This window comes from Coturnix japonica, chromosome 9 (assembly GCF_001577835.2).
Source record: "Coturnix japonica isolate 7356 chromosome 9, Coturnix japonica 2.1, whole genome shotgun sequence".
Lineage (NCBI taxonomy): Eukaryota > Metazoa > Chordata > Aves > Galliformes > Phasianidae > Coturnix > Coturnix japonica.
The window spans coordinates 18839517-18911605 of record NC_029524.1 but is presented as its reverse complement, the minus strand read 5'-3'; the positions used below and the strand labels follow the sequence as shown (position 1 = coordinate 18911605).

The window sequence follows — 72089 nt, the reverse complement described above, 5'->3', positions numbered from 1 at the left end:
TGTAGAGTTAGGCACATTTCACTTAAATGAGGACTTCCAGGGACTCATATACCACTTTGTCAGTAGCAGAAGTCTGACTTTCTGCTCTCTGATTGTACAGAGCTGTCTTGCAACCAAACAGTGACAGATGCTTTCCTAATGCTCTTCTCTGCTCTCATGGGACAGCAGCAAACAAACATTTATATTTTTTTGTATCATCTTATTTTTATCTTTTCTGTGTTTCCTCTTTTCAATGAAGCTGAGCAAGGTGCACGTGGGAATGCAACCTGTGGCTTCTGTACCGTGTCCTATAGAATTTGGGAACATTTTTTGGAGTGACCTGGAAGTAAGTCCATTCCGACACGTTGACATGGGATATAGTAGTTTTCAGTGCAGCAGCTAAACTGACTTTTAAGACCTCAAATGGGAACTTCAAACAGACTGAAATTGTGTATCTTAATTGCATTTTGAGTATTAAAGGTATAGATTCATGTTAGCCATTAAGGGCCAAACCCAGGTGGCATCTTCAGCTCTCATCATCAGCCACAAAAGGGTGGTGGGAATGCAAAGTAGAGTTGCTCTGTTTGAGAAGCAAGGAAGGAATTCCCAGTTGATGTACTTCGCAATTTTTAATAAAAGAATGGAAATTCTTTATTCCATTTATCTCCCCTCTGTAAAATGTAGATGAGTCTCCATTTTAGATTAAATGAGCCACTGAGAGCACCACACACAGAACAAGAGGTTCCAGGAAGAAAATGCTACAATCCATTTTAAATATGTTTGGTAATTTTTGAAAGCATTTCTAACAGTGAGACACAATACAGAAGGACACTTTAATTTTTGTTACTGCTGATTTGCTTTCTTTAAATTATTTCTTTTGAGAAAGCAGAGCTCTGTAAGATGATTACTTCATTCATCTGCAGCCTGTGAGGGTCAGGCACTGCCAGAGAAATTAGAATTGGATGTTTTTAATGTAGATAGGCCTTCAGCACACTGATCTGAGTCTTCCCACATACACCATCGGGGCGAAATAAATGCACAAACTTCGACTTGCGTTAAAAAATAATTTTGACAGATGGGATATGCATGGGCGATATAAAGTCTGGATTAATTTTGTTTATGATTTTACGTCAATAATTACTTCATTTCTTCTGAAGGAATAACATCTTAAGAGATGATTACACCTGAAGATGTTCTGCTTAGTTCAGTTTATCACAAATTGTAGTGTCTTCTATTAAAGCAAGTCTTCCTCATTATTGTATTCTGTTATGCAGCAGCATAGATGACTTCCTTTTCTGCTGTGCTATTGCAACAGTCACTGAAATCTGCTGTGTACATACACTTGTTAGGCTTCATGCTCCAGCATTTAATTTTTGCTTTCTTTTTTTCCCCCTCCTGCTCCCTGTACTACCCCAGAAATTATCATGCAGCTTTCTGTCCCATCTATTCTGGTGTTTCAAGGCAAAAAAGAGAAAAATAGGGGGAGATTGAAGTTGGATAAACCCAGAAAGCCTTAAAATGTCTGCAGATAAGAAGGCCATCAAACACAATCACAAGTTGCAAGGGAGGTTCTTGGCCCTAGGTGTTGCCTGCCCATGTCTTGCTGCTTTCTCCTAGCCCTAAGGAATGGTCTTACACTGACTGAACATTTATTAGTATTATTTGTTACTTTCTAGTTTTGTACACTGCTTATTCAACCATGCTGCACTGAATCTAATTGCTTCATGGCTCACATCTGCATTTCTTCTCTTTTTATCAGGAAGAGTGATTCTGAATTACAATATATTCAGTGACAACAAATGCACTGTGGTACACTCGTTCCTATAAGATCTCTGCCTTCAGAAGAACCCTCTGAAGGTAACATGATGCTGAGAAGTAATAACACGTATGGTAGAGGTTATGTCATCAAATGTTATTTTAACTGAAGTAGGATTCAGAGTTTGGCTTCTCTTATTAAGTTATGATAAACCCATGCAAAATCAATACTGAAGAGAAAATTTAAACTCACTGTGCAGTGTTCAGAGTTACTATTTCACCTTATTTATGTGAGTGCTACATCATAGGGAGGAAGGAGTTGTGCATCACCTTACTCAGTGTTGCATAGAAGTGATATAAGTTACGTTCTTGTCCCTCAAAACCAGAGAAATTACAACAGCACGTTTGGAATGTCATTCAAGAAAATAAGTTGTGTTTTAGTTAAAGGTACAACTGGATGTTATCTGCCAAGATTTATGTCTTGTAGGATCAAAGTTCCTCTTGTATTTGATGAAGAGCAGACTTCAGGTAGAAAAGCAGAGATTATCCCTGTCCCCATTCCCTCAAAGCACAAATTCCAGCAAAAGCAAGCACTTGGAAGTAGATTTGGGTGGCTGAGTTTGATTTGCGTAACTGTGACATGTCCTGTAAACAGACTTGGCCTGTAAGACATGGAAATGGGGGTGAAAATTGAATTTCCAGAGTAGAAACTATGTTAATACACCCTCACTGATGTGCTGGAGGTCCCAGACACAATCAAGAACAGAACAAGCATGCTTTCAACTGTTTCAAATCAAATTCTTCACAGCATGTGAAGAAGGTGCCACCTCGTGAAACTCAGCCCATAGCAATTAAATCCAAGTGCTGCTGGAGCTGTGTTTTTCCATACAGCTGACAAATAAGGCTCCCACTGAGCTGTTGTGAAACTCTGATTCCTCTCAAGATATCGTTGAGAAACACCTCAAGTTTCTGTGCATACAGGGTTTCAGGGGTGAATGATGGCAAGGGGTTACCAGGTTTGTCCTTTATTTTGAGACTTTTTGCACAGCTCTCCAACAAAATTAGGTTGTTAAGTTCAAAATGGGACCACTTGGGATTTGTCTTTATTAAGGAAGAAAGAGAGCTTGGCTTGAGCTGGTCTCCTGCTATTTCAGATAGGCTAAATTGTACTGTAGATCATCTCTCTCTAGAGAATCATGCTTCCTTTATGGAATATCCATATAATTGTGCCTGAACTTCCAGCTCATTCAAATACATAGGAAGTAAGTTTAGTATTTGTAGATTTTTCTTTGTAGTAGAGATGCAGCAACTACTCTCAGAGTCCTGAGAGCTTATTCTCAAGATGATCCAAGTTGTCCAAGCACTGGCAGAACCATATCATGCAGGGCTCAGGACTAGCTGGGAGTGTTCCCATTCTGTTGTGGTCACTTCAGTGCCAAGCAGAGACACAGCATGAGGCTATGGTATATGCATTCACAAAGTACTTTTTCTTCATTTGTTTCACAAATCATGACTTATCTCCTTGAAATCTGGTGTCATCTTTTACTTCCAATTGGAAGAATCCTACATTAGCTCCTTTAAGACATTTTTATCTCTTGAAACTGACCATCCAAGGGCTTAAGGTATTATGGAATGCACTTAATTAACTTGTCTGAGCCACTGCTTATTCCATTTGTCTTTTTGGTTTTTTCCCTTTTCTTGTTTTGCTATCACAGTGGCATCTGTTTGCTCTCATCCTTTTCCACCTGCCCCTGCTAATTATAGGTGAGTGAAATAAAAGTCTAACCTTCCTGGAAATCCGTTAGTATTAAAATATTCCCCTTGATAAGCCTGTAAATCTTTAAGCCAGATCGTTTGTCAGAGCCTTACACAAGAATTTACCTTTGGAGTGAATGCAGATCTGCCAGTACAAATTAGTAATTGCTTCTTGCATATTTAAATTTAGTTTTCAACTTAGAAAGCTGAACGAAACTCCTGTTTTCATGCAGAGAATTGGCAGGGATGAACTGTTCTAAATCTTAATGCAAAAGGAACAAATAATTTTAAAGAAGTTATTCAGTGAATACGTCCTTTTAAGAACTCAAAGTTATCTGCTACCGTTATTATAATCATTATTAAATATACATATAACACTATACAAATATAGTGGGTAGAAAGGTTGATGTTCTGAAAACTAATAATTAGACAGTAATATCCTTGCTCTTGGAACTTTTCAAGATGATTTCACTAGGACTTTTTGAGTAACTTGAGATGTACTTTTGACCTTTTGCCAAAGGTCTCTCAGCTTTTCTTTTGATTAAAAAATACAATTTTAATAAGAAAAAAAAAATAGATACAAAATAACCCAACTGAAATTACATCCTGAATTATTTAGAATTGTACAGGAGATGAAAGCTTCTTAGAAGTTTCCAGGGTGGAGATAATGCATCATGATCAATAAAGGAATATTGTTCTTCCTAAACCCAAATATATTTGCCATACATTATTAAAAAGGTATAAAACTCTCTGATTTCATGATTAATGCAAGGTTATTCTATATCTTACGTGCACAGCTGAGAAGGTGAAAAAGCACAAAGTTATTATCTGATTTCATGGGTTTTATTTTTTAAAGCTCTTAGGGGACTGTTGAAGACCAGATTTAGCTATTTGTTCTCTTCAGTCTTTCTGTCTCATATCTATGTCCACCTTGTTATTCAGAGGGAAATTTGGGTTTGGAGAGATACTGAGTAGGTCTTGAATTTCAGAGTACCTGGGGAGTATGCCTTCATAAAAGCCATCCCTAGAAACAGTCTTTCAATTACAAAAGGAAAGGGTAATAGACAGATGAAAAAATGAGTGTTGACACTGCACTTGCTTTGTTCATGCTTCCATGTGTTAGTATCAATATTCTCAATTTTCCAAATCCACAGGCTCTGAGTTACCATCTTCAGGATGTCCGAGTTGGCTGGATCGAGCACATTCTAGCTCTCTCTTTATGACATATTTTCCTCCCTAAAACTCACTCTTCTTTTCTATATCTGCCCTAGCAGAGACTGAAAATGTCAGCGTTCCTCACTGCTCGTTTGCTGTTAGAGGTTACCTAACTTTGGAGCAAAATTCTCACGCTTGTTACAATGTGGCTGTGTTACTTGATTGACTTTGCACCTGTCATCAGCTGATTCTCCTTAAAGCCTCTTTTAAAGTAATATGAAATGTCAGTAGCTGTTTCTGAAGTTTTTTGATACATTTTCAACTATTTTGTCTCACAATAAGTCCACAGACTCAGCTATAATGAGAATCCCACTGTGCCAAGATTTCTTGACATAACTCTGCCCGGATAGACAGCATCGGCTCCAAGACATTGCCTCATGAGTACAGATAAGAATGTCACTGCATGCTGAACATGTGCAGAGAATGGAAGTTCATTGTTTTGAGAAAAGATCACAGATTTTATGACTTTAGATGCAGTTGGAACTCTGAGTTTTGCTCTATATATCATTTAAGGATTTTCATCTTTACAGGCTCCTGTTACTTTATAGGTTGTAGCATGAATCTTAGAACGTGTTTCCACTTGATTTTTGCTTACTTCTCAAACTGTTGAAGTTCATGCCTTTACTCCCTTGAAATAGGTGCATTTTAATCTAACTGTTCTGAAGAATACCCCGGAATGAGAGCAAAAGAATGCTGTACTCTTTTGAAATTGAAAAGGATCTTTTAGAGAGAAAAGTTGTTCAGTGTTTCTTACTGTTGAAAAATAGTAAGTAGGTTACTTGCATTTTTTTCCTACCAGTTTTTTTTTCCCTAAGTTACTTTGTAATATGCAGTAAAGATTATTCTTAACTAAATTACAGAGGTGTCCAATGGAGTTTAAATCTCTCTCTAGAGAAAGAGGTGCACTCTTCTTACACTTGTCTTTTAGATGGTCAGACTTGGTGATCTTCATGGTGTTTTCCAATGTTTATGATCCCATGATTCTTCTAACCCTGGCAACAGTTTGCTCACATCTTACGCACTCTAAAACAGTGAACTCGATGCTTTCTGATCTGGGAATACTTCAGAGTCATTCTTAGAAGGACTGTCATGAGATTCCATTGCTTTATAATCAAGAAGTGTTGAGAAATATTTTTCTTAAAAGTAACACGATTGCTTTATGAATATTTCTTCTATACTCTCATGTCAACTTTTGTATTTTGAAGATGCAGCTGTTAGGCAAGTTGACTCCCACATTCTCATTCTTTATTCTTCAGAACATAAATCTTGTGAACTTCACTGCAAGATCCAATTTCCAGGTCACTCGTTGCGATAGATGACAGACTTGTAAATCTTACCCAGAGTTGTTCACACATAGACTTAAAATCAAGCAAGATGGAAACTTTTAAAGCTTCCTACTTCACTATGAACTGAGTTGGCACAGTGATGCCTCTTGCAAATTATGTAAACTGATACTTACTGTGTTAAAAAAAAAAAAATTACAAAAGGAAGTGAAAAGCACTGACAAATGTGTGTATCTGCATCATTTCAGAAGATATGAAAAACATATAAGAATTGACATCTCCGTCATTAGCTTGTTTTGCTGCTTGTCAGCCCTAATAGCAGGTTTTGTTACTGGCTGTCCAGGCCAACATAATGCATCTTTGCTATCCTTGTAATTATAACCTTTAATAATTTTCAAGCACTCTGCCTATTATTGAAAGGAAAGATAAAAAGTTAAACTGCTGGTTAGTGTTTAACAGTGTTAAAGATGATGTAACTGCTTATATGAAGTGCTGCAAGAGAAAGAGGTGAAGAGATAGACCTTTGGGATTTATGTAACAAAATTATATGTTTAACTTAACACACTTTGATAGGGATACTGGCACAATCATATTTCAAAGGAAAAAATTAATGTTGGAATGTTGGATATTTTTAAGTTCCTTTCAGTTCTTAATATTCTGTGTAGCGCAGAAGTGAGATTTCCAAAACCATGTGTTGTCCTGCTCATGCTCTGTATAAAGTAATTGGAGAAGCTGTTACTGACTTCTAGTGCATTGGATTTATTCTTTGTCAAAATGTTGCAATTTGGTTAGGTATAGTAGGAATATTATATATTACTTCGTATTCTATTTAACCATGCACGTTTAAAAAAAAGTTTGTCGTACTGAGGTTAGAGTATTTTTTATGCCATGTGTATCATCTGCATGCTTTTAGAGAGATAGCATTGTTAACAGAAATACCAACGTAAGCAAAAATCAAGAAGAAAAGATGCATCTTTCTTTCTGTTATCAGTGAGCTCCAAAAAAGTACTTCTAGTCATTCCATATTCTCAGTAATCAGTGTCGTCGTCTAAGTCAAACAAATACAAAAGAAAGAATAGGCAGCAATTATGTATCTTCTTCACTTAATTTATTTTGCAGTTCCTTTCTATAGTGAGTGTTGTATCTTACTTCTTATTTTCTTATTCTTATTGAAACTATGAAATCATTGCTAATCCAGTGGCCGAAAGCAAAATTCAGATGTGATGGGTAAAACTGATTCAGTGTTCTTACCAGAGATAATGGGTTCCAGGGTCTCCAGCTCTATCAAGACCACAACCCTTAATGGAAATAGAATGTAGGAATAAATTGCAAGAAACGAATGATTCACCTCCAAACTTCCAGTAAGCCTGGGAATACTCTACCAGTTTGCAACAGTAGTATGTGCACAAGTTCTTTTTTTTCATTAAAGTTTAAGAAGATTTGGAGCAGGTCTTGTATAAAATACATCCTGCTCAGAATGTAGACACTATAAACCTTATCTCTGTCAAAATTCACCCTGGTTTTATCTTCTCTTAATCCCCTCTGTAAACCACAGGCGCCAATTTCTGTGGTCTATGTTTCTATATATGTTTTACCCACAGGAGGCAAGAGGAGAGCATGTGAAAAACAAAACAGAGACATAAAAGGATGTCCAGTCTCTGGGAAGCTGTCTCTGGTAACCCATCTCTACATGTGCTTATCTCCGTGTGTGTATATTTGATATGAGAATAGTGTCAGAAACATGTTGCAGGAGCTTAAAATGAGATGAAGATCTCCGTACAAGAGCAAGATCAACCTTTGTGTAAAGATACCTCTTAATTTCTGTGATTGAAATTCCCTTCTGCTGTTGTCTTTCTCATCTTGTGATGCATGGGTTTAATTTGTTGCTCTTCAAATTCCTACTGGCATCAAGGCCTCATAAACATTGGCAAAGAATCCCTCTTAGATTCCATGTTATAAGACTGAGAGGCCAAGCCTGGCAAATCTGTCCTCCTAGCTGAAACTCTCCCAGATTCCACGTGAATGGATAGCTCTGACCTGCACCTGCTTCACTCTGCAGTGTCTTTATGTGGTAATCAGCATTGCACATAATTTTCCAGATGAATCTTCAGTAGCATCTCTCCCATTGCCAGGGTGCCTTGCTGTGATTTACCTTTCATTCTCCTGTTTGCCCTTAGTGGAATTTCTTGCTACTGGGCAGATGGTTTTATTATTTGCAGTCACCACAGGATCTCTCTTATGATTTCTTTATACAGCAATGATTTTCATGTTTATTTTTGGTACTGAGATTATTGCCTTGCTTTTGCCAGCACTGGGCTGCCTGTATTCACCCATAAACCAAGTCTACTCAATCACTGTATATCTAGTTGTTCTGCCATATTTTACTATTTTTGTGTCATCATTAAGTGTAGTGATTCTGGAAACTGGACTCCTCTCTGCCTCATTTGTTCTTCAGATAATTCCATCACGATGACCCAGCAGCTTTCCCTTAGATGCTCATTCTTCTTTCAGATGCTTATTAGATGCACCCCTATCTTTGCTTAAGTGGAGGAATATTTTAAATTACTCATAGAAATCCATATTTTTCTGCTTTATGTTTTCATATCACCTTTACCTATTGCTAAAGTACAGACAGAACTCATCTGACCACTACCCTGTTTTCTGTCTGAATAGTGAATGGTTTAGATGGACTGAAAACATACTACTTTTTCCACAGGTTAATCACCAGGTGATATGGTTCTGTATTTGTGTTCAAGCAAACATTTTAAAGACAGTTTCTCTCTTAGTACTTGGAATCCTTCTGTGGCACAAAATCCAGTTAGAGCATTATCATCACTCGAAGCAGATAATGTGATTTAGGCTATTAGTGTAGATGGGGACCACGCTATAACTCCGCCCCTAAGTTAGGCTACATTTTAGGCACAAAAATAGGAATGATTAGGTAACATGTTTTAAATGTGATCAACTACAAAATATATTTAGCCAGGGCTAAATGTAACTATGGTCTTTTGCTACCCAGGTAGAGTATTTTAGCAGTGGTACAGACCCACGTGCTGATTAAAACTCTTAACTTCCTTCTGTTGCTTTTGTATGGAGTAAAGTGACTTATGCTTGAAAAGCAGTTATCCACTGCTTACCATGTCTTCTAGACAAAGCCTCTGTAAATTGAACTCTTTCAGTAATAGAAAGGCCAGAAGTTTTTTTCTAATATAACCTAGAAATGACTCATAATTGAGGAAGATGTGGAATTACCATCCGAGCTCCCTCTCACTAAAAAATCATCAAAGTGGATTTGTTTTATTTCTGTACTTTGTATGTTTGATTTTGGGGCTAAGATCCTCCATTTCCTCATTCTGTCAGATTGTGTTCTTTTATTTTGCGAGTAATTGCAATGATTTGAATAAAGTGCTGCTCAAAGTCTTCCCCCCAGATTGCTCTTATGCATCAGCAGATACAGTCTCACTGCATAGCACCCATTTCTCAATGTGGGGAAGGGAAGAGCAATGCAGACTTCTTGGATTTAGTCATATAGCAGACATTTTCCATCATTGGAACTGAAGCACTGAGGCTTGGCTCCATTGTCAGGTCTGCGATGCTGGCATTTCTCTGACCATGCCTGTTGCGATTCATTAGTGTGGAGTGGTGGAACAAAGTAAGCAGAAATATGACGTGTGCTGTGTGATGACACTGGGCATCTGTTTTAGCTTTTTTAGCACTCTGTGGCACACTGACAGTCTGTAGTCATGCTGGCTACAGTCTTAGGTAGTGCCGCAGGCACTGAGAAAGTCCCAGTTCAGCAGGATGCAGTGGGGCTTCATGAGCACATGAAGCTGATGTCTTCATGGAGTGGCTTGAGGTTCATCTTGTCTGTCTTCAGGGTTTTCTTTCTTCTCTGCATGCTGTGGATTTGGCCTGCTTCATTTCTAACTCCAGCTGTAGGTCGTTACTTTCAGTTCAAACATCCAGTGAACTTGTGTTCATTGCTGGACATGCCTGTTCCTTGATCTTATGTTTTTGGCTCTTAATCTGAGCATTATGATTAGATTGCTTTTTGAATGGACTCCAAGTCTCCTGTGCTGCATTTGACAGTTTCCAATAAGCCTACATTTCTGATTCATGGATACCACAGCTATAAAATTTGGCACAGAATAATTTTCCCTAGCAGTAAACAAGATGAAAATCCAAAAATCAAAAAGACTTTTACAGGTAGAGGCTGCTACCCCTTGTGCTCCTTTTATTTCTTTTCTTTCTCTATTATAAAGACATTTGCAGAACTGAGCTCCCCTGTTACACTGCACATCCCAGTTTCATTTAGTACAGAAAATACTTTTTCTTTCATTCATTCTACCATGAAGCTATTGCTGATACAAATGGATCTTTTTCTATAAACATCGTCCTGTGTAGTCAGGTCTGGATCACATCAAAACAGTCTGCTTGAAAAGAGCTGTTGTAACAGTGCCTAACCTTCTGTTTCTCCTTTGCTATCAGCAGCTCTTCTACCTGTTAAGCGCCTCAGTATGAAGTCCTGCTTAAACCTCATGTATCTTTTCATCTTTTTTTCTTCATTGCATGTAGTTTGCAAGTTCTCCTTCCTCTGATATCTGTTTTTATACAGCTGATTTAGTTTTCAGTTTATCTTACATCTTCTGCAGGTAGAATGCTGCTGCTATGGTGAATGTAGGCAGGGAGCCCAAGAAGCCCATGCACAGGGGAAGAGATGAGGATGGAGTGGCCAAGGCTACTGGAGAGAGAGACTTTACTGAGCCTTCAGAAGGTAGAAGCAGTGGTGTAATATTTACTGGCCTGAGATGGGCACCTACAGAGGAAATTAACTGCAAAAAGCCCAGTGGGCTGGTCTAGGAAGTGGAGAGGCTGCAGGGCCTGCAGCAGGCTGGAGAAGTGGTAGGAGCTCCTACCTAAGTGAGGTGCTATGTCTCCTTAAGTAGAAAGTAAAAGTCTTTGCTTTTGTTCCATAAGCACTGCAGCCTGTTCTGGGAGGAAGGGCTGGAAGGCTGTTGGTGCTGAGTTGAGGAGCTGCAGCCAAGGAACTGTGTTTAGGATGGGTAAAGCACAAGTTTACAGCAATCAGCTGCTGGGTGAGAATGCTGTGTCTGAAGTGAGGGATGCAGTAGGTAGCAGAAAGCACAGGGGCATGCTCATCCCTCCCAGCTGTCAGGTGTTAATCTCTGAACTACCCAAAATGTATATCAGAAAAAGTGTGGTGCAGTGTTATTATACAGTGATTTTTCTAGAAGCTTCTGGAAGGTTGAAAAGTAGCATCTGCCTTTCTGCACTGATAGACCAAGCTTGCCACAGTCGTTTGAGACAATTTATAACTTTTTGCATGTGAACATGCTTTCTTGGCCTATCTGTCAGCATCTCTTCTTTATTTCCCTCTACATAAATTAAACAAACATGATAAAACTTGCATCATCAGACTCAATGGAAGCTCTTGCCAGCTGCTGCCACATTATTGAGTAATACATCATTGAGCTGGTAGTGAGTTTGTAATGATGCATTGCATCGATGCATCATTAAGGGAACTGTGTTCTTTGATATATTAGTCAATAACAATTGTTAGTAGGAAAATAGTTTGAAAAGTCAAACTCCAAGATCTTTTTTAAAAAATTGTCCATAAATACGCTGTAAATGGAAGATATTGACAGCTCATGTTCATATATTGTCATCTTTCTGTATGCGAAAGCGCATAACAGGTGACTCATGAAATCACCAGAAGTTTGTGGGGGTTTTTTTTGTAGATCTTCCTTACTTACAGGTTTCAAGCATAAATAGGTAGAAAAGGAAATAATGACAGAAGGAAAAGAAAGGATCCATCTTCACTTAACTCAAAGGGCAGTAAAAAGTCCATCAAAACCTAAGCATGATGTTTTGCCAGCCTAGTTCAGGTGTGTGATGGGCAGTTCTCATGCAAGTTCTGGGCAGGATTTAGGCTCGAATTCTGTATCAAACTGCTTATCAGTCTTTCTGATGTTCTTTTTAAGTAGTTTCCAAACAGGAACAATCTCAGTGCACTCTCCTCTTCTGCCCTCTCTCTCTAATTAACAACCGTTGATGATGATTACAGTTCTAAACTGTGGCACAGCTTTGTTACTTATCTAGGTAATTGCTCTACCTATAGACACATCTATTAGAAGCAAATTTAAAGGCACAAATGGAGCTTAATTTAAGTAGTCATTACCTCATTCTGAGTGAGTGTGAATGTGCAGTATAGGTGAACAATTAGAAGGTACAAATAAGTATGTTTGTTTTCTTTATAATTTTTAAAACTTTTTTGTTGTTGTTGTTTTGTATTGTTGGGTTTTTTTTTCTTTCAGTTTTCAAGGACAGCTAAAATAGTTTTTGCTTTATAGAGATAAGAATTTAACCTCCAGTATGTAAAAGATTTAACAAGCATCATGACCTTATTATAACAAAGTGCTTTCCTTCCATTCTTGGCTCTTTGAAGAAACTCCATTTAAATGAGCCTGACAATAAAATGATTGTTCCTCTGTTGTTATGCAGGCAAACAAACAACTTAGTACATGACTAAGCTTGTCTTGGGAAGAAGTATTTTCTAGTGAGCCTTTCTTCAAATGTGTTTCTTAATTAGCAAAAATACTTTTTTCTATAAGCTGGGTCATAACCAGTGAAACAGAATTCTGAAGAAGATAAATATTTCTGAAGTGCCAAAAGGTGGAATTAATATCTGTTTGGGATTTTTGAATTCAGTGTTTTCACAGTAGTTTGATAACTATAAATGAAGATGTGTGAGCACTTCGCAATGTAGAGATGCTCTTCGGAGCTGTCTCTTCTCCATGACCACCAGGAGTTGCCTTAGTGTTTGCATCTTCACCAATATCCAAATGCTCAAAGTCCATAACATGGGAAGGATGGTACAGAGTTGACCTACTTGGGCTGTTTTCAGTTTGAACAGCATGAAAAAGACTTTCAGCGTTGTATTTTGATCCCCATAATCTCAAGAGAAAGAAAAAAAGTTTTAGGTACAGTTTGATCAGAGCAAATTTCATGATCTTGTATCTTGAGCCAGTTCGTAAGTAAGCATCTTTGCATCACATGGTGTATGGGAAATCACAGCTTGAACCACTGATTAATTAGTTGAGGCAAGTGTTGGGTCAGCTGTGGGAGCACAGGTGAGAGTAATCTAGCTGTGCACCCGGAAGGGGTGGACTTTGACTCCACCCCCTCTGAGACCTTATTTAAGGGCTGACCACCACTGAGGCAGCATCTCTTGGAGATTGCTCTCCGGTGGAGACTGCCTCAGCTATCCGGTCCAAGCATCGACATTGGTGAGTTTTCTTTACTAATAACCTTTGACTATTTATCACCATCTTGGTCAATATCTTTATATTAGCCACCTTTAAGCCATTTTCTGTTACCACCTTTACACATGGGGAAGAGAAAAATCTGACCACCCTATAGAAACATATATTTAAAAATATGGAGCTGCACAACCTGGGTATCAATTTGCTCGCAGTATAAGCAGATTCACTTTGCTAATTTTCTGACTTGTGTACTGTAGCTCTCCACACACATTTAGTGTGGCAACATATACAGGGCGTTTCAGGCAGACTTTGATCTTCCTAATTGACTTCTATGGTCTGAGAACCTACTCCTACCCATTGCAGTAAGAACTTGCTTTATGCAAACTTCCCTATTTCATCTGCTATGTTACGCCCTCGAATTTCCTGGAATTATCTTCTCCAGGACTGGGAATTCAGTAACAAATCTGTACTATCAACAGTTCCACAAGTCAAAATGGAAGTCTGAAAACTTTCTGGAAGGGAGATGAGAATGAGAAATAAATAAAACTTATTAAGACACATGAATGTATTAAGACATGAATGTGTCTTAATTGATGACTATTGATTGACCATTGGCCAAGACCATTGCCATTCACTTTTGACAATCTCACAGTTGCTCTAATTAGCATGATTCCCAAACTGAAATGATGTTTTCCAGAAATAATCCAAAATATTTGTCAGGACTGTCTGTCTTAACCAAAATTTTGGCTTGATAACATGAGCACTTTCAGACTAAAACAAAGAATAGAAACAAATCCTGACTCCAGAGTTATTAATGTTCTCCCCCAGTTGCGAGCAAACAGGAACAAAATTATGATTCAGGAAGATGTATCTGTAAATAGTTCTCGGGCTGTCCCTCAGGACATTGTAATTACACAGCAGTGCAGGTCTTTTAAATTAACTGCAGTGCTTCTGCTGACATAGCAAGACATGTTCCATGCTCACCTGAGGAACCACAATGGCATTTTCCCAGTAATAATGAAACCAGTGTTAGAGGAGCTGACGTGTTCTCAAAAAACTGGTAGCTCATGACACCTTGCAACTTAGTTATGCAGTTCTTGTCTTTTTTTTTTTTTTTTTTTCCTTCTCACTTCATTTATAGTTTAGTAGAAATGCAGGACAAGAAGAAATCTTCATCAGGTTAACAGAGAAAATGATATCCCTGATCAGTGTTTATCTTTCTATTTAATTTTAAAATTATATTTAGTGTCTTGGCTCTCAAAAGCAGATGGACCGTAGGCTTGCTGTAAATCAGCCTTAACAGTGCTGTCTCTTTTAATGCTTAGGGTTGTAAAACGAAAGGTGTTACTGGAATCATGTGGAGTCCACAGTGCATCTTCTTTCATTCTTAATGCCCTTTTATTGTTACTTTTTTTGCACAGTGTTGGTAATTTCAGTGTGACTTAATTTTACTTTCTTGGTAACTAAAAATTATGTCTTACGTTGTTTGCTAAGTATTTTTCTCAGGAAGTTCCTACCGCTGCTGGTGTTTTGCTGCCTGGATGCAGTCTACCTGCCATGGTTCACTTATGGTTCTACCTTTCTCCTGCTGTGCAGTTGTTCACAATGTCATGCCTAAGTAGCAAGCAGATGATATCCCAAATAAATCAGCAAATTGCTTCATATTTTATAATGTCAAAAAATGACAGCATGAATACAACACAGGACACACAAATGAGAATCTTTCTCCAAAGTGTTCTCTAAGTTTCTCATGTTTTTGTAAATTCTAGTACATCTCTATAATTTTATTGTGTGTTTTTTGTAATATATTACCTTGTTTTTAGTTCTTATTTATACACCAGTAAAACACTGTCTATAGTGTGCAGGCAAGAAAAGGAAGAACCAAGCTGCATATGAATTGCATGAATAACTTAGGACAGAACAGTCTGAGAGCTGTACAAAGTTATCCACCTCCCTACTCTGCCAGGAGCTCATCATTCCCTAGTCTGTTACAGTAAAAGAACCATATATAACAGCTTTGATCAGATGAGTAAAAGCTTTCTTTTTCCAGCAGAGAGGAGCTAATTTTTAGGCTGTGTTAACATTTTTCTTTTGCTTTCCTTCCTTGTGCCCTTTGGGTCGATTCTGAAGGTAATGGTAAAGATTCTAATTCACTATTTTAGGATTCCTCCAGTTGTGCTGTACTGTTTCTCCATAATGTCAACCAAGTCTCCGGTTTTGTAAGTAGGACTCTGTAGGGTGTTTTTAGGAAGGGTCCATATGTGCAGTATGACTACTGGAACATATTGGGGAATAAAATTAGAAGTAAGCTCAGCTTTGAAATAATCACCTTAGTACTGTGCCTGAACTAAAGACAAAGTTTCCTTTCCTCCACTTATCTTGAATGTGTTTCACCATTAGCCAAAGAGCATCTTGGCCATCTTTTTGCTGGGAGACATACCAAACAACAGATTAGATTTGTAACTAAGAAGCAGAAAATAAATAATTTTGGGAAAAAAATCTCAACTTTAGGATGGCTTTAGGGGAAAGATATCAAGGTGTCTGGTAAACTAAAAAATAAAAATCCATTACCGGCATCATAGGAATTGAGGGAGGAAAAAAAAAAACAAAACAAGTGTATGCTTAGGCACTGTGCAAATGGGGTTAAGCTGCTATGGCAGAGCTTTTTTCCCACTATAGCCATTGAACCATATCAAAGGAAAGAGCCTGTGGATTTTTTTTAGCGTCTGTAGCTTTCCTTCAGGAGAAATCAAAATATTACAGTATTTCGTAGTAACAGAAAACCTTATACTGACATCCCTTCTCTTTTTCTGAAGGTTTACCTGTTTTTACTTGCTCATGCATTGAGCCAATCTGCAGGGAGAATTAATATATTAGATATACCAAGCCAGCTCATTTTTCTTCTGTCACTTTTGCCATGATTAATGATAGTGAAAGTGTGTTTAACTCTGTTCCAAATGACGCTTCTGGTATTGCTCAGTGCTTAGATTTTCCCTTTTTTCTTTTTTCTTTTTCTTTTTTTTTTTTTCTTTTTTCCTTTTCTTTTTGTTTGAGTCTGCTATCATTAACTAAAAATAAATTCCAGTTAAAATGCAGAGGCAGATAAAACTATTTCCTTGTTTCTTTTTTATTCTTGCTTTTTTCCCTCTGGGATGACTACATTTATGCATTCGGGTATTTTGAGTGATTTCAGAAATTGAACCTTAAACAATTAAGCAGCATTTAAGCTTTCTGTACTTTGTCCATATGAGATGAGATATTGATATCTTCTTTAGATATCAATTTCAAACTTATAATTGTTAATGTACTAAGAAGAGCTCGTGGCCCTGAGGTGACTGGACAATAAAACTCTGTCTCACATCAGATAAACCTACTTAAGGAGAATCAATACCATAATGTCTCACGTGCTTTTGTAATAATATGCTGCCGTATATTGCTGGGAAAAAATAGCCAGGATGCCATTAAGTAGAGGAAATGCTTCTAACAAGGTTTCTTGTAAACTAGAAAGGAGACTGCAGAGAGGAAGAATGGAAATGGGTTATCGTGGAACTGCAAGGAAGGGATTTTAATGCTCAGAGTGCTCTTGGGTTGAATGTGAATTCCCCCCTTGGGAATTCTTTCTCTGGGTCTCCAGAACCTGTTGGACTCTATTTATATCCTTCATTCCTCTTAAGATGGTAACAAATAAGAATGACATAGTGATTATCGCTGATTATCCTTTTTCTCTCTCATCAATGTAAAAGGATTTTAAATTGCATTCCTACCATTAGGTGGAGGCAGCAGTTCCCAACAATTGCTTTTAGGAAGCAAGCATTTTTGATGTATATTTGGACAGTACTGAGAAACCTTGGAAGAAGTGCTCAGTAGGTATACACTTCCAGTGCTCCTTTAAGAACTATTTTCTGGATTGATAGATATTAGCTTTAGTGAATATTTACAGTGCACTGTGAGTGCCTCTTGGTTTTGAGTCACTGCAAAGCAAAACTAGCTATTATCAAAGCATGGTATTTCATAAGAAACCTGCCCATCAACTAACTAGAAAGAGAAAGCAAATGTCATTAATGCAGGTTGGTAATACTCTGTGAAAACTGTTCAGCCACTGTGAAAACTGCTCATCCATCAACAGATGTAAAGAAAAAAATATCAAGTGTGCATTGTTAATATTACCCTTAAAGGGAAATGAAAGGTTTCAGCATTTCCTTTGAAGTAATTTTAAGGCAGTGGAACTAGCACATGCATAGCGGCTGTCTACAACATACTGAAAGAAAATAAAGAATGGAGCATCACCCCACACAAACAAAACAAACAAAATGTGAATTGTTAATGTATATTAATTGTATTAAATGATATCCCAAGGAATATTGTTTTAGGAACTGGAGAGTGACTGTCTTCATCAAATTTACTGAATATACAATGGACAAAATGGAATAATATATCGTGAGTGTGCTTTATCTGCCGTACCAGCTTGACTTCAAAAATTTCAAAGTTCTTTTTGAAAACTGCTGCGTCGCAGTGGAAATTATTTCTTGCTTCTCAGTGAAGACAGGTCAGAAATGTACCGTGTGAGGTTCAGTCATCCTCTCACCATATCCAGTGTTAGCAGGGTCATACACTGCCAGAAAGAGGAAAGAAGGGAAAGAAAGGCACTGTGGACTGGCAAACATGTTACTTGTGGGATTGATGCAAAACACAGCCATGTTTATTCTGTTAAGAATGAGCAGCAGTGTTATTTTTTTAGTGAGAAAATACAGGAAAATAAGGAATGATGGAAGATGGTATAAAAGATGAAGGGTAAAGATTTGTACTGCTTGGATTTTGCCCTTTATTTGTTTATGGTTTTGCTAAAAAAAAGTTAAATCCAATTTTCTTGTAGCACAAGGATGTGCCTTTGCCTTCAGTCATCCAGCAGAAACAAACAAACATGAATTTCCTATTTACATCATGCTCGAGACACGGTAGAGTACATAGCCAGGAGTTTCAATCAGGCAATTAAAACTATAATCTATGTTAAATGTTAGGTCAAGAAAATAAATTAGATGCATTTTATGTTGCAGAATCTCTTGGATACAGGTCACTGAGCCCATTTCTTAAAACCTAATACTTGTTGTAGCCCACTTTACATGATTTTAAAATGGTATCAAATGTGCTGCATAGAAAAAGACTCATGCCTTGATGATCTTCTGAATTTTAATATTTCTGTTGAATGTCTCTTCTTGTAAGTAAATCCTGGGTATTTCAGTAGGAATTTTGAATGGGAAATCTCAGAGGCCAGATCTGGCATGGTATTCATAGAATCATCATAGAATGGCCTGGGTTGAAAAGGACCACAATGATCATCTCGTTCCAACCCTCTGCTATGTGCAAGGTCACCAACCACCAGACCAGGTTCCCCAGAGTCACATCCAGCCTGGCCTTGAATACCTGCAGGGGTGGGGCATCCGCAACCTCCTTGGGCAGCCTGTTCCACTGCATCGCCACCCTCTAGATGAAAAACTTCCTCCTAATATCCAACCTATACCTCCCTTGTCCCAGTTTAAAACCATTCACAACCTTGTTGTTCTGTCAAGAAACTTACAAGTGGCAGAAGTGTACAGAGCAATTTTAGAATATATGTTTGCTTTCCTTCTGCTACAGTGTATGGTAGCTGATCCTGGTACACACTCTAAACCCCCATGAGGACTTAATGTAAGTAGATCTGTAGAAATCTCAGGGAACAATTGCATAGACTGATCTGTGTAGTTATTTGTGTTCAGGTAAAACACTTATTGCCAGTTCTGGGATGAGTGGTGCTATGTCTACGTTGCCCTGAGACCACACCAACTAATGGCTGGGTGGGACATGTGGCTGAACAGTGCCTTGGCCCATAAAGTGGTTCTATTGATCCAGTAAAAGGATTATTTTGAGAGCGAATGTGTCCTTATTCTGCTTTGTGAGCATTTTACTCATCTGCGTAGTCCCTGAGGATGACCTACCTGAGGATACTTTTATGGTTGTCATCTGCGCTGTGGCTGAGTGCTTGCAGCCTTCCATGGTTTTATTTTCACAGCATCATATTTATCTTACTCTGTCTGTGGATGCCAAGACACAGAAGGAGTAAACAACTTTTTGAAGACCTCCTAGGAGGTTTATAGTGGGGAAGAGCAAAAAACAAAGCCTAAAAATGCAAGATGAGTTCTACAATCACTGCCTCATTTTTCTTCTCCAATGAGGAGTACATGCACAGTGAGGGACAGAGCCTGCAGGGACCCAGCTAGGGATCATGGAGCAGGATGTATGAACCATAATAAATAACACATTCCTACTGTAAATATATTGGGGGATTAAGTAAAACTAGGTTTTCTCTGAAGCTGTATTCAGTCATAGGGTCTATTACCTTCAGCTCCAGTTTGTACTGCAGGCTTGTTTTGGTTGCCTTCTTAAGCACCAAATATTTAAATATGGGAAGAAGTTCATTTGCCCAGTAGATTGTCTAAGCTTTAAAATATAGAAGATACTTTAGTTTTTATGCTTTCATTTTTGTAGACCCAAACAACTGGAGAACAGATGGTTCAGCTGGTAACAGATAAAAGGCTCTATAGATTAAACTGTTGTTGGCCATTTCTATTTCATTCTCTGGCATTTTGCCCCAGTTTTGCATCACTGTATACCATATTAAATGAAACATTTTTGGAAGGTCTTAAGACTCCTCTAAGGATACTTTGCTTCATCTCCTTTGCAGAATAAACTATCTAAAAAGTGAGAACTGACCTGGAGAATTAGAGATGTAGAGTGATGGGCCTTCTCTGAAATTCCCCATGAACTGAATATTTTAACTTTGGCTTCTTCTTCGTCTGTTAAAGTCATTTATCATAAAAAGTCAAGATAAGATCTTATTTGCTGAAAATACTGTTGTTTTAACCTGCCTCACCCAGCACATTGTGGATGCAGTTGCCTCCACTGGTTAACTTAAGTTACCAGTTTAAGATTTAAGGCAGTGAAAAAAAGAACACGTTCTCTTCATCTTGTCATAACTCATGCTTGGTGTCAACTTTGCTAACATTTGATTGCATTCATTGTGCCTTTGGTACAATGCCTCTTGCTCCTTTTGAGACTCATTTGGTTCACTGCAGCCAGTGTTCATGTGCAGAAGGTGTGAGGCTCTGGGATGAAGAAGTCACAGCTGTGAAGTGAGGGCTGTCCTGCATCATTGGCTGCCTCAAAGACCCTGCTCATGTCTGAGATTTGTCAAACATTTGTTTAATGCATTGACCCAAGCATTAGGTTTTTTTAGTGTAACCACTGTATTAATGCCAGAAACTTTGATGGAGTTGGCAGCAATAATCGATTACACCAAAGAAGCTGCTCTGTTAAGTTCTGTAGAGACCAAGTTTAAAAATACCTTCCACTGCCACTTGTTATCTGCAAATACGTGCTCAGCTGATCACTGGCTCAACATGGCCAATGGTTGGTTGGCAGTCAGGAAGGGCTGAGCTTCTGAAACCAGGCAGCTACTCCTCTGGTGTCCATTCTGCTCATTTCCTCTCTTTTCCATACATTGTGTTTTTTGTTGTTGTTGTTTTTAATAATCAGCATGATCTCCGTGGGGACAATGTTCACAAATTCTGAATACTTACAGTTTCTTACATTAACTGAGTGTTTATCTCAGCTATTAAATATTCTTGAGAGTTCTTTCATTAGAAAACCTTGAGGTACTCATTAAAATTAATGTGTGGTTTATTTGTTTATCTGCCAGAAAAGGAAAGCAAATACCAGTAGTTCAGATCTCCCTGCTAACATGCAAAGGTGGAAACTCTGCTGCAGTTGTACGTGTTTATGAGCACACTTACATGGGTACATCTATATGGGTACAGTGCTGAGTAACTGGCTAACGTGAAGGAAAAAAAGTAATTAAGGTAACCCTTCCATTTTCAAAATGGGTTTCAAAAAGACCTTGAGTTAGAATGAGTTAGAAGAAATGAGGGCATTTAGGACTGTGATGTTTAGTGAGGAAGAAAGTTAGTTGTGTGGATGGGAGGGGAAAAAAAAGACAGTACAAGGGCTGAAGCAGTAAAGTGACATTTCAGTGGCTCAGCTGTGCTGGTCCTCAGTCAGGTGAGGCAGATAGTTATTTTTGGCATCTGCATTTCAGAACATTACTGGGTAAAATATCACAGTCAAGGATATTCATAAAGAAAATAGTAATTATCTGCTGTTGGCAATGAATGTTTAAGGCAAAGTGGTATCCCTCTTTCCTGCTAAGTTTTTCTAACACGCAAATAAGGTGTATATTGCAGATTGCAGATACTGAAGATTGCAGTTGCTTAAAGTACAAAATAGAGGTGTGAATAGTATCCTAAGGAATCAGAGAAGAAAAAAGATATTCAGAATCAGTTTACAGCTGTTTCTATTGCACTGGACTGTTTCGTATCAAGGGTGCAGTTTGAAGGAGTAACACAGTCATTATTGGCACTGATAATGCTGACAACAAGGCTGATTCCAGAATGATAGTGGAAGATAAAGGGAGTGTGACAGTACTTTGAATAATTGGGTTGAGAAATACAAAAAAGCAACCATCAATTTCAATAAATCCAGATAACAGGAGGTGAGACCGGGGATTTCTATTGGATTGAATACAGAAGACAGTGTATTTCTTTTTAAGAAAGTTTAAGAAGTTAATTAGTATTTTGAAAATGTAGTAAAATATTTAAAAACAGGAGGGATAGAAAATTAGTATATAAAAACCCTAACTCTGTGGAATGATCTTACAATACGTAGATAGAGCTCCCTATTAAACAGAGAAAATATGCACCTACTTTGGATTCTTGTTTTGGGTTAATATGTTTAAAATAATGTGTGAACTTACATAGCATGGCAAAGTTGTAGCAAAAATTTAAGATGGACAAGGTCCGCAAATGCTCCAGTGCCTTTGCTACAGTTACACGTTTGTATAGAACAACAATGAGATTTCATGGCTGGGAAATCATCTGTGGGTTTTAAATTTGTAGGGTGAATCCCATTAGTTTCCATTAAGACTAAAAGAAACGGGGCTAGGATGGAACAACTAGACAGTTCTGAAGGCATTACAACTTCAATTCCAAGACAATTCATTTGCATAATCAGTGCTCCTAAACAGTGGGGCATCTAGTTGTGATAAATAAAACTTTATCCTCATTTTAAATACTACTTTTGAGATTACTAAAGTGGAATTTATTACAGTTAAGGTCATTATCATCAGCATCGGTGCTTCTGTTAACCAGATGCAGACCACATCCTATGCACAATATAATCTCTCCTGATTGATAGAACAGGTGGCAGACCTGAAGCCCTGGGGTTTCATTTAAGAATGTCTTGTGATTATAACTTCAGCTCCAGTACACTGATGTAGTTCTACTGAGTACAGTGTTCAGCCCAGGATCTGGACCAGCAAGCATATTTTGATGTAGTGTCTATCCAAGGACAAAGGGGTGGGTTCCTTCCTTCAACTCAGACCCTTAATTTTTGGAAATCAGGAGTCATTGCTGACCTTATCAGTGCATTTATTCATAATTAAAATTGAGATCTAACTATAAAGGAATTAAAGCAATTATAAAAGCAGTAATAAATACGTTTCCTCTGCTGATTATAGTCTTGGTCTGAAATACTGTTTGAGATCCCTGCGAGTCTATGCTCATGAATTGTAGAAAAGCAAAGAGACTGATTGCATGGGTGAGCTGAATAGCAAATAGAAATATTTAGCTTACTGAAGATCTTGAAGCAGCAGAGCTGAGACATTAGTGGTTATTCCCTTGCTCTTGCTAGGCAGCACCTGAAAGAACAGGGATGAGGAAGGAGAACTGCTATTAAAGGAATTTATTATATTTTTTTGTCTTCTGTGTTCTAGTCCCTTATTTCATCTTCTGTCCTTCCTTTCCTTCCCTTCTCTGCTGCAGTAAATATTGATTTGTGGGCAGGGACAGCAAACGCATTGCCTGTGCACATTCTGATCTCATCAGAGAGGGAGGTGAGCAGGGACAAGTGATCCTTAATGACATTGTTCTGAGCCCTGAAATTATTCTGATATTTAAAAAATAACAATGCATCAGCATAATGCTGAAAACCAAACACAGTTATCCTTGGGAACTGGAGTTATCATCCTGCCAAAGGGTGACAATCTCAGAGCTCTAAGTATTTTTAAAGAAAGGCAGTGGCAGATAAGCAGTTCTAAATTACGCAAAAAGGGTGATGGCCACAATCCTTACCTGTCACAAGGATCAGGGCTTACCAAATACTCCCAAAGGAGGGATCTCCAGGTAGAAACCCACCCTCATGGCAACCAGCCCATCAGTGAGGTTTAGGGAGGGGTAGAACCTGGTTTTCCTCCTCCTCCAGTCACACAGGTGAATTGCTTTCACCTGTGCTCCTGGCGCTGGCTGTGTCCCTTTGCCAGGTGCTCAATCATTGTTTCAGGCCATGACTGAAATTCCCATACTAGGCAATTCCCATACTGTATTATGTGAACCAGCCAATACTAGTAAGAGCTTTTTTATTTTTTCTAACAGAAATGTAGATAATAGAGTTATGTATTAACTAAGAAAAAAAAATAATTGGCAGTGTAAATCTGGCTGACATGTATGATTCTGTAGTTCCCTCCTACCTACGGGAGCACTCCAAGGTATTATTTTTAAAAGGTCAGTGGCCTGACACCAACTCTTGGTGGAAATGACATTGTTATTTTAAGGTTTGTTGTCTGGCCGTTGTATTGTTTCACACACAGCTGCCCTCTGGGTTTTATTCCATTAAAGTAAATGGCAAACAGAGTGTTGCCAGAGTGAGCTGCAGAGTGCCCATGTACTGGATGCTGCTGAGGGAATTGCTCATCTGTCATCAGTCAGAGAATGATCCAGATCAGACCTTGACACTTCAGAATTATGACAGCATATGCTGGATAAATGGAAAATTCTTGCTTACAGCAGAGACATATTTCATCTACTTAAATGTCATACCAGCGTCTTTAGTGTTCACTGGTTCACAGAAGGTCGGGTTCTCAGCTATTTCTTGTATGACCTCACAAAGTGCAAGATTGAAGTCAGTCTCACTGCTCAGATGCTCAACATGATTCAAACATCCATATACAAGTAACAGTGGTCTCAAAACCTTCATGATGAAGTACATCATCTGCTAAGCGTTCACTTCATTATGAACCTGTCTGTATTCCTTGGAAATCTTATATGTTTATCAGTTTTCTTCACCAGTAATGGCAAACAGAGGAAGCTTTCTTGAGAACCAGGCAACTCAGCTTCCAAAATTTGCACATCAGATTATACTGTTAAACCTGAGCATATAGTGGAATAGTACCAAGGAGAATATTTTTGCTACAATTGGCATTTTAGAGAAACATTTGCAAGAGCATGCAGACCACCACTCAGTTTGTTAGAAAAGAAAGATGTGATTTAACAAGTGCAGTTCTATCTTAAGCAAGCTGACTGTTACACGTGGGAGATGCCCAAATGCTTTGCTTATCAGTTCCCAGCTGCCATCAGGGCATTTACACTTCCTTGGTTTTAATTTCCCAAGAAAACATACACCTATCTTCTTACGTGTCTCTTTGCTATGAACTTGTAGGTTGTTACCTTTTCTTAAGTCAAACTGAATCTTGGGTATGGGTATCACTCTTTGTGTGAACCATCTCAAACATTTAGTATTCATCCAGAAAATTAGGAACCAACCAGGAGTGTCCTCGCTTCCTAGATCAAGAGCTCCAATGCTCTAAAAGAATAGCCACAGTACTGGTGATTTGAAAGCCAGGTGCTGTTGTAGCAGGCAGTAGAATCTGTACTCCAATAACCTTGAGAAATTAGTGAAGAAGATAAAGCAACCATTAAGGGAAAAAATCATTAGGTCATGCTTTTGTTTCAGTTGCATCAATGGATGCTATGAAATTTTGACTGGATGCTTGAAGCTGGAGGTGTGATGTGCTGTTCCATTAGGAGTTCATTTTTGAGTGCATTCACGCGCTCACGGTGTGCTCTGAGCATGGCAGGTGGCTGCCTGTGTTCTGCTTGTGTTTGGTTGTGTATGTGTCTGTAGGGGTGCAAATTGCCCTGCCAACAGAAGACAAAATGCTTGCAAATGGTTTTTGTTTTTGTTTTTTATTGCAGTAGGCAGCACACACAGTGAACCATTTACTTCTGGAGTAGATTGTGTGATACCTTTACCCTTACTGAATTGGTTGTGATGAATCCTGAGTTATAACATAAATATAGCAGCGAAGGCATGGAGGAGATTCGGGTGTGAAATGCATTTGCAGGAACTCAGTTTGCTCCCAAAAGTTTCTTTGAGAGAAGAAGCTCACTGTAGTTTATTTCCTACCTCAGTGGTTTGCAATGTAGTAAGGGACTCATCCTGCCAAACCACAAGGCGTAAACATTTTCCTCCTTGTGAAGTCTCTCCAGAGAGCACCACACCATCCACGCCATCTTAGCATCTGCCTGAAATATACACGCAACTAATTCTTGGAAAGGTCACTTCTGCTCAAATGTTAATTAGATGTTGATGTTGTTGAAGTATAAATAGGCTAAAAAATTCACCTAGAAAATAATCCGTCTCTTGATATCGATGTAAGTAACTGTATTTTCTTTATGGGTTATCCATCCATCCATCTGAATATTATATGCATTCCAAAGCTTAATGAGGACAAGGAATATTTTTGTTATTATCTTTAGCTCATCTTTACTTCCTTCTTCTCAACTTCCTGCTCACAAAGAAAGACGGCTCATAAATTCAGGAAGAACATAAATGCTCATTGTTAATCACAAATTTAACTTCTTGTAATTGTCAACTTAAACTCTGCTTAATAAACTAAAAATGTTAATAATCTAGAAAAGGGAAATTAAAACAATTAAATATTTTTAGCTAGATAGCTAAAGAGCAGAGGGCTTCTGCATGGAAACGTATGCAGGGTAAGGATTGCAAAAAAGCCCAGAAGGTGAAGAAAGCTTAGTTGTTCTTTCAACTTTACTCCTCAATCCTTCCCTAATTCTCTGTATAACAGTCTGTGGATTTTTCTTGAAATTAATTGTTTTAATTATGGCAAATAGCTTGAATAGCTTCTATGTGAGAAAAGAATTAAAACTCTGGATGGTTTAGTGTGGAGAGGGGACATAAAGAGGTCACAGGATGGAGCTATACAAATAATGAACTGCTTATACAGAAAGTAAATCTGGTTCTTTCACTTATCATTTCTTATAATACAAGAACCAGGGGACTTAAAATGAAACAGAAAGGCAGCAAAATTTAAACCATTAAAGAAAATAAGTATTTACACAAATGCATAATTAACCTGTGGAATTAATTCCCACAAGAGTTCAGTGGAGCTTAGTGGGGTTCAGAAAAGGATTAGACATTTATATGGATAATGGAAATGCTTGTAGTGGCATTGGGTGGAGTGAGAAGTATAAAGGGAACGTGGGACTGCAGTTCCTGCTGAGGACAGTGACAGTGAGATGAAACATATTAAGACTCAGGTAAACTGCACCAGCAAATCATGGGCTGACATGGGGAGGAGGAAAATGCCTGAGGTAGGGAGTAACCCTTCAATAATTTTTCATTTCCTTTGGGTAAATATGGCCATTTCATTTCCTTCTGAAAGATTACACTGTGATGAGGTGATGTGAAAATTACATACGTTTGAGCACTCATTTTACCCCAACTGAGCCAAAGAATAGAGGTTTTAACATTGGGGGAAAACAAATTCCAAACAAACTGTCTGTTGTAATCATATACAGTTGTTATCACAGCATTCCTGCAGAAATGTGTAATAAATAAATATAATTCATCTTTGGGAGCCAGATTAATTTCCACAATCAGATGAGTTGTGGTGTATTGGGAGCTGTGTGGTGGCTGTGTTACTGGTATTGACTTCCTGTGCATGCTGTTCTGCCCATCCTGTATTTTAGCTATTGAATTTTTTCGAGGCTTTAATATTTTAAATCCCTTTATAACATAATTTCTGCAGACATAAGTTGTCCACAGTTCATTGGGTTCCTAAAATAATCCATGTTAGCTTTTCTTGTCAGGGATCTCTGCCAACATTCTGAAGACCAAGGCAATTTGATGACCTACATGACATTATCATTAAGCTCGTTTCCCCCTTTGCTGCTAATAATGTTACCCAAACTAGTTTCTCAAAAGCTCTGTATCTAGTGCACGTGGGGACTTGTTCTCTCTAAACACAGATGTTACAGAAGAAGATACGAAATGCAGCAGACATATGGTAGGTTGGATGTGGATTTCTATTTCTATTTATTTCATTAACCTTTTCAGGATCCCTGCCAAAAGCAGCTCAAGGTGCTTTGACCCCTACAATGATGGTCTCCCAGAACCCATTTCTGTGAGTAGGCTTTCTAGCTGACCATCACCATTTTATATCAAAACATGAATTCCACCTCAGCACCGCAAGGTGTTGCAAAAGGCTTTTCATTCATGCTCAATTGATTTTGAAGCAAACTTAAATGTTTCCCAGACCATTTATTTATGACCTGTTTCACTCTGGGTGATACTTACAATATCTAAAAACATGATGGATATGATCTAAAGTAGTTCACTAGCTTCTTTTCCCCATAGCTGTACCTCTAAACTGCAGTTTGTGTTACTTTCCCATTAAAACAAAGTTTGGATGCTATCACCATTTGTAAAGCAAATATTTTAACTTAGAGTAACAAATTACCTCTGCATCAGAAACTGAAAATCTGACTCACAGCTTTAAACTACTGCTGACTTTAAAGATTGTTTTACTTTAACCAGCATCAGTATTTACAGTTCAAATTGCTTGGGTGGTTAGAAATGAGATTCACTAAGTACTTCGGCCTAGAAGCTTTCCCTGGGCTTGGAATGGGATGGTTATAGACAAGAAAACATAGTAATTGAAAACTCCTTCCAGACCTTCAGTACTGCAGTCCATACCACTCAGCAGCTGCTGTGAGGGCACTTTCTGTCTCAGAACTCGTGGCTATGCTCACTTTACAAGCTGCCTTCTTCCTCTCCCATGCAGGGACATTCAAGCCTCCACCTGTGCATCTACTGGCTTTGTAGCCCACATTGCAGACACACTTCAACGTCTGCAAGAGGTGCCTTTAGACTCTGCATCATACTCACTTCCAGCTACCAAGAACGCACCTTATAAGTTATATTTATACACAGACTGACATTGTCTAAGGGAACACACATAGCTGAGAGTGCCTTTACAGCAATGTCTGCCTTCACATGTCTTTTATTTATTCTTTTTCTGAGTGCTGCTTTTGTAATTTTCTTGAAGCTGCATTATGAAAGTATTTTGATCCAAATGAGTCACTGTCCCCCTAGATAGGATGCAAGAAATGTTAAATATTCTTACGTAGTTTGCAGATCTAAAAGTAAAATTAATTCTTCTCCTTTAACGCTGTCCCTTCCATTATATTGTGATGACTCATCTGGTGAAGCATTTTGGTGCCAGTTTCTCTCCTTCTCAAAGCTAACAGGTGTTTCTTGGATTTGCCTCATCTGCTACGAATCACTGTTGAGTCCAACTGGAGATTTTCCCTTCAGCAGTCAGGCAGTGCCCTGCGCATTGGTATTCTGCACCTGCTGCTGCCATGCCCAGTCCATCCCCAGTATCACAGTTGAGCCTGGCTGGACATCTCTTGACAGCTGGTTCATCAGATCCACATCATTGTTTGTGCAGGGTGGATTTATTGTACAGAGAGCCCGGGGCACCTGTATCTCATTATGTAAATGCAGCCACTCTGTCCTAAGATGTTGTTTACTGTTGGAATGTGATTACAAGCAGGTACTGGTCCTGAATTGTTTCTTTTTCTGAGGAGATCAGCATTTGAGAATAGTAGCATCAACAATTATCCTTAGGCAAATTTTTTTTCTTTTTTACAGTGCAGTGAAAGCTTATTTTAATAACTTTCTGTTGCCCAAATTCTCATCTTCTTAAACTTAAATGTTCTGCCAGAATGAGATGAATGAGTCGACTGTTCAAAATACACAACACGCACAAGTTCTCATCAGTCTTTACTTTGGCAGACAGTGTTTACATGCATCTAAATTCATATGGAGCAAAACTGTCCCCATTTTGCTGGAAATGCCAAACGACATTTGACGAACGTTAATTTGTTTTGATCTAATTGCAGCGCAGTATTTTATTTCCAAGTTGCTCAGACCTAATTAAAATGATTTTTTTATTTATTAAAATCTAGTGGAAAACTTCAGGCTCCCTTTACTTGTGATCTGATAACCAAGAGCCCAGTTTAATCAGCTCTGTTTGAATCTGAGTCTATTGGAGCAATAATTGCCATAATGCACATTAAAAAATATTATTTTAACTAAAATGTGAGTTCACATTTTGAGCCGAGCAATGGGGAGACCAAACTTGATAGTCTGATATGTTGGTTGTCAGTTCCATGCTCATAGAGAACTGGCATGAATTAGACTTGAAAACCATTGCTGTACTCCCCAAATTTTGTCAAGCAGTGGAAAAAAATGAAACAAGGTAAAGAAGTAGTTTAGTGCATGTGTCTGCTACCAGCTCCATGATCATAATTACTATATCATTTTCAGCTGTTCTGGATATTCCGATTTTTCATTTGTTCATACGCTGCTGATTCTACAGCCCATTTTCACTGTGGTGCTGCGAGTGAAGCAGAGGGATTAGACTTACAAGCCTGCTGCTGCTGTGTGGCCATCACGGTGACCAGTGAAGGTGCTTTGCAAGTTTATTACCAAAATAAAACCACTTGCAAGGTTAATTACAAACAGAAATATTTCACTGTGGGCTTAGCACTCTGCAAATGTGCTGATTCAGGCAAGAACACGTACAGACTTACTACTGAGGCTGACTAAATATACCTTAATTATTATATAATTTAATTCAGTATAAATAAGGCCTTCTTGGTATAATGGCTCTCTGCCATTTGTGATTAATTTTTCATTAGGCATCAGGCCATGAAAGCACTTAAGCAGGTGCTCAATTTTAACCACTTTAGTCAATTACACTTAGAATTAGGCATATGTTCCAATGCTTTGCTTGACTGAACCGCTATTCCCCAAACCCTAGCTGACCTACATGTACGTTGTTTATATCAGCAAACATTCTTTTGTGCTTGTTATCACTAGGGATTAAAAATAAGAAATTATTTCACCCCCAAATTAAGTGCCATCTAAAGAAGGAGATCATGTCTTTATTAGAGCATACAATATAGGTGGAAGGACAGATTTCCTAAAACCTTGCTTCTCTTCCATACTCAGGCTATCCAGGTGGTAGCCACCTTAAGTTACACATTAACAGTCTCCAGAGTAATTCCCATATGACCTATACATCTGCTGACAGAAGGTGAAGTTTTCTAAACCTTTTTTCTCTGTAGTAATACATTAGCAATACAGTAGTTTTACCACACTGCTTACAAGCTACAAAATATAAATACTATTAAAGTTTATCTATTTAAAACTGTGTTATTTGTCCAGACTGCAATTTTCTTTAGTTTTGTTCATGATAACATCAAACGAAAGAGCACAGAAAATTTAGGGTTCTTTTTAGACTTAAGGTTTGTTTTGGTTTTCTTTGGAAGAAATCATAGCTCTATATTGTTAGCCAGCCATTGACCAGCCCTCAAAACAACAGCTCTCAGAAGCTCTCTAGAGCTTTCAGTGGGGATGTACAACAAAATCTAATACATGCACTTCACTATTTCTGTAAGATATTTGCTTTTCTAGTAGGTGTTATATTATCTTTATTTGGTATTGCTGTCCTATAAAAACCATTTTCCCCAACACGGAGAAATTACACTAAAAAACACTTCACAGGAATGCAAAGGGGAGATAAAGGGAGAGAAGAAGGCAGAGGATGGTGTTGAATCTCTGGAGTCAGCACAGTCCTTTCCAGTTATTGAGGGAAAAGCCTTAGAACCCCCTGTTTGCAGAGGAGGGGGATGCTTAGTCTGGGAGGCTGTTAAAAGAACTTGGATGGCATTTAGTTAACTCTAAGCCTTTAGCTCAGGCAGTTCAAATTCAGGCAGTACAACAGCAGCGGCAGCTCGGCTCAGCAAAGCCTCCTAAAGATCCAGTGGACAATTGGTATCTAACCGTTAAGAACTGCTCGCTTCAAGGAGATCTTATCTTTCAACCATTAGAGGGGGGAGGGCCGCTTGTATGCCCCGTGGTATGGCATCCTCAGGGGCTGCCCACTTGGGAGTCTTTCTGAGTCCAGGATGCAGTTTCAGGCACTACACTGTAAAGATGTCAAACTATTTAATAGAGAACATCCAAAGAATAGCTACGAAGATAGCAAAGGCTCTGGAGGACAAGATATGTAAGGATCAACTGAGGTCCCTTGATTGCTTGGGCCCAGAGCAAAGGAGGCTGAGGGAAGACCTCAAGGCAGCCTGCAGCTCCTCACAGAAAGCAAAAATGCATGGAGTTCTGTTATCTGTTAGGACCGTAGGGAATAGCATCAAGCTGCATCGGGGGATGGTTGGGTGGGTGCTAGGAAAAGATTCTGCCTCAGAGGGCAGCGGGTGCTGCCCAGAGTTGACCAAGCTCAAGGAGTGTTTGCACACCACTCTCAAACACAGAGTTTGGATAGTTTTATGTAGTTGTGTTAAAGCTTGTCCTTCATTTGTACTTCCTCACCTTACCATCCTCCTCTGCACCAGTTGCTGCAAACAAGGGAATGGTGCCTTTCAGGAGACAGTCACTAAGTATAGCAAAGCCATTTCAGAAAGGAGTGATGTTCAGAAGAAGAACATAATTGATTTCTAATTGTGTTGTATGGATGGAAAGTGAAATAAAAGACATGGATCAAGTTACAAATGGACAATTTGTCTCTGAAATGATTTCACTGTGGTAAGAGGCACAGAAAGAACTAGATGATTCAGGATACATTTCCTGCAGCTTTAATGTTTTCAGATAATAATCTTCGTGGTAGAAGAAGATGGCTATGTGAAGAGAAGCTTTTGAAAATAGGGCTTGACCAATTTTATTTGCAAGTAGCCACATCTCTGGAGGATTTCAGATGAATCTGAAAGGGTTTCTGCTTTTCATTTTACTGAAGAAAGCAAAGGGATTTATCTAGCCTGTATTTGTAGGATACCTGCACTAAGGATTCCACATCTTACACTGAGGATTTTGCAGTCAGAAATGAAAGTTCAAAATGCTTCTTGCTCAGCAAGGAAAACCTTTCGCACTGATAGCGATTGTAAATACTGGACAAATATCAGTCACAGTCTGCAGCGATTTACTGGGGGTTATATCTATTATAGACAGGACTGTGTAGTTTTAGTAAGCTATTGTTGCATTTGCACACCATCACAATGGAAAAGGTAAGGTGGTGATGCAAGGGGAGGAAAAACAAGGTAGGATATTGGAGAAGATGGTGGCTAGAGAGTGGCAAGATAAGCAGACACTTTGGTCTGTATTAAGTGTTAGATTACGATTTGTTGTTGTGTGTCCTTAAACTGTAGGGAAAGCATTAGGTTTTACTTTAGGCAAGTTTGGGGTTATATTTGGATGACAACAGATCACTTATTCACATAGTGTAGAAGTCTATACATGGAGATTTTATAAGCACTGTTGCCTGAATGGATCACAGCAGGTAACAACAACTTTAGCAAATGAGCAGTATTTTTGTTACTTTGTTATGAGAATAGAGGCTTGAGAATTATCTTCAAAACTGGTATTGAAAATGAGAACTGCTATTTTCTACATTTAACACAGTCAAAATTATATACAGATATCTGGGTAGCAACAAAATTCTGCTGGGTTACAGCTTGCCTTCAAGAGAGTTTCATGAATTCTTTTCCTAATAAAATCCTGAAATCATTAGTAAGAATAAGCACACAGTTCCCACTTCTAGTCAATATAAGGAAGAATTTTGCAGTGGCTCCTGCAGACCATGGCTCTCTGTTCCTACTGAGGACATCGATCCTTTGAAATACCAGTCTCAGCAGCTGTCTCTTTGTCTTCCTTTTTCATCTCAAAACAAAGTAATGTGTTCCTCAACTTTGACCGGTGACACTGGCAGTATTACAGTAGGGCTAATCTTAACTGTCCAAGAACCATTAATACTAACAAAAATATGCTCTAAATGAGACATTTATATGGATCAATATACATTAAAATGTATGGTGTGCCAAGGCAAGCCAAGCAGAACTTGTTCTTTCATCATCATTAAAAATAAAAGATTAAAAATTTCTCTTCCTAATGCAGAAAAGTGTAGTGAAGAAAATGGAACTCGAGATTGTAACAGCATTTAAATCATATTAACTATACAAAATAAGATTTTAAAAGTAAAAAAAGGGGCTAATGTGTTTAAAAAATAAATAAATAAGAAAGGCAAGCAAACAAAAGATTTTGTGGTCTGTATTGCCTATATAGAAAATAACTTTTAGGGAGAGATCAGGAGTTCATAGCTTGGGAAGAACTCTGTTCCTAACAACAGGCATACTGAGCTGTGGTTGCATACCCACATGGCAGCATTTCTCTTTTCTCTGTGCATCCATGATGTGCTCACTGGCACACCTCAGCTTCAGCCAGATCTAAATGTCAAGGAAAGTTTCAAGATTAAATAGGGAAGCTGTATTTTGAAGGGAAGCAAAACATAAGCAGAGGGGGAGGATGAGAGCTTCCCTGATGCCTTGTCTGATTAGCTGCCAGGTAGTCTCAGTGGAATGAAGCGCTTGAGGTGCCTGCAGCTCAGCCAACCACAAGGACTTTTATACTGAGATTCAAGGCCCTTTGTATAAAGAGAGAGTTGCTATTTGCACTCTTTTGTCTATCACATTTTGGGATGTTTTGTGTTTGGTTTTATGTTTGTGTGTCTCAGATACAACATCCCCCCCCCGCCATGTCCATTTCTAGGCTTCTAGGCTTGCAGACTTCTAACAGTATTCAGGAATTTCAGGGTAAGCATTAAGAATACAGTGTCAAAAGAGCATAAACTACTTTATAGCCATGAGATAAGACTGCTTTCTAACTAGTTTATTTTCTGTAGAGATCTAAACTAAAGAGAGCAGAGTGCAAGAGTAGTAGTGGCAAATCCTCAGCAGCTCTGATGATAACTCCCTCAGAAGTTGTAATCCCACTGATACAAGGCACCTGCAGAAGGGGGAGCAGGAACAGCTGGGATCAGCCTGGGGCATTCAGGAAGAGGATGTGAAAAGAATTTGAGCAACCAGTGCCATGATTACTGAAGCAATTGTCCTAGTACTAATTTCCTTCTCAGTCCACAAGAGAAATCTAGCTGTGGCTGTCTCAGGGCAGTCCCACTTCTTTTCTCTCCAAGTCCTCCTTGCAACATTTCATTTAAGGTTAAAGATAGGTTGTGTGGATGTGACTACCATACCATCAACTCCTTTATGAAGAAAACCCCAGATCTCAACACTTTTTCCTTTGCTTTCTGTGTTACTTGCAACTGAACACATGATTATACAGTGCTGTGCAATGCAGTGCATTCTTCTTATTTTGATTATTCCGTCTATCATTTTGATGGAAATAGGAGATTGCATGATGAGCACAAACACTGGAGTATTTCACAGAGCCTGGTAATAAGGCTTATACTGTCATAACAGCAGCTCCTATGCACCACTTCAGTTTCAGATCATCCCTCCTCCTTTGCTGTATTCTCTCCACTGATGCCTGTGCTCTTGTTAGGAGCCTCCCCGAGCACTCTGAGCATCATTTCCCTTCCAGGAATTTCTAGGAACTTCTCATCAGCTCAGCTGGGCTGTTCAGTTTCCCAAGCCAGTAGAATGATTGCTTCTCCTGCTGGTAATATCCCCAGGAGTGGGCAAAGGTCAGGGAATGTAAACCTTATTAAATACAGTAGAAACTACTCCACTTGCTTAGAAATCCAAAGAGATTCAGACTGCTATGAGCATCTTTAAAGAGATGCAGAAGATGAACTTTGAGTAATTAAGACATGAATAGCCTGACATCTTTTTACTTAGATTTAAGAAAGGGAAATATTAGGTGAGTGCTTGCTGGGAATTGGAGCAAAAGGCACCATGGAGGGGAACACTGTTCCTCTTGGAAGCATAGTTCTGAGAAAAGCAGGTGGGTAAGGTGATCTCTGGGTGTGAAAATTAAACCTAGGTGATCTGCATGGAGCTTCAGAAAGATGTCTTAACTTTGATTTTTTTCCTATTTGATTTCTGTAGCCAAATCTGCTGATCTCTGCTTTGCAGAGAATATGCAGGCTAGCAAAGAGACAACACTTTGCAATGCACTGTGTGCATTTACATAGGGAAGGACATTGTTCTTTCAGCATACAAGCAGCTCTCCTGACTCGATGCACAAGAAATACATTTTATTTTTCCCCTCAGACAATCTGAGAGTGAGGTGGACAGAATAAAAACTAGAGAGCTACCACTGCTTTTAAATCAGTATGCTAACTATGTCAAATAGCCTGTGCATACTAAGCTATGATTCACATTTTATTCATTTTCTACAATATGTTGACATGCAGACATGAGTTAGGATGCCGATATCCTTAGGCTCCACCACTTCAAATAGTGGGGTGAGAAGCAATTTTCATACAAGATCAAATCTCAGAGTGGTAAGCTATCATTTGATGCCAGGAATTTGTATTAAAGAAGGTTCCTTGTTTATTGTTTTTCCATAGAGATTGTTTTGCATGAATCGCCGCATCAGAAGATAGTGGTGTGGGAATGGAAGAAATTAATAACCACTCATAGCTGTATTGGCAAACTATGATTATATATCTGTGGGGAAGTTTTCAATTTCAGCATTTAACAGTTGAGGTGAAGCAACAATTTTTAAGCATTGACACAAGACAATTATTCCAAAACACATTCAGAATTTTTGAAAGAGGATATTAGGAAGACCCTCAGGTAGCAGATGTTTTAACACAAGTCCCTTATGGAGGCTCAAGGGCAGAAAGGAGTTGGTAGTTTATCATATATTTTGCATAGAAACCATTACACTTTCAGCATACAATTGAGGAAGTGCAACATAAGAGAAGGCAATGAAAATACAGCAGTTATATAACAATACTGTGGTTTTTTGAGTTAAAACATATATGTCATCCTAAGCCCTACAATGGAAAAGCAGAACACACATTGCCAAACACAAGTAGAAGAAACGTTAAACTGATGAAGAGACTGTGTTAAATGTCAAAAAAGGAGCTCATGACACTGTACATAGAAGAAGAGAAGAGCTATAATTGGTCCAAAAATAAAAAAATGTTACCACTGACTCTACAGACTTTCTAACTACCAGATAATAAAAATAAATTAGCACTGTTAAGGCATAAATTTCACTGTAGTTGCATCGCTGTTTGCTGTGACTGACAAGTTATTGCTCCTTTAAGCAAGCAACAGTGCAGCCACTCACTTATAAGAGCATTTCGCGTTTTTTCATGTCAGTTCTTTCACTTACTATCCATCCTAATGCTTGACCCAGTTAATATAACATTCAGCAGAGTAATTCAATGGAAAGCACAACAATGACAGCAGAGGAGCAAGATCCCAAGGCACAGCAAGTGAGTACTTGCTCAAACACAATAGCAGTGGGCACTTAAAAAAAAAAAAATAATAAGAAAAAAAAGTGCTTACCTTTGCAAGGCCTCAGGTATTCAAGGACCTCCACAAGATACCTTTACCTCCACTGCCAGCCCTTAAATGAGGTCTGGGAAGGGGTGCATCCTGGCTTCAACCCTTCTGGTCATTCAGGTACACTGCATGCACCTGAGCTCCCCTGGGTTGGCCCTGCCTTCCCACCAGGTGCTCAATCACTGCTTCAATCCCTGCCTGAACATTTCCACTACAAGCTTCAAATAATTAACTGTTTCAGCATTAAGATGATCTCTAAAAACCAACAAGTTATGTTTCAGTTTTAATCACAGAGTAACTAGACCTTTTTAATTTGCTTTTATGTTATTGGAGATCGAAGACGAGTAGAGTGCCCAGCAGCACAGTGTTACTAAGTTTTCGTTTGGCCCAATCTAATTATTATCTACAATTCACAGTAGAGCCTAAATACATAACAAATTATGTGCTTGTACTGGGGCTATAATTAAAAAACAATCCCAATGCAAACATTATTATTTACAGTTTAAAATAAAAGCTTGCATTCAATAACATCATTCTGCTGTTTTCCTAGACTATAATTTTTCCTGAAAGATTCCTGTGCTCTGTAATTTCACAGTGCTTACCTTCCCTATTTTTTTCTTTTTTAATACATTGCTGTTACTAAGTTTGTTCTGATTTTTTAGGGTAAATGAAAAATACCTTTGAATCCTGTGTTAAGAGGAATTTTTCTGAGAGGTGAATGTCTTCCCCAATACAAGGACTAGTTCTAAGTATGTTATGATGCTGGATGATTTATCTTGAGGTCCAAACCACTCTCAAAACAGAGACTTAGTGTAGGCAAGCATTCCTACCACTGTGCCACCAGGGCACACATAATTATGCTGATCCATCAGTCCCATGCACCGCAAAGGAGGGGTTTCAAGCAGGAAGGCTGTGCCCAGAGCTTCCAGTCTTGCACCTTCCCAATTAAAAATACCAGCATTAAAGCCTGGAGTGACTTAAACAGCAGAATATTTGGGTGTTTGGTTTGCAGCAGCTACTTGGGAATCAATGGTTTGCTTCCTGGCCCGGGGACAAATCCAGCTTCTTCCCTCTGCACTCCCTGTGGAATTTCTTTTTGTTGAGTGCAATCAAAATTGCCTCCCATGATTTTGCTCAGTTTGAAGCACAGTTTACAGTAATCTTCATTTAACAGCCTCTTCAAGACTGGTCAGATTTCCAGCTAAGAAGCTTTTATAAACCTCAGCTAATGCTTTCTGTCTCAGAGTGAAGAAAAAGATTTTGCCACCCTTGATTGTGAGATAAATGGATCAGATATTGTTTTTCATGAGAGATTTCCCAGGATTTTCACTCACATCTTATCAACCTATTCCCTTGGTTTAAAAGGTGATGCATTAACTTCTGTGTTCTTGTATTTTATATCACTGCACATTATCTAGTCAGTGCATTCTCTCAGTTTCTTTCTGGCTTTGTTTAATTGCGATTGCACATCCAAGTGACCTGCTGTGATTTGTTTATCTAATCACAGAAGGGTTCGATGGTTTTCAAGAGCACTGCTACACTTAAAACTACCTAAAAAGACACACTTGCTTCTGTATTTGAATGCATATTTAACACTTCTTGCCCCATTATTTTCCTGAGTAATGGTCCAATCTTGCAGGTACTTTAGTGAGTGTTAAATTATTGCAGTTTGTGGATTCCTACTTCAAATGTTTGCTGTGCTGAGACATAAAATGCCTAAATATGTGATAATCATTAGGACAGAATCATATTTTCCTTCCCCGTTTACTCTCTGAAAGTGTACCAAGGCAAAACTAGGTCCTTAAATCTTAGCCTAAAGATGAGACTAAAGAGTTAGTCTGTATTTTAGATTGCAAAACTCAGCTTTCCAAAACTGTTCTGAAATATGCTTTCTCCCATTGCCTGATACTGGATACTAATGCATTCCCAGAAGCTTGCTTTCTCCCTCAGACTTGTAAGCAGCCTTCATGAACAATATTTGAGTTTACACTTTCAAATTTGTGTGGATGAAGGCAGAGTCACTGACTCAGAGCTCTGTCAGTATGTTCACATACTGTCTTCACAAGTTCAGTTTCTATCGCAGGGCTTCTTTTCCCCACATTTGCTCATCCCTGTGACTTGGGCTAATGTCAAAGTACAGCAGCACTGCATGAAGCTCTTCCAGGACTTCTGGTTTGGCAGGTGTTGTAGAGTTTTTTGCGATAAAAAGGTTGCCTTATGTGGATACAGAATCCTATAAACTCAAAATACCTTAAATATATATAAATATATTCCAGAAAAAAAAAATTAATAATCTGTATCTGCAATGTGCAAATACCTGTGTATTTCTAATGCAGAGATTTTATATGATGCATTATTTACTCTCGTAAAAATCCCTCCTTCACAAGCATCTTGCAGCCCTTTTCATGGCTGTTGCCAATGGCTGCAGATGCATTTTCAGCCCATGAAAACTATCAAGGACATTTATAAAACACTGACCTTCATGCTAGCCTATCTGTGATGGTGAATTCACCTCTGAGAGGGAGCACTCTTACCTCTGTATGTAAAAAAGACATCTGAAGGCACAGCTACTTCTGCATGGAGAAGAAAGGAAGTGCTGGATTTTTTCAGCTGATCTGCTCAGGGCATGCAGGCAGAAATGCAAACCTCCTCGACTGCACCAAGTCCTCAACTCAGAGTCCTTGCTGGTCTCTCATCTTGGTCCCTGTGCCTGACTTTGTCCAGCTTTAAGGAAAAGAGATCTGTGCTTGGTTTGTTATGGGTTTAGTTTACAGAGATTGAAATATCACCTCGCTGGCCCTGCCTGTTTCTAAATGCCAGTTAAAACTTATTTAAACTTATTTCAAAGTATACACTAGGAACATAACAAAAGCATAATGAAACTCTTTAGGTGCCAGCCGCATTTGGCAGCGCATACCTCTACCATTATGAATCACTGCAAGCAAAAAGGGAAATGCATTGAAACCAAGACCAGATTCAGGCAGTGACTCCACTTTGGCAGCTATATTTTATTATGATTTCATTTTTCCTGAGGTTGCTGGCACCTTGTTAACGATAGTCAACACTTATTTAAATTCTCCATCACGGAAAGGCAATAGACGTCGTAAGGAAGACAGTGATTATGGTTTGGCTCTCTGTTTTGCTTTATCACATTCCTCGGAGCGGATAAACTGAAATCCGGAAGAGTCAAACCTGGCATGGTAGATACTGGGAGAGCTCCATTAAGCAGCTGTACTCAGACGCTGGTTTTCCAAAAAAAATCACAGAACGTAGTAAATAGGTAAAAGCAAGTTCAGTGATGTGAATTAAGGAAGCTGATCCAGATATGCCATGGTGTCCACTTCAAGTCTGGACCCATTATGATTTATGTGGAGTAATCTCATACCTATATGTAATCACACTTTTAGAGGGAGGGATGAGCATGGTCCAGTAAGTCATTGGTTACACTGCACTGAGACAAGGTAGGCACTTTTCCCTTTTAAGCCAGCCATAAACTGTGCTGCAGCAAAACGAATGGAAATTCACAGAAACAGTGCATTTTCTGTACTAGCACTTGCAATTCAGGATGCTTAGTAAAAGGGTTTCACACATATTTCCATTTTAGTTATGCAGTGGGAGCATAGGTTGGGGTTGTACATCCCTGCACACTGCGTACCAGTGCTGCAGAATGGACAGGTGGTAGAATTATGTTGCAACTCCTCTGGTGCCTTGCTGCTCTGTGGCTCTGCAGGTGAGCTGGAGGGAGCAGCACGTGCTGCTGAGTGCAGGTAGTTTCACACAGCCTATGCAAACAATCTGGGCTTTCATGAGGAGCATCTTTACAATCAAATTTTTGACATTATATAGTCTGCGTTAAAGAGAAACAATTCCTGGTGAGGTGTTCTTTGTGCGTGTGCCTGTGTGAGGAGCTGCATTTAGTGTAATCTAAATGTTCAGGACAAATCCTTATTTTGGGTAAACAGAGTTGGGAACACGGTGGGGTATTAACGAAGACAAATACAACATTTGTTCAAAAACTTTCACTCAATTATCATTTTGGTTTTGTTTGCATGATTTCTGCCTTCCATGCCTGCAAACAGAGCTTTCTCACAATTTGAAGCCAAATTGTAGTTCAATTGAAATTGTAGTGGAGGTAGCCATGATGGAAATGTAGCTTTTTATTCAACTGAAAAGTGCTGAAATGGTTTCAGAGCAAAGTCAAACCATTTGTTTGCTGTTTTGTTGTCAGTATTTTACAGCCTGGCTTTAGTACAGGCAGAGGAAGGGGGGAGAGAAGAGAAAGTGGTAATATAATGAGTGGCAGTGGTTATCTGTTCCCTTAGGACAGAAGAATATTACCTCTCACTCTAGAAAAGCTGAAGGAAGTCTTCGTATACTCTGACAAAAGTTACCAAATTAGTCGGATTTTAAGGTGAGGGGAGGAATCTCTCTTGTGTTGGACTGGGAGGTTTGCGTTGGCATCACTGTTTCTGTCATTCTGCCTTCCTGAAAATATGAAGGCAGTAAAGTATTTCCTGAAATGAGGGTCCAGTGAGTTGCTTTTGGTATGTGCTTGAATGTGAGGATTCGGTAGAAACTGGGTAATTTGCTTTAAGTTCATTAACTGCTCCTGTTGACTGTACTGTTGACGACTTTTGTCTTCAGCAAATAAATGGTGCGGGACTGACAAGGATAAAAGTGATTTTTTTTGGGGGGGTGGCAGAAATAATCTGTGATTTTCTTGTGAGTGAAGAAAAAAGTGATTTTTTTTGGGGGGGTGGCAGAAATAATCTGTGATTTTCTTGTGAGTGAAGAAAAATATTTGTAGAGTTTTGCCTATCAGCAAAGCAATAGAAATTTGTGAAATTACATCTCCAGGAATACTAAGCATAGAAAAGGATAATTAAAGAAGTGAAGAGAATACTTTCTGGTCTTGGCAGTTTGTTGCAATAGCAGGTGGCTGGTCTTAAAGCTAATTCCTGAGTCTTTGCAGCGTAACACTAAAGAGGAAAGTAGACAGCATCGTTACCCACAGAGTCTGAATTAAATTCAGCTTTGTTTCAGCAGGGTATTAATGGGGTTCCTGCGAGAGAGCATATCTGGCTTTGAATTTGCTACCAGGCTGAAAATAATCTGAACAGAGCTTTGCTTCTTCGTGGTTTTTGTTGTTGCTGCTGTTGCTTTTAAAGCTATGAGAATGTTTAAAATTTGGATTTCTGCAAATTTGTTATGTTCATTAAGCCATTTCCCTGTGAAATATTGCATAATCTACCTGTGTCGGTAAAGACTCTTCTGGCAACTAAATGGGGGTTGTTTTTCCCTTACTTAGATATGTGAGGTGCACATGCATACGTTATAATTGCTCATTACTAAATCAAATAAAAATATGCAGGTAGCTCTGTGGAGTATTCCCTTTGGCAAAAATATTCTGAAAAATGCTTTGAAGCACAGAACAGAGCAGTTCAGCTCAAGTCCATATCAAGTCACCTGACAAAATGCCTTCTCTGAAGATGGTAAAGAAAGAACTTTGAATTAAAACGGTGATCACAGAATCATTAAGGTTGGAAGGGACCACTAAGATCTAGTCCAACCAAATTGATCAAATTGATCAGATTCATCAGAAAAGAACACCATCGAATAGACACGCCATGACATTATGGTATGATCCCATTGCTTGTTTTACCTTCTACATCTCATTTCTCTTTTGATAAAAGAGCTAGATTTATTATACTTTCTGGCTTAGCAGGAAGACTACTTTAGCAGAGTGGCTGTCTGCCTTGACAAGCAAATGCTATATGGCTATGCAAATCTAGTGGCATTTGTTGTGGATTTCTAAACCTTGTAGTTAGTCACAAATCTTTGAAGTCAACAGTGTAAATTGAAGTCAACAGTGTCTTTCAGCAGCTGGTTGTAGGGGCTGATTTTTATTTTTAGCTTTGTCCTTTAAGGTAAGAGTATTCAGTAACATATGTGGAAGTACTTCCATTCCAGCAAACGAGCTATATACAATCTATAATCATTAATGTGTTCTTTTTTCCCCTCACACTTTGCATTTTTCTAATCTGTGAAATTTAGGGACTACCACGTGACTAGAATTTGTTGTATGACATCACTGTCATGTCTGTGTTATTTGTGATGTCACTGTGGACATGTAACAGTGTTTTGAGATACTGAGATTTATGGGTACATCTCCAGTATTTGATTTATCTCATGAAGCCTCGAATCCTAGAGGAGTTACTTGTGAATCTCTCACATACATGGTGCTCTGTCGAATGAGTTTACAGTTAGAGATTTGAGAAATAGGTGAGCAGATGGTGGTTTATGCATGCAATGAACTGATATGCAGTGATTAAGACAAGAATAAAACTGGATTTCTGAACATCTTAAAAAGTGCACTTTTCTCCTGGCTGCTTTAAATTTTGTGGAAAACAATGGTAACTTCAGTGATAATTCATAAATTTGGCTGAAAGGAAACCCCTAATGATTTTGGTAGCTGTCTCCTTTCTCAAAGTTTCCCATAGTAGCAAACCCAAGGATTTACCAAAAGCGTATCAGAAAGAACATTGTTACTTAACTGCAAATAGAAGTTAAAATGACCTGCCATTATTTATCATTTGGAATTTCATTTCCAGCTTTATATGAAAAAGTCAGTCACAAAATGAGAATTTGAGCCCCATCTGTAATATACAGAAGTTAAATATTTTGTATGTAGATGAATATAGAAGATCTGGTACCTATTATACATGAAGCACTCGCTGAATTTTCAATATTTAATGAAGCTCGCCTCATATTATTTTTTTAACACATTGGACTTTTGAATAAATTGTGATTGATGTATTGTGAATTCCAGTTGCTGGTATCCATTGTGATTTGTTTTAAGGATCATTGGTTTAGGTAGGATGGAATCAGGTGGCACAAACTACCCCCAGCTGCTAAATGTCACCGTCTTTGACTCCTCGAAGGCATTACTAGCAGCGACCCTTTATAAAGTCCTGCATATTCAGTCATTCTGGCAGCTCATGTCCTTATATACAGTGCAACAGATACTGTAAGGGCATCAGAATGTACCTGTACCAGTACTTAAAATTCTGTCTCACGAATTTCAGCAATTGCATATTCACCTCAGATCTACTCCTGTATATGCATTGCGGCTTCTCTCTGAGCAAACAGTTCCAGAAGATATGATCAAGGGGAATGCTAAAATAATATTACGCAGTCAACACATATCTTAACTTGACCTTTTTTTTCAAATCCAGCAATATAAATGTAACCAGCCTCAACTTTGGAAAAGTAAATTACACCAATAGTCAGCTATAACCTGAGTTTTTATAAGTTATTGCAAGTACTTTAATAATCATCTTCTACTCTAAACAAAGTAATTTCCTGTGACCCAGAACTCCCAGCTCAGCCCTCTGGTAGGGATCACTCCAGTCCACAGCTGCCATGCTTTTGCTCGGCCTGGGAAGGGGTCATCCAGTGCCTGGGGCACTGGGAAGTAATTAGACCTTGCTAATGCAGCAAGCGCTGGTTTGTGGACTTGTGTTCTGAAAATCTAGCTTAATTAAATCTAGCTTCAAAGTCATCTCCTAATGCCGGGAGTTGTGGTCAGCAAGGATCGCCTCTGTTTTAATTGTGTAGCTGTAAAAAATGCCATACTGCACATTCTAGAGTCTATAAATTTGTGGGTTTTAGTACAAATAAAGCACTGAAAATATTAAAGTTGAGGTAACTTACAGATACTGGTTGAGATGATGACCATGGTCGTCTATGCATGCCATTGACCATGCCTTGAGCCATCACTAGGTCAGCTCAGCTGTACCTTTGTCTTTTTAAGTCTTGAAAACCACAGATATGGAGATGAGGTGCAGAGCAGTATTGCTATGTTAGTTGTCCTCCTAAAATTAGAAACAGAAAAAAATAACCAGAATTGATTTCTATTTCCTCTTTCTATTCAAGCTAACATGTGGCATTGGAAGGAACGCAGAGAAAAGGAAAAGAAAGGGGTTTTGCATAAGTAAATTCATTAACTCTTGTTTCTGTAATTCTGAAGAAACAAACGGGGGATGAAATTGGTACTGCCTGAAGTGTCACTACATGAAATAATGGTAAAGCACACATATTTGAGAATAACACCTAATTCCAGCTGCTACCATGCTAGCAAAAGCAAAATGGAATTAATGTAATGATCCTTTGGAATATGTTATTCTGCATTTTGCTTATATAAATGCTGTCATCAGCGTGCTACCCAATATTTACCTTATTCACAAATGTGAATTTTAATGGAATGTTTTTATTTGGAAAAGATATTTGCATATGCTTTCTTTTTCTTTTTCTTTCTTTTTTTCCAGAGAGATAAATTATTCTCTTTAATACACCAGAGAAATAAACTGACTTCCCACCAGCAGCCATAGAAATGTAGTTCAAAAGTCCTTGTGATGTAGAGGGATATTAGCATTTCCACAGGAAATAATGGGCTATGATTTTTCTTTTATTTAGAGCAGTTCTATTTTTAATTTTTTTTATTTTTTTTCCTTTGCTTTACCTGTAACTTCATTTATTGAATATACGACTGATTTGGTTTTGGAGTGTAGCAAAAGGGTGAAAAATTGTTGATATATTTTGCAACTCTTGCATTCAGGAGATATTTAGGTTTGTAGAGAAGATAACACATTAAGCCTGGAAATGTTTGTTACATTTGGAAAAATACCTTTGTAATGAAATGTATCCTTGCACACTACATGGGATTTTAGGCAATAATTTATACAGCCTAAAGTGTGTTCACCTATTTTCAGTTTATGAGTACAGATATACTGGGAACAAAGATATACCTTCTGAGAAGATAAGTGCTTTTTAGAGTTTGCAGAACTCTCTGGGGTTTTAATTAGGGATTTTGATAGCTTTTGTATACTAGCTTCTAAAACCTTTTTACTTCAAAATAAAATTCAGGGATTTTTTGGTCCTCCCTTGATCAACTTTAAGGCCAAAAATAAGGGTGCAAAGAATCCATTTCTAAATACTAATGAGCACATTTTTAAAACAAGGAAAAAAAACTTTTGACAGCATATGAGGATAGGTATATGAATATAGGGGGCCATTTTAGACATCAAGACATTGCAGAACATTTGTAATTAAAGGAATATGTCTGTGCTCCTGAACATAGGTGCTTGCTGGTGAATGTGGCATTGTAGTACATCCCATTCCGTGCAAGTCTTACAATTACAATGTAAGTGATGGGTGTGTATGCATGCATCTGTATATCCTGCCATATAAAATCTGTTGCTTTTCTTGCTTGGGTGATGTTGGAGTGGTGGGCTTTAAAAAAAAAAGAACGTGCATAAGGACCTTGGCATTTGAGCTATTAAAGTTTAAATGAAGACGCACCTTGTTCCGTGGATGGTTCTAACAGTCTCCTCAGCCTCATCAATCACCTCACTCAGCCTTAAAAATGAAGAAAACATGTAAATACATAAACAGTTTTTCATGAGGCAAATTCATGTCCTTCTTTCTTTCCCTCCCAGCGCACATCAGAAGCAGCCTCTGCTCCTGTAGCTCTGACTTCCTGACTGCATCCCGGGGCTGAACCTCCATCAGCAGAGGTTCTGTGCCACTGGGCACCTTGCCATGCCCATTTCTGTGGAAGAGAGACCAAAAGATGGCAAATTTGGGGGCATGCAGACAACCACTGACTTAGTCTATCTCTTCCCATCCTTGCCATGGTGCTAGGATATGGGAGTCTCTGAGAGCAGTGCCATGGAGTGGGTGAATTTAATTATTCTGAGCTTGAAATGGACGTTCATATATATACATGGAAAGCTGAGAGCGATACGTTCAGTTAAGCAGTTTTATAGGGGTTGAAATTAAATGTCTCAGAATATCATTATCTGGCACTGAAAGCTTGTGCCAAGGCTGAAACTGGCAGCACTGGAATTGCAAGGGCTGAATTAGATCACATGCTAAGTGACAGGTGAGTTTAATGGGTTTTGACTGACACAAGCAGAGCTGGCATAAAAAGACTGCATTCCTTAGCCCTGTGCTGAGCCTGATTACAGGCAAGATATTATAAATTCTTTCTCCGCAGACGAAAATTGGCTCTGTGAGGGCTAAGCTATTAAAACTAACCCTGCTAGAGGCACTGAGTGTTCATGGCAATGCAGTTACCCCAAAAGCAAAGAGCATTCACATTTCCAGTGCAATTACAAAGCTAGAAACATATCAACAAGCATGCTCCTCACACCACGAATTCTTTCCAGCACAAAGGCAAATGGTCATCAGAAATGAAGAAATAGAGAAGGGGAAAGCTGGCTGTGCTCCCAGCCAGCTGTAACTGCAGTTCTGCCCAGCACTAACATGGACTCAAACAGTGAGAACAGCAGTGGGGGAAAACAAGCAGGTGAAGAATGGAAGAAAGAATATAGCCAAGGGATGTTGCTTAAAAGATTCTTCTACCTGTGATAGAGATAAGAGCCTGGCTTTGGCTGAAAGCATCAGAGAAACTGGCATTAAAAGATAAACAAGCCTTCTTGAACAGGATGAGGAAGAGGATACAACCGGGAGGAGCAGGTTTGTTGGGCTCTGTGGCCCAGCAAGGAGTGCATGCAGTGCCCAGTAGTAGTGAGCTCACGGATGACTCTATCAGCAGGAGTTGAGATAGAGATTAGGATGCAAAGTTCTTTTTTGCTACAAATAATTTATGATCTTTAGTGTTCATAGCTGTTTTGAAACACTGTCTTTAGCTGAAGTTTAGGTGATAGCTCTGTCAAAAGCGTTCTCAATCAGCAAAACTTTAATAAATACTTCATAGCAAAAATCATAACACATACATTATGAATTTGACTTATCCTCGGAAAAGAACATAATTCAAAGTAATTGCTGACAATCTAATACAGAAAGGCTTTTTTTTTTCCCCTACACTTTCCTGCATCATCCCCAAGACTGTGGAAGTTTGACTCAGTGCATCATGCAATAGGAAACAGATGTCAGATTTAACAGATTTCAGGTTTAGGTTATGCTGGGTGAAACCCTGTAGAAAGTTTCACATATATTTTTTAAATATTAGCAGCCTGATTTTAGGAACTGATGGCAAAGGGTGTTGTTTTTTTTTCTGATAAATTTTTAATACTTTATTTAATGGAAGTACATGAATACTGGAGACTCATGGTTTCCTTCTCTATTCTCTTGTTTTGTTTTCATCTTTTGAATTAAAAATAGATTTTTTTGAGAATTTTATGGAAAAGGATTGGGTCTCATAGGACAAACCTACGATGACAAACATGTAGTAGGAAAATAAGATGCTAAAGTTGCATGGCATATTTGAATTAGACACAAAGCTCAATTAGACTCAAATATTCTTCCTCCAAAAAAAACCTTCACATCCAAATACTTGTAATTAACTTGTAGCTTGATACTAGTAACAGCCTTGATAGCAACAGCAGGGTCACATGTGGTATTTTCAGCTGCAGATACATGCCAGAATTCATTCTGATTACTAAATGGAATCATGCTATCTTACATTTTTACCCCTTATATTTGACTATTATAAATCAAGAGAGAACTACAGATTTCTTGGCTAGTGCTCATTGCAACCCTGAAAATCATTTAAGCATCGCGTCCTAAATCTTTATACAGTTAAGATCGCATTTGACTTCAGTATGCATTGAGCTTCACAGTTGCCAGCAGCACCTGCTGGGTTCGGCAAAGAATACCAACTTAAGCGAACCAAAAAGGATTATATTTTGTAATGTTGTCATGGAAATTCAATCTTCTGCCATCACAGAACCCCAGAAAGTGCTACATAGAGAGCTAATGTTGATAACAGAATCTTTATATCTTGTTTTTTACATTAAGTGTAATTTCTTTGAGATGTGTGTACCAGCATCCATATAGTAAAATTTCTAAAGTGGTGGAAAGACGCACTGATGTGACCTCAGCTTCCCACTGAGCATTCTCTGGCAGAATCAGTAGTTTTTGTGCAGACAAATGGCTTTGCAGCGATAGGTTCTCCATTCATTGACTGTAAAATAATAATAATAATGTAACTATATTTGCACGTGAATATCGCGATTTCTCTCATTCTTTGTGCTGAAATGGTGGTAGAAAAGAGGGGGGGGAACACCCAGCAACTCAAGGTGGGCTCCAGACCAACTCCAATCCAGCTGCTGGCATGCTTTGTTCACACTGACTGTACAAGTCAGCAAGTCTGGGAAGAGGGCATCAATACATTTCTGCTTTTCCATTTTCTTCCCAACCTAAACTTGCTAATCTTGGCAGCATTTCAGAATTAGGAGCTTGTCTGGTGACCATGGACCCTTGCAGTTCTGCATCTGTTTTCTGTCTGCCTGTTGTGCTGTCCCCCACCTGGCTTACACAGAGTACGTGTGCTCAGAAGAGGCTTTGAATGCTTTAATTGAGGAGCTTCTAAAACCATGTTGTTTGATGAAGTTAAGGGTTTCAGTTTGGCTTTGGGCACATTTCAGTCAACTGGTAAGAATGAGCTGCAGTTCTTTTCATTAAATGACAGGCAGTATTACAGCACTCAGTCAAGCAGCTGTTTGAAGATGCCTCAGATGATTTGTCCACGCTGCAGTGATTCATAGCTCTGTTCTTATTTCATAATAAAAAGAGAATAGAGAGGATTCTGTCTTCTGCTGCAGACCTCACTACACTGGATTGCCTATTTGCATCCAAGGCCCCTTTTATCCTACTTCGAATTTCAGCATTTATCCTATTTTCTACCCTTTATCCTATTTTAAATTTTCTGAAGCATCACAGGCACACCTTTATGAAACACAGACCTCTCCACTAATTCTGGCAATTGGTTCTTTGCTGCCAGCAAGATGCCTTGCATATCTGGCCCATCTGGAAGAAGCTTTTGGCATCTTAAAGCAAACACGGTGCAGAATTGCCAAGATCTTACTTTACCCGAACTTCTATGTTTGAACTGTTCTTCTGCATTATATCTTTGTTTTGTGTTTCATGGCACTTTGGAGAAGTGTGCTGACTGTGATCACATAGCTGAGTGCCCAAATGGAACTCCTCATCCAGAGCGAAACATTACTTCTCTCAAAACATCGCAACACATAGAGTAAAACAAGAGATGAATGCGAGATATTACATACAATTTCAGGTTCTGATTCATGCATGCTATTGATTTATGAGTATATGAGAGAATTAGGCCTTCTGTGGAAATCCTGAGGTTTACTTATAAGTGAAGGTGTTTGTGCACAGCTCTAACTGAAGGCATACCCTTTCTGAAAATTGTCTTATAAATAATTTGTTGGGTTCTACAAAGGTGTATAAAATGAACTCACATGGAAAACAAAAGATTGATGGTATCTATGCTTTGGACAGTCCAAAAGACCATAGGTGTTGTGGATCAATGGGTAGTTAAAACAGTTAGATCATTTCCTGCAACATCAAAGGGAATATGAGAAGGCATCAAATAGAAATCCCCTTTTGAGTTGTAACCCTCTGGAAAATATAGAGACCCATTAAGGCAGGGCTGCTAAAGAGCTTGTATGTGCAGCTCCACATTCACAAGTTCCACATAGAGGGGGCAGGTACATCTCAGTCAGTTGGGAATCCTGCACACATTCAGTATCAAATTGGGAATCTCAAAAACAAATGGAAGGAAATACAAAAACAAAAAAAATCTGTTACCATCTAAACCAGCACCCATGACTTAACTTCCAGGTTTAAATTAACTCATGATATTTAGAGAATAACATCTGGATTAGAGTATTTTTAGTTTTAAACAGTCAGTCAAACATCATAATTAATTCTAGTAGCTGTTTTGAAAATCTGTAATTTTAGCTACATTTTTTTTTTGTACCAGTGTCCAAGAACTGAATCTTATCTCTATCTGCTGGCCTGAATAATACATTTTCCACCTTGTTCACCATGTAGTTTCTGGAAGGCTTTTAAGTTTGTTCTGATTTGCACTGCAAGGAACTCTGAGACTCAAATATGGAATTTCTGAAGAATCAATCTAAGAGCTGATCTTATTTGATGTCTTCTGTAGTCCTCTGGAGGAAAATGGAAGTATGCTAATGAAATTGGCTGAGAAAATGGGATACATTGTGAAAAGAAGAGGGCGGCAGTATCACAGGGAAATTTGCAGATGACATTTGACAAATAAATAGTAGGTGCTGTTTATAACCTAAGAGCATGAAATGTGGTGTTATACATTGAAGGATGAACAATTTGGAAATGGAGCAAATTGGAAAACTTTATCAGGTGAAAATGATTGATAAACACAGAGGCATCACTCAAATGGGACCAGGCAACAAAGATAAACTATCGGGACCTCAGAAAGGGAGATGGGAAATAGCAAATTAATACGGGCAAATTTTGTGATTAATTACTGAATAAATTACCAGCTGATCATAGTAACCATTCTGTGTGCTATCTTTTCATACTGGTGTGGTGTGCAGGTTGAAATTAACTGTGGGGTGCTGATGACCCATGCTGTACCTCAGGGTAATTGCCTCCATTATGACTATTCACAGTTATGGTCTTGGCAGGTAATCACGTTTGTTGCATTATTTGCCACGAGCATTTCTAGCTCTTCTTTTTTTAATTAATCCCAAATAAAGCTTTCTTATGTTGTCACCTTTTATGAATAAGCTATTATCTTACACAGAGTTATCTTTTTAGTTGGGTAATGATTTAGTCTTCATAAACTTGAATTTGATGTATATTAATTAGACTTCCAGTTCTGTGCTTGATGAGCTTTGCATCAGTCATTGCCTTATTTGACCTGGAATCTCTATCAGGCTGGTATGTATAATTACATAGCCATTCTGTTTATACCCTTTAAAACTGACAAAATACTACATTTCTTTCACTAATCCAGAAACCATCTAGTTCTTGAATAGGTATTAGAAGTCAAAGATAATAAATATATTACTTCAGAATGATAAAATTCTTAGGGCTGGAAGTGACCTCTGAAGGCCACCTCGTCCAACTCCCCTGTGATGAACAGGGACACCAAGCTAGATCAGGTTGCCAAGACCTCATTCAGCCTCAGCTTGAAAGACTCACTACCTGCACTGTAAAATAATTTAATCTTTTTCTTTTTTTTCCTCCTCCTTTAAGTCCTACCAAATAGCCATGTCTTGGAAACCTCTCCTTTCTTTTCAGTCAGATTCATCCTCTCAGATCTTTGGGCAGGATATTCATAGGCGACCTGGAACTGACTGGAAACGTAATGTCTGTGGAATTGCCTCTCCTTCCTTTTTTTTCTCTTGCACTCTTTCTCAAACACTCTCAGAGCCATAGGTACTGCAGTTGGTTTTGTGGTGTCTCCCAGATGTGAATATCACCCTCATTTGCTTTGCTCCACTTCTGTCCTTATTCATTTTTACAAAGCAAAGAACTGAAGGCAACATGATACAACCACACTCACAGTCACTGCCATCATGCAATGAATAGCTAAGATGTCAAGGAAAAGAGCCTCTTTCAGTAATTTTTCAGACTTCTTTGTTCATTAGTCACAGTTTTGACAAGCCTCTAACTCTGTCTAAGATTCACTCCATCTCCTTGCTAGAAAGAAATGACAAATCACTCAAAGTTTAGGCAACAAGTTGATCAAAGGCTCAGCAGTGGTAATGCTGCACTTAGTAGTGGTAACGACCATAGACACCAAAATAGTTTTGTCAGCTCTGCCTCACTCAGGTATTTAAACCACCCAGCACAGAGGCAGGCAGATAATCTGTCAGACAAACAAAATGCCTTAAACACGACTGTCTTTGACATCAAAATCTGAACTCCTCACATCTTCCCATATATGCTTTGTTTTTCTCACCTATTTGTTACACATGGCACGTTCTGATTTCCTACCCCCTTCCTTTCAGTATTGCACTGACTGTATGACTTTGAAAAAGTGAACTTTACAGCCTTTCCAAGTGTTTATAACTTGTTTTCTAATGCATGTATGGAGCCAAATTTTGGCTGTATAAGTTCTGCAGTCCCAAAGTCACTTGAGTGAGTACCCATATTTAGGAGATAACTGCCTTCAAAGTGCATTTGATATCCCTCAGCAATCTTTTATGAGGATATTTTTTGTTTTTCTTTCCATTGCTTATGTCATGTAGTAGAGGAGAGAGCAGCGGCATGAAAAGAGAAGGTAATGCGTAGTAAAAGTGCAGAGAGCCATTAAGTGATTCTCTTTAAATAGAAAAGTTTACCTTGGAAAATTCACATACTAATCGTGGCTCAGGGATACACTGTTTTATTAAAATGGAAGCACACTGCTGGAATGCACAAGCTAAATAAAGAAATGATCTTTTGCTCCAGTGACCAGCCATTACGATATGTAAATACATGATCTCACATGAGCAAAATTTTATTAGCAAAAGCGTGTGTAGGTATTTTAATGTAATGATGTAGGAAGAAATAGAAAACTAAGACTCTCTTACCTAATAAAGAATCTCATTTATAATAAGATCCTACTAGCAACAGATTAGATATGTATGTACTCATATCACTGTCGGTACTGGTATGGGTTCTCCTTCCCATTGACAACTAAACTTTCTCTATAAATAACTCAGTAATCACAGTTTGCATCCTAGCAGATGTTCTGACACTCCAGTAGTTACTTTTAATCTGGAGATGTAATTAATAAATAAATAAAAGGTTCCTTGCAGTTCCAAGCTCAAGAGCACATTCAGTGTTTCCAGAATAAAACTTCCCAACATTGTGTTATTGATCACCTTTAGAAACAGTTCATTCTCCTATTTTATTGTTGGGAGGAAAGTGCGGGACAGCCATACTCAATCTTGCACAACACACAGTGGACTCTCCCTCCCTTCTCACTGTGTCTGCAATTGCCTCAACTCAGAATCCTCCCACACTGTGACCTCAGCTGACCAAGAGAGCTGCAATAATAGCTTTCTTCTGTAAGTGAGCATTCATTTTTCAGGATAATCATGACAATTAAAGCCTACCTGTGTTTGCACTTGAAATAAAAAATTGTCAGCTTTAGAAAAGCATGAAGAATGTCAGCATCAAAACTATAACAAGATAGAAAAATAGGATTACAGGTTCCCATACAGGGGAAACACAGGTTCCTGTGTTTCTATCATTGCCCAGCAGCTCTGCAATATCAGTTACAACACTGGGCTTATGGACTTCCATACTTAAGTTTTAGAAGCAGCTTTGGATTCTTTTAAGCGAAATCTCTATTTTTACCACTCAGCCTTTTATACATTTAATGTATCTCTAATGCCATATTTAGTAATTCCACCCTTAGAATAAATTGGTAATATTGTGAAGTGCACGTGAGGTGTGACCATGTAACAGCACAATTCACTGCTGTCTTACTGTTCTTGAAGATTTTGTATACAGAGGCATAAATAAAACCTTGCAACTCTTTGGCACTGGGAGCAAGTAATAAAATTGTGTTTTCAATGTTAAAATAGATAGCAATATACAACATGTAATATATACACTACTATTTTTCTAACTTCACTGCCAAAAATGCAGTTCGTAGTTTTAATTTCTGATGTTTTTATCTTGTTAACAGCCCTCAGTTCCTTGCAAATTACACATCTGAAGAGGGGAAAAGCTGAAATTCAGCCACACAATCATGTCATGTTTTAGACTTCCACACTGAGTTCACTTGGACACGAACTCAGTTTAAAAGTATCATGATTGTCCATGTACTAGAAGCTGAAAGTTTGCTAGCCATATTATAAACTGGGTTGTAATATCTTGGAAGTCTAGTCAAACATTTCTCTCTGTGTCACAGTTTCATTGTTTCAGGATCTTTTTCAGAACCAAGCATTGCAATAGTAAATCAGCATTTCAGCAGGCAATTCTGGATGCTGTTTGCTGCACTTGCTGTTTTATCACCCAAATCAAAGAGGTAGCATTGAAATGCCAAATGACAGCTCACTCATTCATCTAGAAACTAATATACTGAACAAAGGGAAGAAACCAAAGGGAAAATAAGGATGAATTGAACTGAAATAGCAGAGCTCCATAATGATCAGTCTGACTTTAAATGTATTGAGCAAATACCCAACGAAGTTAACAGCTCTAAGAGAAGCCTTCTCATCCAACAAGTATGATGGCAAATCAGAAGAAAATCTAGTATACTTCCAGTCAATACCAAAAGATTGAAGCCTTCGGGCCAAAAGTTACCAATCCCAAAATGCATTGTTTACCATTTAAGTACTGGAACCAGGTGTCTTATGTGTTACTTTAAAGTTCTGTAGGAACCTGGAATTGCACTTCAGTGCAGGTCAGAACCCAGTCATGTAAACATACAGAAACGCAAATCAGTAATGAGAGTCTTCCCCTACCTGGTAGCATGGGCTATCACTTGTTATTGGGACCAACTTCTCTGCTTCTGTAGCCTCTTTTCAATCACTGCCATTGCAGAAGATGCTTTGCATTTGCTCAGTGTGCGGCTTAGCCCCTGTGTTAAAAAAAAAAAAAAGACAAAGGGCAGACAACACCTACTAGATATTCAGAGGGATAATATATCCACTGAATCACCATGAATTCCATCTATTTTTGAACTCTCATTCTGACAAATGAATTAGCATATGTCAATCCTTACACCTCAATTCTTCTTAGGTGCAGAACAGGGCTTACTTGGGTTGAACAGCACTTGTGCACATTGTTATTTGGGTTATAACTAGGTTACTTCTTGACAAAGAAGGGTTGGGACTGCAAGCAGCAAAGCATTGCTGAGGTATACATATAATTTCTACTCAGTCCTACCATTCTCTCTCCTAAGGTCTTATGAACCCAACTCTGCCTTCAATTCTGCAATTACCTTAGCAGATTTCTCTTCCCATTTTCACTACCACCATTATGCTGCTTCTTTTGAAAAGATTCCACATCATCCTTTCTTACTGACAGAGATTTTTCCTCTCAGTCTCCTACGTTGTTGGCCAAGTTCAATTTACTTAGTTATTGCTTGCAGCTTATTCTGACTGGGCTACATTTAAAGAGGAAGAAGAAACTGAGACTTTGATTAACTTTCATAATAACTAATTACAAACTAGGGAGCAGCAAACTTCAGTTGTAGAAAAGAAACACACTGGATTTTGTGGTGATAAGCACATAGTACTGTGAAATCACTATGAAACTGCCAATATTCTTCTTCAATATGGTATCCAGAAATTCTTTTAATACAAACTCTGCAGGTAATTTATGCTGGAAAACAAGGAGGTGGTATAACACAATAAACGACATTTCAGTAGGAAGCTGTTTCCTATCTCAGGCCTCTGTTGTGCTCCCATTGGCTAGCACAGCAGCAGCTCATGCTGAAGCTTTGGTTTGAGTCAGGTAATTTCTATTTAAATACAGGTAAACTATTTCTTATAAATTAGTAAATGTGAACTGACAGAGGGAAAGGAAAAGGCAGTCTTACTAATACTCATGTGCGCTACACCTGAAGCTGACTGAGAAATTAAGGAAATCTGGAATGGCTTATCTCTCTTGAGAAAGCAAATTAGCTTTTTAAGTGTATTGTCAGCACATGTTACCTCCCCACTTACTGTAACGTCTCACAGCAGTTGCATTTGCATTACATTCATTGAGATGTTTTGGTGGTAGTCTGTAGTCCTGCACCAGCAAAGTTATTTTATCCCCTATAATCAAATGTGAAGCAATTTAAACAGACTAATACTTTGCTTTCAATGTAAATAATACAGTATTTAGTTCACAGTTCCCATTATTTTGCATCAATATTGTTGAAGTCAAAAGAACCACACTGGAACAAATATCAAAATGGGGAAGCAAGGCCACAAGGATGTCCAAGGTTTTACAGAGTGCGTTCATGCTGTGAAACACGTAGCATCCTCCTCATCTCACAGTTCTTCCCACATGCTGGGGGGCTAATGGTGCTATGTTTATTTTTGGGATTGTTATTAAAATAACATTCCGGGAATGAGCATGAGTAAAGAACTTTGCAAAGAATACTGAGTAGAATAGCATTGCTTCATATATACCGTAAGGAGATGAGTCAATATGCGATGCTAATTGCATCACTTGAAAGGGATACAGGTTGTATTTTTGGAACAGCACGGTTTAAATTTCTTATGTGCATTCATAATGAGAAAAAGAGAATAAGCAGAGCCTTTCCTCCTATCCTGAGGCACAGAGATGCTCCCTTGGTGGACAGAGGTGGTTAGGGATGGCTGCATAACCATCAACATATACTCGCCGCTTATGGGGAAATGTCCCATTCCAGTGCAAGCCTTGTGAAACTGTCCACGGAGCAGTACCTCCATCCTGTGAGGATTCATTGTGATGCTTCTCCACAGTCTAAGTCATGACACTGGGAATTTTGGTGGGATCTTATTCAAGGTTAACCCCACAGTTCTGAACTGGTGTGTTTTGAAGTCATGTACTTAAAACACTTTACTGTCTTGCTCAGCATCTTCACGTCTGCTGTAATCTACAGACCATGAAACTAATGATTTTACAAACGTATCCTTGAAAACACTACTTTTATATTTTATCAACATGGTCAAGTAGTGTTGCAGTTAAATACTGCTTTTATACAGTCTCTGGAAGATTTGTATTTATGAAAAGATGGATCCATTTACAGGTTTTACATCTAGAACCACCCTGGAAGTATAATCACCTTAGCCTTCCATCTTTTATCTTCCCATTGACTTTTCCTCCAGTTCCCTCCTCACAATGAAATATAACTTGATTTTTGGAGCTCAGATGGCAGTAATATAGCAGGAAATATTCTTCACTATTTCTGCTTGCTTGTGTTTTACCTCAAGAAAAAAAAAAACAACAAAAAACAAAACACATCTGCCAACAAGCCAGTTCCATTAAAGCACCATTCCTCCTTGGATGACTTGAGAGCAAGAAAGAAAAAGTCTTTGTGATCTCTCTGGATTTCAGAAGATGATTAAAAAAAGAAAATTCTATATATTCAAAAACACTGATAATTTCATCTTAAAGAGAGAAAAGAGATGCTGTAAATTAGAAAGCCGTTGAATTCAAGTTTACTGAAGGCTCCTATCAGCTTATCTTTCCTGGGAGAGATACTCTGTCCTTCTGTATAGCTAGAGAGGAGTAGCCTTTCAACAGTATTTTCCTCTAATTAAGAAAATATTTAATCTTAATAATTATTAAATAGTCTGTAAAATACAGCTAATTACAAGTACACATGCAAACCAATTCTGTGTTTATTTTGGCTTGTATATAATCACTGCTTTTTCAGTTTTCAAGTCTTGATGACTAGCATGCCAATGAAATGTGTGTTAACTATGTACCTGGTAGCTTTAATACACTTCAGAAGATATTTGTGGCCATTAAGGCAATTTACATCTGTTAGCTCGTAGCATTTCCAGATGCAACAACAAAACCATATAATTTACAGACACTAGACTAGATGGAGAAAAAAAAAAGTCATCAGATGTCTGCAACACTGTGACAATTTTCTGAAGAGATTTTAATTTTCCATATTTTCCCTGAAAAGCTAAGAGAAAGGTGTTAGGAGCTCTTATTTCAGTCTAATGATTCATAATTAGCTTGGCAGGAAAATGACATTTTTAACTTCAGATTTGCATTGCATGTCAGAACTGATTGCTTAGTCATTACAGAGCTCTATCAAAATTCAGCAAAGGGGATGGTATTTTTAATTTGGCTTTCAGTACCCAACTCCAGCACTGGAGAGAAAGGAAGCAGTGACTACCTGTAACATGATAGAAAGCATAACAAGATGACAATGGAACAAGGTCTTCAGCTACAGCAAGTGAGGATCTACTTAGATGTGATAGCAGTAGGTACAGAAATAAGAGAAAGAAACTGCTTACCTTTAGAAGGCCTGTAAAGTCCTCAGGTACACAGGAATCTCCAGATGAGATATTCCTACCTCTACTGCCAACCCTTAAATGAGGCCTGGGAAGAAGGGGTGTATCTGGGCTCCGCTCCTTAAAGTCACTCTGGTACATTGCATGCACCTGAGCTCCCCTGGGTTGGCCCTGCCTTTCCACCAGGTGTTCAATCACTGCTTCAAGTGCTGACTTACTATTTCCACTACACTACCCTGCTGCAGTTCACAGAAACACAGAATCACTAAGGTTGGAAAAAGCCACGAAGGCTGTCCAGTCCAACCCATCCCCCATGCCCACTGCCCAGATCCCTCAGTGCCGCATCTTCATAGTTCTGAAATATTGGCATGGATGATGACTCCCCTGCTCTCTGGGCAGCCTGTGCCAATGCCTGACCACTCTCTTTCAGAGAAGAAATATATCCTAACATTGTACAGGGCTGGCCTGGGAGCAGGGCTGCAAAGAGGCTGTTTGTTGATCAAGTGATGCTGCTACAGTCATTCATGAGTTATTTTTTTTCCCGTCTGTCACAGGATACCTGTAGCTCAGAATGGCAGTGGACTCCTATGAGGACAAGGTGTAGAAGGCAGATATCCCTGGTGTTTGATTTCCTTGTCCTTACGCTTAGAAAATAGGAGAGAAATGAAGGCTTAGACTGGAGAGAAATACTTCCTTAATTGCATTTATTTCACGTACTGAAAAGAACAGTTGTAAAGGAGGAAGAATGGAGTAACATCCCACTCCTGACTTTCTGTTCTAATCTGAATGCAGATCATCTGCTAAAATAATAAAAAGCTGTGTTATTTAATACAGAGTTGTTAAAAACATTTAAATCCTGTCTGGATCATTGTGCACATTATTATTATTTTTAATATTACACAAGTGTATCTCTTGATACAAACAAATGAAATTGCTTTCATGTATATAAAATATAATTATGCTCCACCAGGGATAAAGCAGTAAACAGCATGTATCAGTGCTCGAGATGTGTTGTTTAGCATTTAAAATATTGATTAAAGATGCAAATAATCTGTTCTGCATCATTTTGTAGTAATCACATTTTTTTCCTGGGAACACAGCCCTGCTGCATGTGCTCTGCGCTACACAGAGAGATTCAAACTGTAAATACGATGGGTGTGCATTCCTTGAAGGCAACTCCTCCTCAAGGGCTCTTTGGAAGCTTAGGAATGAGTTTCCCAAACTTGCTCATTCTTAAAATCTGGACAACCAGCAGGAAAACCCTATGTTCTCTGTCTGCAGAATCTCTGCTAGGGATGGGCACTGGAATTACAAGCCAGTGGGTCTCACTCCAGTACTGGTACATTAGCTGAAAAAAATAGCTATAGAGTTACAGCGAGCATGGTTTTATAAGGGGAAACTCAGCTCTGCTCCCAAAAGGGAAACTGCCTTTCCTCCAGGATGTCAGCAACAGATAACTGAGAAGCAACAGATATAATTTATTTTGGGTTTTAAAAAACTCGAGAGGCTATTAAGAAAGCTAAGAGTATTCACAGAGTAGGACATAATGGACCTGCATGGACTGGAAACTGATAAAGAGAGGGAAACAAAGAATGGAATAAGTACATTTAGCAACAGGACTGAAAGCCATTCTCTTCCAAAATCTAATAGATTTTATTTATGGCATTGGGTGATATATTGTCATATTTATGACACCCAAGATTCAGATAAATGGGCAGCAAAAAGTCCTGTCTATCAATCCAAACTGCTCCTCATTCTGCTCTTTGCAGGTTCAGTCAAATGCCATTAGCTGTCATTCTCAGGAAATCTAAATAGCTGGAGATGGGAAAAGTTTTTATCACTTGATGCACGAATAACATTTCTAAGTTCTCAGTTTAAGTGTTACAGTCTTAGAATTTAAGATTGGCTTATTTATTTTCATTATTAAAATGACAGATGGTGTAATAATGAATATGGATACAAAAAAAAAAAAAAAAAGTAATTAAAAAGAAAAGATTATGGAAAAAAACCACAGCAAATAAACTAAAAACCCAACCCAACAGATCATCCAGTCGGTGCTTTTGTCCAAATAGAAAATCTTCTCAGAAATGTGTCTGTGTGTTCTTTATAGGCAGCTTTCAAATGACAGAATTTCACGAGCATTTCCCGACTTTTGCTTTCCCCAGTTCTGTGCCTTGTGTTGTTAAATGTGAAATGTTATTCTCAGACTTAGCATCGTAAAACAAGATTTGTTTCACTCTCAGTCTCAAGTCTGTATGCGTTCATGTGAATTCATGCATATGTTCATGGAAAGGAAGGGCTGCTTGGTGTTTGATGGCAGAAGAGCTTTTGTTGTTAGTGCCCTTTACAGTGGCTGTGACGTCTTAAGGATGATGCAGAACAGCTGTCAAATGTATGAAGGGTATTTGTAAGAATATGTAGCAATACAGTAGGGTGAAGAATTTCCAAGAAAGAATATTTTGACTGAGTATTAGGAAGAAGGGCTTTTAAGGTGGATTGCTGAAAGACACAGAAACAGTTGATAGACATCAGTTAAAGATGTTACTTCTCTGGAGACTGTCAGAGTTGGACAAACATCCCCAAGGGTGGATGCAGTGGCAAAGCTAACTTAATTCCCAGTGGTTTTCTTGGAATTTTAGCTCAGTTATTCTAATTGGTGAGATGGTTCAGGAGAATGAGTTGTTGGATCTCTTTGAAGGTTGTCAGAAGAGGCAGATGTGCTCACTGGGGCAATTGTACCTGTCTGAATTTCTGTTATTAGTAGATTCAAGAGATTTATGAATTTTAGTTCCTTGATGAACTTCTCAAATGTACCTTTAATCCCCTGCCTTAAGCCTCTCATTAGTTGTAGCTTTGCATCAATGCAGCTCTGCTACTCTTACTCCAGGCTACTCCAGGACTGGAGATCTGGTACCAGTGCAATGAAAGGGTTTAGGCGCGGACTGTGTCAACTTAATAGAGCTGCAGTTCTCCTTTAAAAGCTTCTGTTGATATTAGGAGCGCAAGGATGTGCAGTGTGAAATGCTGCAAATTTTCTGATTTATGTTTGAAGGTGACTGTCCTATGGGCCTTTTTAGATTTTATATGGGACAGTATGATCTTTTATTTGACATTCTGTAAAACTGTGTTTCTCTGTCTCTATGAGGACTGAACAGAAGGAGAGTATGATCTCTCACCACACATCAGGCTGCTTCTATTTAATGACTCTAGGTTCCTTTTACTTAATATGGGACTTAGTACTATCAAGACAGTCATGCAGATTTTATTACAAGCGTGCAGAGATGCTGCTCGATTCTATTCCTTGGATGGATGAATACTTCTTGACGCAAATCTTTGTGAACACTTTTGTTTTCATTATTTCATAAAGAGGCCACCTAGCGTGCTATTTCAGTGGAGAAAAAGAGTGTTTATATGTACCTAGGGATGATGATTTGATGTAACAATAATAATAAAATATGCTGATGTGATCGTATCATTTTCATTACGTACGGGTGGAAAGTGAAACTTCTGTTTCTGATGAGATACTGATGATGAATAATCAGCTCCATATCCCAGAGAGGTAAACACAATCTGTGTCTGAATGTATATCAAGGGAAATCCTTCATGTATTTTCATGAGTCTTTTGGCACGGGTGATATTCTTAGATTCCTTTTCAGCATGATTCTGCTTTTATTCAACCTACTCATTTTTCTCACAGAGGTTTTGTTAGAGTATCCCATCCATGCACTCAGCTCTGGCAGAGAGGCAATGGGGTAGAGAGGAAAAGAAGGCACCAGAGCACAGTGGGAGGCTTGGACTGGCTCTGGAATAATCAATAATGTCTGCAGCTAAGTTTTTAATATTATGAAAGCAATGTTGCAGAACTGGGCACTCAGCCACCCCTTCACCTGAGAAACACATTTTGGCTGCAGTGATGCAGATAGAGTTTAAGTGTCACATCATCCCAATTTTCTACATAGGCATAATTCTTAACGTGGTCATTAATATGTGCTATGGCATCTTTCTAAACTATTTTTTAATACTAACTATTGCAACGAGTATGGTGGTTCCTCTCACATCCCGATGCCTGAATTTTTACACCTGTATCCCAGGAGACGTTTTCTTATGTAATAAACAAATTTTGGCATAATGTAACATAACATGCAAACACAGAAAAAATGGTAATGTGCTCAAATACGTATGTTAAAATGGGGGGGAAAAAAGAGTTTGAGTGGTGGAAGCCTTTTAGAGAGATCAGTTCATTAGTGAAACTTGGCATAATTAGTTCTCCCTCTCCACTTTTCTTGTATAGCTGTGTGGTCCTCATCTTGTGTTTACAAAGTTCTCTTTTTAAGTAGAAATCCCAAAATGAATTTTTGGTTTTTTTAAAGTTCCAAGGTTCTTATTAATCAAGAGCATAAAAGATATCACAGATAAAAACAACTGAGAGATCTGAGAGAATTTTCCTAGTAATGAGTCTTATACTAAATGCTGCTGTGACTGTAGAAACTGAAGTAAGTTACAACAGTGTGAAAATTAACTATGAGAAACGTGCTGTAATCTTGCCTGGTATTTGGGAATCCATTCTACCAAAGTGAATTTCTCATTCTGAACCATAAGTTTCTTTCAGTTTAAGGATTACTAGATAGAGCTGAAAAAATCTGGAAAGTAGGTCAATGTCTTAAACACAAGAATGCTGAAAATCTGCCAAGAAACACACATATTAGTTTCTTGTTTCATCCTATACCTGGTAGTCCTTAGTGGTTTTTTTTCAGAGCTAATATCGTGGAAATACGCAGACACTCTTTTAGCTCAAGTTAATCTATTTCTCCACTGTGGGAGGACTATGGATATAAAACAAACAAACAGAAAAACAGACAAACCAAGTTGTTGGGTAAGATGGGTTTCCTGTTGAATTCTGATTCAAAACAAGGTTTTCAGTTTCAAAGTAGTTCAGATTTTCCTGGGTGATGTTTTCTTACTTCTTAACTACAAATTTGATGATGAAAACTTGTTGACTTACCGCTGCAATATTTGAGGCTAATAACACTGATGCTGAAGGAATCTCTCTTTTGTGCTCTATCTAGTTGTCATCATGGTGTTTAGAAATCATTTGCAGAGTGTAAGTCATTAAAATGTTAATGTTTATGAGTTTGTTTGCTGTCAGTTGTCTGTTAACAAAATTATTGGAATCTGACCATTTTGTTCTGATGTTACTGCTTAGCATGGCCTAGAGATGAGAGAAATGATGCTTTTATTGTTGTCGTAGACACATTTATGAATTATCTATTAATAACTTCACTTTATTTGGGGACTAAATTCTAGTACTTGGGTCACAAAGAGACAAGAGTTGAATTAGGCAGTAGCTGTAAGAAGGTGTTAAGTATGTGCTCTTTTGGCAAGTAACGAGCAATTAGTGGTGTATGGGGGCATTTGGAAGATACCAGACAATAAAAGATAATATTTCCTTGCTACACTATGATTCACAGTAGAAAGAGTATTTTTAGGGTAGTCACCAGATTCTGCAGGCCTATAACTTTTAGATACGATTTGCATAAACCTAAGAACAAAGAAAGCAGATATCAAACAGTTCTTGCTTCCGACATTGATTTTTTTCATTAATTTTTTTTTTCCTAGAAAAATGCTTTTTTGTTGTTTCTTTTTTGGAAACGTACTGTGATTTCCCCAATAAGAAGCAAAAGTCGACATAATTAAAACACCAAAAGGCAACTGTAATACTTAGCACAAATAGAGCTTACCAAAAGGAGATGACAAAACTCTCAATTTCTGTAGTATGGCTTTACCCCCGTAGCACCTCCTCCAGAAGGCGAACTGTAATCATGAAAGACTTTGAGGTGAATGTTCACTTTCAGGCTGGGTAACAGATGGCACTCAGCTACCTATGACTAATACAGATAATTTTTTCCTTTTCATACTGCGAGCACAACATGTTCCAAGATCCAGAAAGCCATTGTACATAGGGAAGTAACCATGCTGCTCAGAGGAGCAGTTCTTTGCAGACCACTGAGCAGCTGGCATGTAGCAACTACTCTGCTTTAATCTTCTTTTCTGACTTGCAGCCATAGGTGCTCAAACTTGGCACTACTCATTTCTTTGTCCCCTCTGAAATCCCTCCCTGATTGCATGGAATTTCCTGAAAACAGGAGTGTGCAGGGGGATGGCGTGGAGTCTCCTGCTGCTTCTCAGAGCCCATCCAGTGCAACAGTGCTCAGGTTTTTGGTTTAGATTCTAGCCAAATGAAAAATACCATACTTTGTTAAATCTGTTCTCTCTGTGCCCATTGGAGAACATACCTTTTAATTGCTTTCTGGTATTATTTGGAAAGGAAAGTGACAACACTGACACTACAAATGTCACAGTATTTTTGGCCTGCTACATAGCTGTTATGGGATGAAGATGTGCCAGTAGGTGATAGGTGAATCTTGTCTTAATCACTTTGCTTGAGCAAAATGTTCTTTATTCAGTGTAATGTCACTGTAGGATACAAACCAAATCTTCATCTAAGAATCTTTGCAGTTGGACTAGATGATGATCTTCAAGATCTTTTCCAGCCTGAGCATTTCTCTGATTCTGTTTCCATCCTTCATGTCCACAAATGTCAAAACAGTAAAAAACAAACAAACAAAAAACAACAAAAATGAAATTCATAGAAGCATAAGGTTACCAGAAGCACATGACATTTCCAGCATTGATACCAAATAGTAAATTTATGCTTTGCATCATACATGAAATCTTTAACAACTCGGACAGAAATTTTATACAGAAACAGTCCCAGTTAGAAGTCATGTTGAAAAAGGAAAGCTGAAATATTACATCAAAACTTCAACCCTTCTGTATCTTCCAGTGCTGCTGTTGGTTATCAAGTGTTTTGAAAGGGAGAGGGTTGCAGTTCACACTGTAAAAAGACCTTCTTCTCTTCTTAATAATACTAAAGCCCACGGTGGTATTGTAACGTGAGTAAAGAAGTGTACTCTGTCCTCACTTTGATTCTTTCGTTGACTCTTTTTCGTTATTAACCTACAAATGAGATTGCTGTAACGTGGAGGGGGAGAAAGAGAGGAAGAAGGAGTGCTGCGTAGTTTTATTTTTATTCTGTTTACAGTTCTTAGTGCAATTACACTTTGACCAGCGAATGGGCACAGCATAGGGATATAAATAGTTGTGTTGCCAACTGCTGTTCTATAGGGGAGCGCTAATGGTTCCATCAGAGCTGAGTGAAGGGCAGAAGGGAGGACAGAAGGGAGGACAGAGAGCCCTGCCTACAGGAGCTGTCTTGAAGGATAAGGATAACTGGCTACAAAATGGGCAAGAAATTAAAAAAAAAGAAAAATACCCCACACCAATAAAAAATATCCAGTTTTTAAATAGCAGCAGTCTGCATCCACCACGTGCCAAGGTGCTGGAGGTTCCCAGCAGTAGCTTCTGGAGGATGCACTCTGTGCTGATGTGGCAGAAGCCAATTGCATTTAGGAATTATTTTCTTCATTAAATTCCATTACTAACTAGATCTGTAATCTCAGCTTAAAAAAACCTCCCAGTAAAAGCTCACGACTGCTATTGGCTATGAAATTATACAATCCTTAGTTTAAATTCATTAAATAGTTATGTGGAAAGAGGAGCAAGCCATCCTCAATAAGCTAAAATTGCTGACACTGTGCTCATAATAGGTTCTTTCCCAGAGGTTTTTATTGCAGTTACATAAGGAATCATTGACTTATGAAGTTCAAAGAAACTTTCAAAATAGATCTTTTTTTTTTTTTCTGGTTATATTTTTGAGAGATTTAGCAGGACACCACAAAGATATTGCTCATAATAATTAGGGCTGTGAAACCCTGGGAAAACATGCCTAGAGACAAGGGAACCTTTTATTTACAGGAATTTGGAAGAATGGAGGAATGCATTTAGAATCCCAGTTAGAGTAGACACTGACTCTGGAAATCACTACAGTAAGATACATTAAACCTTCTATTTTATCAGTAGTTCATGGGAAAATAATACGCAGTGCACAGCCACAAAACCTACACATATTGTGTCATGCAGTCCCGGTTCTGGGCCTTCCTTCCTTTTTTCCACGTTAACTACATTACAAAGCCAGGGGGATTTAACTCCAGGCTGTAGCTAAGTGGTGAAGAGTCCCTGCATGGAGCAGAAGCTGCCATCCAGCATGGGTACCACATACTTGTAACCAACACCGCTGGGGGCTGCTCAGGTGTTGGCAGCAGAATTATTGTGCTGGCCAACAGGGCAGAAATGAAATCCAGGAGTGGAGAGGGCCTGGAGGGTTTGTTGGGTTTGTTCAACATGAGGTAGGGGGCAGCATGGGACATGAGCTGTTCCCATTATCCTTATCCCTTTTTAATGAGCTGGTTACAGAAAAAAACACCACTTAAGATCTGACGTACTTTGTTACAGTATTCTTGTCACAGCAAACACTTATTGGATATTTGTTGCCTTGTATTCCCCTCTATACTTTTTAACCTCTTACTCACTTGGTCTGCTTAATATTTGCTCTAGACCAACCCCATAACTCAACAAATGCACTGAGAGACTGTTTCTTTCACAGTCTGCACTGCAGATGACATCCTGACCTCTAGAGCAGCAGATTCATTAATTTTGGCAGAAAACCACAATTTCTACTTTAAAACTATTGATTCCCCCAGAAATACTGAAATGCCTTGTCATTAGCACCTGCTTAGGCAACTACAGAAATAGTACAGCTTGGTCATTTATACAAGATTAACCAATTAACGATGGTGGTATTTTTGTTCCCCTTTGTAAGAAGAGGCCTTGTGAGCACATAGACCATAACCACTAAACATCAGTTACACTTTTCCACCAGCATGCACAATAAAACTCCTAGCCTAAGGGAGAAAAAAAAAAAAAAATCCAATTTTCTGTTTCAGGAAAAAGCCTGAATAGTCAATGAACCCTGCACTGTGCCAATACACATTCCAGATCAGTTAAACTAAATCCAGTAACAGCTGTATTTTATTTATTTTTTTTCTTTTATGTTAAGATCTACAGATCATAGAATGGCCTGGGCTGAAAAGGACCGCAATGATCATCCAGTTTCAAACCCCTTGCTATGTGCAGGGTCGCCAACCACCAGACCAGGCTGCCCAGAGCCACATCCAGATGAAAGTAATATTAAATAGAATTTAAACAACAGTTAAAGAACACAAAAATCAGTGGAATGAACAGAAATAGAGTTAGAAGTATCTGTATTCCTTTAAAGTTGCAGCATTTGAGAACATTTAAGACAAATGCCATTTTTTCAGGTTTTTGGAGACATTCAAGGTCAGGCAGGACCAAGCTCTTGCCTCCCCTCTGCTCTGCCCTTGTGAGACCCCACCTGCAGTATTATGATCAGGCCTGGTACCCTCAGCAGAAGATGCACAGCTGATTGAATGGGTACAGAGGAAGACCACAAAGATACAGTTCTGGTATTCACGATGTTTAGAATTGCACAAGTGTGCCATCAGTTAACCATAACAGGACAATGCCTGAAACCTTTGTGAGCACGTGCTTACTGATCATAGTTGCAATCAGTGTCACCAAATAACTTTCAATATTTTCTGTCAGTATCAAGTACTAGAATAATTCTTACTTGGATTAAAAATGCTTGATATAGCTGTGGGAAATGCTGAGGATCTGGAGAAGGTAATCTGCTCAATTGTGTTATGTTAGCTCTAGGCCTGCTTTAATACTTAACATTACAAAAAAGAAGAGGACCATTAAGTTCTGAGGAATTCTTCATAATACTTGACATTTGAAGAGGTGAAAGTCTGTGAATAATTGCAGTTAGCAGTAATGTGCCTGAGGATTTCAGGGTCTTCATCTGCAAATCCAACTGTTCTAAAGGAACTGCCATATATTCTTTCCAGTGTCTCTCCAGTATGTTTCTTTAAGGCTTCAGTACTGGGAGTGAGAGCCACCAAGCTCCCGGTGGAATGCACTGAAAGCTTGTATGCAGCTGATGAGGCTGTGATAGCCAATGTGGCTGTGACTTCCGCCCTTGCCAAGAAGTTGCCTTGGTCACCACTCAGACAGACTGGGGGCTTCTGAGATCCTGGGCACTGCGTATGTCCCAGTCCTGTGGGAATGGTTCTAGGTGGTGAACCTGAAACAAAGATAAGCTATAGACTCATGCTCAGGAATGACTCTGTAATAATTGAAGCAACATCGCAGCGTTCTATATTCCATTTTTTTGTGCTTCAAATGTAGACAGTTATTGGATTGAAAGAGTTACTTCAGTAAAACCAGCCCTGCTAACTCATGCTTAGATCTTTAGCTCACACTTGGATCTGAAAGTCAAAGAGTTTTCTTTCTGGTGCCCTGTCATCAGTAATAAATGTTTTGCAACTCCTAACTTGCACCTTTCATGGCCTCATTGCCTTCTGTGGGTTGATCAGATATAATTAATTCACTTTGGAGTTGTTTAATGATGCATAAAAAGGAATAGATTCTAGTTCAATCTCATAACTGCTTTGCCTCTGAAATCTAACAGGATTAAAGCACCATTAAAAAAAATCCAAGTCGTTCTGTGAGCAGTGGAACTAATGAAGCCAGGATTCCTATGGATTTGTGTCCCTTGGTTGATTGACTATTTAACTGATTCATATGAAGATTATGTTATCTCTGAATATACCTATAATCCCTTCCTGCAGAATATTTTGGCAGTGACACACTGGTTGCTACAGAAATTCCCTAGTGGGATCAGTAGTTATTGGGATAAAATTGTTCAAAACCTGCTTTCTCTTTTACCTAAACCCCTACTTTTGCAAAAATTGGAACAATTTAATTCTTCCTTCATACCTTCTGCTGCTACGTTTTACTGGGGAAAAGCACAGGTAGCCATAAACTTGATAACAAGAAAAAAAAGAAACAGACTAGAAGAGTAAACTTAAGGGTGCATCCTTCATTATAATCTACAGAAAAGTGAGAATAACAAGAAGCCATCCAGAGACACCTCACAGAGCAATCTTGAAAACTAACAGAAGGATGACAGTGTTAGGAAGGAAACACTTATGACTAAGACAAACACTGTGCTATATCAGATCAAGTAACTGGACTTCAAAACCACGTTTTTACTATTATAAACTGTTATTTTACAAACCACTTGGGAACGGTGAACCTTCATCTATGAGACTACGTCTACGTAGGAATAAAGCTAGCATTTATTTCCATATAATGAAACTTCAAAAATGCTTGCTTTCATTGTGCCCTGGGTCTCATTCTCTAGACTTCATTCATCATCCAATCCATGCCTACCTGTCACTGCTTCAGCTTTTGAAAAGTCTTTATTTTAAATAATTATGCTCTTTTCTACAACTGAGTGATTTTTAATAAGGAATATTTTTCAATAACTTCTCATAGACACCTATTTAGTTAGATAATTAGGTTTAGTATTTGCAGAAGTGCATTTACATCAGAAGGGTTTCTCATCAAAATCTGAACATTCCAGGAAATACACCAATGTATTTGCCTGCATGGTTTCCCAGGATAACAGAAAAACTATTATTTGTGGATGTACTGGTTGTAGGGAAAGGCAACAGCAGACAACCAGCTGTAAATTACCCAAAAAAGGGTGATGGCCACAATCCAGTTAAAAAAAGATTTGCTTACCCATCTCAAGGATCAGGGCTTACCAAGTACTCCAAAAGGAGAAGTCACCATATACAGACACTTTCTTTGGGGGCAGACAGCCCTTAAATGAGGCTTGGGAAGGGCTGAAATCTGGTTCTACCTCTTCCAATCACACATGTGAATTGCTTTCACCTGTGCTCCCAGGGCTGGCTGTGTCCCTTCACCAGGTGCTCAATCATTGGTTCAGGCCATGACTTAGCAATTCCCATACACCGTCTGTAAGAGTAATGTATGTATAATTCAGGAACATACTAAATTGTATTTTAAATGTCACTTACTGTTCGCTAAGTTTTAGAAAACTTAAGCTCCAATAGTGAAAAATTCTCAAGGCGTTATAATTATTGGAAACCAAAAAACAGGGAAAACAGGGAAAAATCCAGTGTCTGGGCATTACATTAATCTACTCAGTTTCTCACAATGAAGAACACGAATAGAATTAATGTGTGTGTGTTCATTACAGACTGTGTTTTTATCTGTGTAAAAAAATCTTATACTTTTTAAGAAATATTTTTGGAATTCTGTAGATAGACTTACATGACACTTCTTCAAATGTAATAATTCAAATCCTTTCATGTTCCATGGCTCAATATAAGAGACTCTTCAAATGAAACCCTAACTAAAAAATGAATCATATCAGAATAATGTACTTTATCGCATATATTCTGGATACTGCAGTTTCATTGCAGTTATAGCAGTCCATATATTGGGTTTGTTTACATCCAACTGATGTAATTTGGAGAATACTGTTTTTATACTTGCAGAGATTGGAACAGGCAGCACATGTTAAGTTCAAAATCATTCTTCCATTTTCCTGCATCTGACTCTTTATGTAGGAGAACTTTAGATAGCATTAACGTACCTTTTTTTTTTCAACTAGAGGAAAATTCATTACAATATGATTCAGTAAGAATGGGTAATTTTAATCAACTTGGTCTATTTCTCCTAGGCTACTATATTATGAATCAATAGCAGTAAATCCATACTTAAGACTCACAAGCCATTGAGTAAGGATTCAATGAGTTCTCTGTTTCAGGGTCTTGAAGAAAATTACAGAGAAGTAATTAAAGTTTAATGTCTGACATTCTTCTATTCAAGGGATGTTTTGCATTTCTTTCAAAATCTGCGATTAAGAAAGACTGTATGGAGCCTGTGACTTTAAACATTCAGCTAACCCATTTATTTATCCCTCCTTCATTATTTCTCTGCTCCTCTTTTAATTGGCCTTTCCGCAATGTAGATCTCTGTGAGTGAAATGCAATGGCTGAATTTCTGGCCTAGCAGCAGAAGGTGAAATACGGATGAGAGGTGGTTGTGTAATGATGAATTTGTGTCGTTTAACTCCAGTGCCTGAGGAAGCTGCTCCTTCAGGAGGCTCAGAAGAATGATGGGTCTCCCTGCCAGGCAAAAGAAGTTGGAAGTATCTTTCATATATAAATAAATGTAAATACTCATAATGAAACATTTTGTCTTACCTACGTGATACAATTTCTGAGAGAACAAGTAGGTTGGTGTAAACTTGGTGGAACTTAAAGTGAGATTGGGGAGAACAAAACATGACTAAAATACATCTTACCAAGAATTTCCCAAATTAAATTGAAAAGTTGGCACATTTGTCAGTCTTGAAAATGAAAAAGAGAATAATTTATGAATTTTGGTAATCCCTGTTTAATGTTACAAGCTTGAAATAAAGCATTTCCTGGACCTTTGGAGAGCAGATCTCAAGAAGTGGGACTTGGAATTCTTTAAAACAAGTAACAAGATATTATTTTAAGATTACCAGCTTTTAATGATGAAGATCAGAGCAGTGCAAGATGGACCAGATGTGTTCCATCTCTGTGTCTGCCCAAA

At 38.4% G+C, this 72089-nt stretch overlaps 1 long non-coding RNA gene across 2 annotated transcripts; it reads right to left on the bottom strand.

Annotated features, from left to right (window-relative positions):
- Window positions 1-47373: 47373 nt before the first annotated feature.
- Window positions 47374-58636, bottom strand: LOC107318318. Of its 2 annotated transcripts, XR_001557301.2 has the most exons (4): window positions 58599-58635; window positions 56319-56411; window positions 55113-55228; window positions 47374-48820 (listed from the first exon to the last, which is right to left on the bottom strand). It is a non-coding gene; the product is annotated as an uncharacterized LOC107318318 (long non-coding RNA). The 2 variants fall into 2 exon arrangements; XR_004308405.1 differs by lacking the exon at window positions 56319-56411 and having other exon boundaries at window positions 58599-58636.
- Between the last annotated feature and the right edge of the window lie 13453 nt (window positions 58637-72089).